At 42.4% G+C, this 72,089-nt stretch overlaps 1 protein-coding gene across 1 annotated transcript; it reads left to right on the top strand.

The window, feature by feature from the left end:
- The first annotated feature begins 28,261 nt into the window (after positions 1-28,261).
- Positions 28,262-51,688, top strand: LOC145822029 (uncharacterized). Its single transcript, XM_082918601.1, has 5 exons — positions 28,262-28,381; positions 28,476-29,069; positions 29,158-29,256; positions 29,465-29,641; positions 51,401-51,688. Exons 1-5 carry the CDS (start codon positions 28,280-28,282, stop codon positions 51,686-51,688), a joined length of 1,260 nt encoding a protein of 419 aa, XP_082774727.1. The 5' UTR covers positions 28,262-28,279.
- Positions 51,689-72,089: the final 20,401 nt, after the last annotated feature.

Raw genomic sequence — 72,089 nt, 5'->3', positions numbered from 1 at the left:
AACGAACCATATGTCTGGTGACCAGCCAAGTTGGACGAAGTGCAGATAGGTTACGACGAAAAATACTGTTGCACTTATTATGATGAAAGAGGGCATTGGACAGAAGATTGCGTGCCGCTCAAACAACATTTGGAAGAATTAGTTGCAGTAGAACATTTGGATTGTTATATTGAAAGTAAAGCTAGGGTAGGCCCCCAAAATCAAGACATGCAGAATGGAATGCCGCTTGACGCCCATCCTCAAGGAGTTATCAATGTGATCTATGGGATCATTGAGCCTGAGTAAGATTGCGAGCTCAGAGGCATGATAAAGACGGCTGAACATATGAGAGAAGTACTCAGTGTCCAACCAATTTTCAAGAAGGGAAAGGTAGAAAAGAATAATGTGATCTCTTTCTCCGATAAGGATTTGGTGAGACTTCAAAATCCCTATAACGACGCGCTAGTGGTAACTTTGTGTGTCAAGGATTTCGACATCAAAAGGATCTTTATCGACCAGGGTAACTCGGTTGAAATTATATACTATGACGCTTTCAAGAACTCAAGTTGGATGATAGAGACCTTGCACTTATTATATCACCTTTGATCGGTTTCAATTCCATGCCAGAATGGCCGATTAGTAAGATCATAATGCTGGTCAAAGTGGGTTCAACTGTCAAACAAGTGGAGTTTTGGGTGTTGAAAGTCCTCTCCACTTACAACTTTACTTTAGAAAGAGCTTGGTTACACGTTATGCGAGTCATGGTTTCAATATACCACCAAATGGTTCGATTTCCCAATGCATAAGGAGTGATTGAAGAGGTCTTAGGAGATCAAACTATGTTAAAGTAATGCTTTGTCACTATAAACGATAGCCGAGCTGCCAAGGGATTTGTTCAAATGATAGAAAAACCAGAGAACACAAAGGTGCTTGAAGATGTTGGTAAGGAGGCCGGGGATAAGACCGTCAAAGAACTTATGGAAGTAGGGATAGACGAAAATGATCTTGAAAAGTTCTTTTTGCTAGGTTCATCTCTATTCAGCTATGAAAGGAAAGAAATATTAGACTTTCTGATGTCCAACATAGAGGTGTTTGCTTGGACGCCTTGCGATATACTTGGCATTTATCTAAGCTTCATTTGCCATCAACTTAATGTCTTCCCGCATGCTAGACCGGTCATTTAGAGAACTCGTAGATTCGCATTACGCCATACCAAGATAGTGGCAGAAGAAGTTGAGAACTTACCAGAAGCATGGACAATCAAATAAGTCTATTACACCAAGTGGATTTCAAACACTATTATTGTGCCGAAGAAAAATGGCATATGGTGCGTTTGCGACGATTACAAAAGCGTACCCAAAGGATAGCTTTCCATTGCAAATGATTGATTAATTGATGGATTCTACTTCAGCACATAACCACCTTAGCTTTCTAGAAGCATATCGTGAATATCATCAGATTGCTATGTACAAGTGTAGCTTACTTTTAGTGCTCCTCTCGGATACGATTAGCCCTACAATTCGAACTCTCGTGGTTCTGAATTTGATTTCACAAGTGCAATGTGAAATATATAAACACAAATGAGTCCAAATTCGGCAAATTTTTTGAAAAATCGATGTTTGAATCAAATGCCAAAAATGGACTACTTTGCCAGATTACAGAGTTGCCACCTAAATATTTTTGAGAAATTTAGGAAACCCATGACTCATGCTAAATGCCATTAGTCCGTCATCACCAACGTATCTTAGCTCGGGAACTTAGGTACGAAAGGGGAAGGTCATGAATTGAGCACCCCACTCGTCCGATCAAAGTTCGGCCTCTACTAATGATGATGTGATTCTTACTTACATCATATGCTCTTGTTCCGGTTATTAGCTATTTTTACTATGTGATGCACACACGTATAGACTAATTTGCAAAAGTTGGAACTCTTTGATTTCATGTTTATTTGAAAAATTGTTTTAATATGTGTCACTTAAAAAGGTGAGTTTGTGTGTACATTAATCAATTTATCCCAATTTTCGCAATTAGCCTTCATCCACCGGCATTCAAACAGGTATATCACTTAAGCATTTAGCCTCATGGAAAGCATGCTCGATATGGCAACACAAACATATGATATGATATGCTAAAACACAAAATACTCACCTAGTGTTCCGAGGTAAGCCAAACAAAGCAAAATGATTGGAAGACATACATGCTCCTAACCAACGTAACATGACCAATGTAACGCATACAAATCATGCAATTAATAGGCTCGGCTACTAGCATGGTATATGATCTTATTCAAGACATGATAAATCACATATTCGAGTAAGAATTTGAATTTGACATCGGTTTTTATGGTGAGTCGAACCCTAAAGCATACTAGATGAGTGTATGCAAACATGGGAAATGCTAAGGAAACATGATGCTACCATTATAAGTGGGTAAATAAAAAAAAAGAAAGAAATGGGGGTTCGAAGACATACATGATTATTACATATTTGCCCTCGTGTAAGAGGGTCCGAATGTCCAAGGGTCTGAATTAAAACTAGCTATTACAAATCCAAATGAATAAATTGAGCTAAACTAATTACTATTTACCTATTCGAATGAATTCTAATTTAATTAGCTATCCATCAACAAGGTGTGGCTCGCCATTTCATGCCCCCTTTCGGAAGGTTTGAAAGAAAGGCCTCACAGTTCGGACTCCTATGGTTCTGAATCTAATCTAATAAGTGCAATGTGAAACTGATAAACACCAAAGAGTCCAAATCTGGAAAATCGTTTTGAAAAATCGATTTTAAATCAAATAATGTCAAAATTGGACTGATTTGCCAGATACAAAGTCGCCACCTAAATATTTTTTATTTTGAGGAAATTTAAGAAACCCTGACTCGTGCCAAAGGCCACGTGTCCATTATCACCAAAGTTACCTCGGCTCGAGAACTTAGGTACGAGAGGGGAAGGTCATGAATTGAGCACCCCCGCTCGCCCGATAAAATATTGGCCTCTACTAATCATGATATGATTTTTTATAAACATTATGTGCCCTTATTCCGGTTATTAAACTAGCTTTACTGTGTGATGCGCACAAGCAAGTATAAACTAGTTTGCTCAATTTGAAACGATTCAGCTCATGTTTATTTGCGAAAATAGTTTGAATTTGCCACCTCAAATGGGTTTAAAGTTTGCGGATTTGCCACCAAACATAGTGGGCTTAAAACACGATTTGCCACTCAACAAAGTAGGCTTAAAACATACATTTGTTGAATCGTTCTAATTCAAACAACAAGCCTTCATCCATAGGCATTCATGCAGTTTAGCATTTAAGCACATAGTCTCATGGCAAGCATGCTAATCACAGCAACATTCACACTCATGCAAGTATACTAAAGTGTAAAAACTCACCTAGTACTCCAAGCCAAAATAGAAACTCGTTAGAAAAATACATGATCCTAACTATACAATTATGACTAATGCAACACATGCAATATGCAATTAATAGGCTCGGGTACTAATATGGCATATGGATCGATTTGAACAACATGCGATTAAACACGTATTCAAATAAGATATTGAAATGGCAATGCAGTTTGAATGATGCGCTGAGCCTCAGTGCATGCAATACAAATAAATGGGTGCAAGCATGCAATATGCTAATCGAAACATGATGCTCCTAATCTAACCATCAAAATCGATTAAATAAAAGGGAGAAAGACGTGGGGTTGGAAGACATATACACAAGCAAGAACACTTATTACAACATTACACCCTCGTAAAGGAGGGTCCGAATGAATAAAAGCTTACTAGCTACACTAATTAAGCTAGTTATTACAACATTTCGAATGAATAACGAGCTTACTCTAAGCTAGTTAATTAAAACAAATTAAATAATTAACTATCTAAGCTAATTAGCTAAATACTCAACTAATTAAACAAGTTAACCAAGAGGCCTCAGGAAACGAGGGATGCATGCATGCTCGATTTTTCGCCCGAAAGGCCACTGTTTTGTTGCTACAAGCCTCTATTACACAGAAGCATTTTCACTTTCTGCTTCTCCAGATCAAATCTGTTCTACCTCAAGAGTAGTCTGCTGACTTTTCATTGGTGGCTGACAGTGGGGCCAGTCGGCCACTGTTGATGAACGGTCGGCCAACATGATTGCCTGTCGGCTACTGGTGATCTGAACTTCCTTACTGCAACAGAGAGCAAAACAGTGTACTTTTGAAGGTTTTGTTTGTACCGTTACCCTCCTTATCATCAAACAAATTCAAAGGAGTGACACTCTTGGCTCTCAAACCATCAACCAAGCGATTTCATTGCATGATGGCCAAAGAACCAAGTTCGTACAAGTTTAATGAATGCAAAACAAGACTCAAATGACCACCACCCTATCATGCATGATCAAGGGCAATGGAGACCTAGGAAAGTGGCACATTTCATTACTTTTGAGTATGAAATGTCCCATTTTCCTTGTGTTCAAACTAACGTCCGATTTGAACACATGCAATGCAACACAAAAGAATGCTTATCTTGCCTCTTTTACTTGTCAATTTTGTTTTCTCATTTTAATTACCAAATCATTCCTTAATCCATTAAGTCCATTGGTGAGTGTCCTCTAATGGAAAGATGGCTCAAACCAAAAGTTGCTTTAGGCATGAAAGAGGCATTACACTATTGGTAATGAACCCCCTCAGGGATTAAACCATTGGGTGTAGCACCTCCATTTCACACTTAGGCAAACAAGTGGTTTAAAGCCACTTTCAAAGCAAAACAAAAGAGTGAAGAATTGAGGGGGATTGCAGAGATTGTAGTGCTGAAATTAGGTGAGAAAAAGCACTAAAACATGCAATCAACTCAAACCAATGATGGTTAGAGCCTAAAACACCAAGCTAGGAAATGATTTATACTACAACTATGCACAACAACACCTAAATGAACAAACCAACCCAAAACAGAGCTAAAACTGGTTATTTCAGAAATTAAAACATATTGGACTTGAGCTAAGTTAAGCTAAAAAAAACATGCTAACATGTGATGCTAACTAAGCATGCAAACATGACACAATGAGGGGAGGCTAACCCCTCCAAATTTGGAATTCAAAATAAGATTTTTTGCCACTGAAAAACCTCTGAAATTCAGTGGTTAAGAGGCCCAAAAAAGTTAGTTTGAAAGTAATGAACAAAGGTACAAAAGCTTTAAGAACTAAGATGCAAGAACGGTGGACTACCCTTTAACTGAAAATAGCCTCAAACCAACACTTTAAGCTATAAAAATAGAACTTTTTTTAGTTCAAAAGTAGCCTCAAAACAATTGAAAAGGATGGCAAAACAAGTATAAACAAGGCAAGTGTTATACCTTTGAAACAAAGCACAATTTGGCCAACAATCCAAGCCAAAAACCACCTTTTAGAGCTCAAAGAAGGTCCTAAGTTACCTCAGCCCAAAGACTCGCAACTTTGGTTAAGGTAGTGTGTGTAATAGTGTAGAGAAAATAAGCTACAAAGCACAAAATTGTAAGAGAGAGAGAGAGAATTTTGGTCCAAATTTTCTAACCCTCCAAAATGGGGGAGGAACCCCCCTATATATAGAAAAACAATCCTTGAGCTTAGGAACATCCTACCATACACATGTAGGAAGATGGAGCTCAGTGTGCAAACGGCTGGCACAGTTGTCAACAAATATCTGGAAAAGCACATTGGTGGCTGTCGGCCACCACTGGTAGCCGACTGGCCACACCAATGGCCGACAAGCACAATCCATGGCCGACAGCCTACGGTGGTGGCCGACAAGTCACCAAGAGGTTCCAGACACAAAAACAACAAGATTTGGTCCAAAACCAGGCAATGAAAAGGCCAGGTTTAAAGGCTCAAAGACAAGGCGTTCTGCCGAGGACTTTGGACACTCAAAATGATCACACGCAAACACAATCACCATATGCACAAGTGATGAAGTCCAAGTCTTGAGGATGGTCAAAAATTAGGTGTCTACAGTTGCCCCTTGTTGACAGAACTCGGAAGTCATGAAATAATGGGAGTGAATGTCAACGCCCAGAGACGACCCATTTTGATAGGACTGAAGACTTGGACAAACAAATGAGCAAGACAAAAAAAACGGTTGCGCCCGCTGGCTGCCTACGTATCCCTTTGCAAGGAATCAAACCAGTGTAGTTCTAGGGCAAGATGCAAATGATATGCACAATACAGGAACATAACTTATGATCATACAATGAGGCTAAGCAATGAAACATTTAGATGCAAATCCTATGCAATGAAAATGCCACGTTCAAACAAATCGAAACAAGGTATAGCAACCTCAAATACAAAAATAAGGAAGTAAACACGCCACACGTGGGAATTACGAACCAAACCACATTTCATGTAGAAAGGATGTAAGAAAATTATGCAAACTTAACTACGTGATGCGCAGGAAAGGCGAAGAGCAACCGTCGGGCGCAGCCGAGGTCTCAACCGAAATCCTAATATGTTGCACACATGAGAAGGAAAAATGTGGTGTGAACATCGGCACGCACCCGAATGTGTTTTAACCGAAGGGGTGGTGTAAACACCGGGACGCACCCAAATGTTTTAACCAAAAGGAGTGGTGTAAACACCGGGACGCACCCAAACGTTTTTAACCAAAAGGAGGTAGGTGTAAACACCGGGACGCACCCGAATATTTTTAACCAAAAGGAGGTAGGTGTAAACACCGGGATGCACCCGAATGTTTTTAACCAAAAGGAGGTAGGTGTAACATCGGGACGCACCCGAATGTTTTTAACCAAAAGGAGATAGTCCTAACGCGTTGCACGCGAGAGGAGGGAGAGTAAAAGGATGCAACCCGATCGGTACCAATGATTTACTTGGAATTCCTATGAATGAACCGTACAATACAATATCATTTGACTGTGTTGGCTCCGCTGAATGAACCATACATACAATATCGTGCCTGCGTAAGAAAGAAACTCAACAAGTACAACAAAGTAAGGGTGCATGTTCTATGTGCAATTATAATAATGTTAAGGCATGTTCTATGCAAATGTATCAAATGCATGTTCTATACAAGATTAACAACATGTTCTATGCTAAGTACCAAATGCATGTTCTATGCACAATTAACAACATGTTCTATGCAAGATTAATTGGAAGCATGTTCTATGCAACAAAGGAGAGGTGCATATTCTATGCCAGACCATATGTGTTTATCAAAACAAATTGAATAGTGACTTTCGATTTACCTCTCGAAAGAGTTGCAACATGTTTTCAAAGGATACACCTTGTTCATGTTGACTAGCAATGAACATCATGCACCAAAGGCACGGTTTGGAGCTTCTGTAGAGACAATCCGAACTCAAAAGTGAAGTTTCCTTGCACTTCTTGAGAAATAAAGACACAAAACAGCATCAAGACTCAATGTAGGAGCACTGGAAGCTTGATGGCCGCGAAGGGAGGGTGTCGGCCACCAGTGAAGATTGTTAGCCACCGATGTGGCCTGTCGGCCACCAGTGGTGGCCAGTCGGCCACCGATGGCACATCAGGACCAAGTTGGTCTTTTCACCACGGGTCTTTAAATATACTCACCCATACTTCATTTCTTCACTCCTCCAAAGCCGAAAATCCTTCCTCTCTCTCTCTAGACACTTTCCCTCACTAGATCCGAGCTTTATACGCATTTTCCAACGCCCACGCACATTTTCATCACTAAACCCTCTTAGTTTACTTCGTTTTGAACGGATTGAAATTTGATTTCGGTGTTTTTTCTTAGAGTTTCACCACTTGAGGCTTGTTTTCCTCGAATTCTTCTTGGGTTTGGTGCCCTTTTCTGGGCTTTGACTTTTTCTTCCCTTTTCTCTCTCTTAGGGTTGACTTTTGGCATTTTCTACCTATCTTTCTCATTTTCCTTCACTTTTCGCGGTTTTTCTGTCTTCTTTCCACATGGCGGGTGATCTACCCCACGACGGAGCTTCTTCGAAGATCCCACCCCAGTTGTCTCCAGAGATAGAGGCGGAGCCCGAGCCGGTTCTACTACCACCCAGGGTTTGACCTTTTGATCCGACGACATATCATCCTCGGACGCATGTACTACCACCCGAGAGTATCCGGGGTTTCAGAGGGTTTGCGCGAGGTGCACCAGAGGACCTTTTGCTACAAGAGTCAGACTCCCACTTGTCATACGGTGCCACTGAGGTATGCACTGTATTCTCATGTTTTCCTCAATATACATCTCTCTATTTTTTAATCTCTCTTTTCTTTCATCCCTCCCCAGATATGACTCATGGACAAGCTGAAGGTAGTGGACTCTTGCCCTGTATACTAAGCCCGAGCATACTTTTTCCGCCAACAGCTAGTTGATTTTCTGAACGAAGGATGGTGATGCCACTGGATGTGCAACAGGTCGGCTGCTGACATTGCTTGGCGTTGCCCCTGGCTTAATCTGACCGAAATGAGCTACAACATGACTCGGTAACCTGGCATTGAGCTAATCGGCCTAACTCATTGTGTATTCTACTTTCCGTTCTAGTTCAGGCTCTAACTTAGACATGATCAGACTTGCCCAGAGGAGTGGGTAGAATACTCGGTTTCATTCCCAATCCGAGGTTCGCATTTGGCTAGATACCTCACTACTTTGAGGACAAGAGAGCTTCTGGCTCCTGCCCTAATTTCAGTTGCGTACTTTTTGGTGAGTGCCTAACTTGGCTTGAAGATGATGCGCAATCCGGGCCCACTTTGGCATCAGAGGCTTCCACAAGAACAAGCGGGGGACGCAGGAACACCTGATTCACCCTAATCTATTGCTTTGATCTTTACTTTTCAAGTTTTATGAATGTAATAAAAACAGCTTTGATTTGTATCGAGAGTTAGAGAACTTTGTATTGAAATCAACGAAATTGAAGTTGTGGGCACCAAAAGTTTTCCTTTTGGTACAAAAATGGTCTAAGTTGTAAAAGGATTAATTTGAACAAAAATCAACTTTTATCAAAACTTTTCAAAACCATTTTCAATAAGGATCACAACTTGACACACACAGAATCTATCCTTGAAATGTACAACCTTAAATCCGAAGACAACAAATTGCCCCTTATCTGAATAGCACTGCTCAGCACTATAGCCAGTTCTCGGAGAGGATCACAACCGAATAATCAGATAAAGAAAAGACAAAGATGGCCTGATCAAACACATGGACAGGACAGTTGGGTTGGAGGCGTTTACAGCTAAACTTCAGAATGAAGTTGCCTACGTATCCCGAAGATGGGAATCAAGCCTTACGTAGTTTGGTTCAGGTTCACTTGAGTATTAACACTCTCCTTTTGTGCTCTAACTTTTGCTAAGGCCGCCCTTTAGGGTTTTCAACCTTGTGAGCTTAGTTTTTCTTTATTTCCAATTTTTTGTGCTCTAACTTTTGCCTAGGTCGCCCTTCTGGGTTTTCGGCCTAGCGAGCCTCTTAGGGGTAATATTTCTTCAACTTGTCCATGTTGATCGGTTGGGAAAATTCTAGGCTATCCAAGTCCATAAGAATGACAGCTTCACCCGACCAAATAGTTTTGATGATGTAAGGACCAGTCCAATTAGGTTTGAACTTGCCCTTAAGGTCATGGATAGGAGCTCGGTTGTCTTTTAGCACCAAATCCCCTTCTTTGAGATTTCGGGACTTAACCTTCTTGTTAAAAGCCCTGAAAATCCTTCGTTGATAACCTTGAACATGGTACAGTGCTTTCCGCCTTCTTTCATCGAACAACATCAGTTTTTCGAACTTGCTCTATTACCAATCTGCCTCTACTATCTGACAGTCAGCCATAACCCACAGCGACGGAACTTCTATTTCGATCGACAGAATAGCTTCCATCCCATAAACAAGAGAATACGGAGTTGCCCCAGTAGACGTCCGAATTGAAGTCCTATAACCCCAGAGTGCAAATGGCAATTTGTCTGGCCAATCCCTGTAGGTCTCAACCATTTTCTGCAAAATATGCTTGATGTTCTTATTGGCGGTCTCAACAGCTCCATTGGTTTGTAGCCGGTATGTGGATGACTTATGAAAAGCCACGTTGTATGTCTCCAACAAGTCAATCACTTTTTTCTTGAAATGGGAGCCATCATCTGAAATGATCTCGTTTGGGACTCCATAACGACAAATGATATTGTTTCAGATAAACTTAGCCACATGTGCTACTTTCAACACTATATAAGACTGAGCTTCCACCCACTTTGTGAAGTAATCAATTGCCACCAGAATGTATTCATGCCCATTTGACCCTTTCGGTGTGACTGCGCCAATGACATCGATTCCCCAGACTGAGAAAGGCCATAGTGAAGTCATGCTATACAGCTTCGATGGCAGGATATTCATGCGATTGGCATGAATTTGGCATTTGTGGCATCACCGAACAAAACTAATACAATCCTCCTCCATGGTAGACCAATAGTAACCTTGTCTAAGAATCTTCCGAGCTAACATTACTCCGTTCATGTGCGCTCCACACTCTCCCCCATGGATGGCCTCCATCAGGCACTTTGATTCCTCTGCGTCGACACACAGCTTGTGCAATCCCAGATGACCCCTCTTATACAGTTTACCTCCGCAGATGATAAATTGAAGGGCCATCAGTTGTATTGCCCTCTTATCTTTGGCATTTGCCCCTGGTGGATAAACCTCATTTTCCATGAAGTTCCAGATATCATAAAACCAAGGGTTTTGATCTTGCACTTCATCTATTGCGGCGATAGACTCGTAGGCTGGCGTATATCTCTGCTCAATAATAATCGGACGCATCCGGACTCCAAAAGGGATGTCTATCATAGAAGATGGATAAGGCGTCAGCGAACCTATTGTTCTCTCTTAGTAGATGCGTGAAGGTCATCTTTTCAAACCTAGGAATCAAAACCTCCAAGGTTTGGTGATAGATCTTCATCTTTTCTTCTTTAACCTTCCAGTCTCCTCTTGCTTGAGACACAACTAGGTTCGAGTCCCCAATGACGTCCAACCTTTTTGCCCCTAGTTCCAGGGCGGCTTCCAAACCAGTGATACACGCCTCGTATTCTACTTCATTGTTGGATACTTTGAAACAGAGTTTGAAGACTAAGGGTATATGGGAATTGTCAGGTGTTATCAGCAACACCCCTATCCCATAATCGTATGGGTTAGACGCTTCGTCAAAGTACATTGTCCAAATCTCTTCCTCGACTTGCAGAATAGCTTCATCTGGGAACAGGTATTCTACCGCTTCATCCCCTTCTACTAGGTGATTTGCCAGGAACTCTGCTACCGCTTTCCCCTAAACAAATTTGTGAGTAACATACTTCAAATCAAATTCAGAGAGGAGAAGCAACCAACGAGCTAGCCTACCCGTGAGTGCTAGTTTCTCGAAAAGGTATTTGATGGGATCTAATCTCGAAACCAGAATTACAGAGTGAGCTAATAGGTAGTGCCTCAACTTCCTAGTAGCCCATACCAAGGCTAGGCAAGCTTTCTCTAACAGAGTGTAGCGGGTTTCATAGTCTAGCATTTTCTTGCTTAGGAAGTAGATGGCTTTCTCCACGCTATCCTCAGATTCTTGAGCGTGCATGCATCCCATCGTTGTGTCCGTTACTGACTGATACAAAATCAAGGGCTTCTTCGGCTCTGGTAGTGACAACATAGGTGGATTCTGAAGGCATTGCTTGATCTGCTCGAAAGCTAATTGACATCGGTCATGTCATCGGAATTTGTTTCCTTTCTTCAAGAGACCAAATAGTGGTTCACAAGTCAAGGTTAATTTAGAAATAAACTGTCTTATGAATTGCACTTTACCCAGAAAGCCTCGCACCTCCTTTTCAGTCCTTGGTGGTGGCATTTCTAAGATGGCCTTGATTTTGGAAGGATCTACCTCGATGTCGCTCTGTGTGATCAAGAAACCCAACATTTTCCCTGCTGTTACACCGAAAGTGCATTTCTGCAGATTCAACCTCAACCTGTACTGTCTGATCCATTGAAAGAATTTCTCCAAGGCGGTGTAGTGGCCCTCTCTTTCTTTGGACTTGACAATCATGTCGTCTATGTACACCTCGACCTCTTTATGGATCATATCATGCAGAATTGTGGTTGTAACCCGTTGATAGGTAGCCCCAGCATTCTTTAACCTAAACGGCATCACCCTATAGCAGTAGGTTCCCCACGGCGTAGTGAAGGTAGTTTTCTCTTTATCCTCGGGTGCCATTAGAATCTGGTTATACCTGGAAAATCCATCCATGAAGGAGAGCAACGCATGGCCTGCGGTGAAGTCCACCAGTTCATTGATGTGTGGTAGAGTCGTCCTTCGGACTGGCCTTATTTAGATCTCTGAAATCCATACATACCCAAATTCTACCATCTTTCTTTGGCACTGGAACAATGTTGGCCAACCAAGTTGAATACTCAGATACTAGCAAGAACCCTGCGCCTATCTGCTTGGTGACCTCTTTCTTAATCTTCAAAGCCCAATCTGGGCGTATCCTCTGCAGCTTCTGTTTAATGGGTCGGGCCTCAGGGTCAAGAGGGATCCGATGCTGTACAATCTCAAGATTGATTCTAGGCATGTCTTCATAGGACCATGCGAAAACATCTTTGAAATCTTTTAATAAAGCGACTAAGCGCTTACGCTCCTCCAAGACAACGTGGACCTGATCTGGACCAGACGTGGATCCTTCTTAGTACCCACATTAATTGGAATGCTTTCATCAACAAGGGGTTTTACAAACCTCTCATCCTCTCGATAAAATTAGATAAATTCCTTCCTTATTGTTTTCATCAAAATTTTAAAAATCATGATCAATGCAATAAACAAGAGGTACAGAGAAATACTCAGAATCTGTAGTGGCATTCTCATTCAAAAGGTCTAGCTCATCCAGTTCCTCGGTTACAACTGATTCAAAAGAAAAGAAAAAACATGACTTGGACAAAACCTCGGCATTCGGGTTATCAACCCAGGAATACTGAACCCTGACTTGGACGAATCGGAATCTGATTCCGACCCACAGACTCTGTAGAATCAGATTCTGGTTCACTACCTGACTCAGAACTGCTAGACAGGTAGCCCTCTTTTAGCTGCCAAGTGAGGGATGGTGCGTCAAATGCATCCTAGATACCGCTAGAAGGGTTCGCACCCGGTTGGTCTCTGATCATGAAAACGCTCAGGTTACCCCCAAGCTCTCTGAGTTGATTTAAGGATTCGAAATGAGACATGCCAGTACTGTTCCTACTTCAGTTCACTACTGTCGGAATCACTTCCTGTACTCTTTGCAGCTTCAGTAGTAATTGGCTTAGCCCTTTCTTCCGTATCACTGTCTTGCAGCTGCAAGTCAAATAAAATCTCAAAGCCGGGAACCCGCTGCTTCTCACAGTTGAACCAGGGCTAGAGGAAACCACAAAATGGGAAGTCTTCCCCTTCTCGAACAAAATAACCATTCAAAGTTCCTTGAATTGGTAGGTGCACAAGCTCGTACCGCTTCCCGTTCTGCTTGGCTCTGGCTCTTCCGGCCATTTCTTTCCCTTTCCTCACTCAGTCCTCTTTGGTAGGCATATAGCCAAGACCAAAGGCATGAGGGTTATATGGCATGTCGGCCAATGCAGCGACGCCTTTTCGGCCGCTTATTCCTAATTCCACTCCTGGTATGTGTTGGAGTTTGTTCATAAAGTACATAGACTGGGCGCTGACATACAAGCCCTTATCGATAGCCAGTATATTTTGCAATACCCGGGCCTCAGCTAAGGTAAACCCCGAAAGGAAGACATCCTCTTCGCCATGCACAATCTCCAGTACAGGCGTAGTGACCTCTGGCGGAGGATGTATAGATGAATTCCCGAAGACTATAGCTACCCATTTCCCATGGGGGTACTTCAACATTTGGTGGAGGGTGGAAGAGACGACTTACACTTAGTGTAGCCAGGGCCGCCCAAGTACTAAGTTGAAAGTGGCCGGAACATCCACGATATGGAACTCGATGTCCTGTTGAGCCGGGCCAACTTGTACTCTAATCTGCACTGTCCCTATCACCTCTCTGCTTGTATTGTCATATACCCGGATCACCTCAGCTGTAGGTACAAAATCGGTCGGTTTCAAGCCAATAGCACAAGCCGTGTGACAAGGACAGATGTTGATTGCTGACCCAGTGTCGACCAATACCACTGGTACCCATTTTTCTCGGCACTCTATGGATATGTATAGAGGCTTGTTGTGTGTAAAGCCTTCTGGTGGTAGTTCCTTATCTGAAAAGGTCAAAGTCGGTGCAGCACCTCCCGGGAAGACTAATCCCACCAGTTGTTCTGGGGTGGTGTCAATGGACAACTTGGCCTTATCCATCGCCGTCAGTACAGCTTGTCTGTGCACTCGCGAAGCCATAAGCAGCCCCTAGATAGATATATCCGCTTGAATCTTCTTCAACTGTTTTAGCACAACCTCTTCCTCCAACAGTTTTTCTTTTTGTTTCTCTACCTCTTTGTCCTTCCTAGATGCCTCGGGTTGGTCTAGATACGGTGGTTTGAAATATGCCACTTCTTGTCATGTGGTTGACTTCTTCCACATATCAGGTATTGTCAGGAAGGTCTTCACCCCAATCCTTATCGGTGTGGGCAAGATGCAGATCATCATCTTTCCACCACATACCTCCGGCAACTGACAAGCAATTGTTCGGTTTCGGTCTAAGTGTTCTCTCAGCAGAAACATTCCCCGCGGGGCATTGAGCTATTCCAGCTTTCCGATCACTTTCACTCATTTCTTGCCCAAACCGCTCCAGTGCGGCTTCTTGTTCTGTATGTACAGTACTAACAATGCCCAGTTCCTGAGCCAATTGTTCTTCACTGGTGTTTTCTGCTAGCTTACCCTTCTTATCGACCGTTTTGACCATTGCAGCAGTTCTCGCTTTCTATTCTTCCGATCTCGATTTAGTTCCCTTATCTATATCAGGTTCATCACTTAGCCACCCAGAATTGTTTGTTGACCCGTTCAGATCAAACCAATCAATATGCACGTCCCCATAATCTTGTTCATCAAAGAACTACAAATTATCTATATCCTCCTCCAGGTCGGCTAGATCGTCTAATCCCTGACTTGGTCCATCTTCTTAAACTACATTGACCTCCATCCCAGTCGGTAACACCACTTCCGGCTTAGCTTGATTGATTGGCACAACATAGTAGCTCGAGTTGTACGTCCTGTCAGATAAGTCCTCAAAGCCCTTGGGCAACGGACTGATATTCTCTACCAAGGCTAACCTCCCTTCATCTTCCACTGTCACCACCATTCATTCGAGTTGGAGTGAAGACGCGCTCATCATGCAGAAGTCCATGCTCTTAGGGATGAACAATGCTGGCTTGGGTAGGTGAGAAGGGATGATGTATTTATTGGGGTCATAAGGGATGGCCAGTGTATGGATGAGGTTTATATGCCAAGGTGGAAGGACTTGGTTATGTGGTGGGGGAGGATTTGTAGAGACGATGGGTTTTTCGAGAGGTGCTATCACCTTATTGTCAATGAGATCTTGAATCTCATGACGCAGTCTAACGCACTGATCAGTATCACGACCATGCTGTTGGTGAAAAGCACAGTATTTGGCCAAGTTGTATTTCGGAGGCAGAGGATCGGGTAGTGGGCGTTGTTCTAATGACTTAAGATGCCCCTTTTTTATTAGGACCCCTAAGGCTTTGGACAAAGTCATGTAGAGCGGAGTGAATACCCTTTGGTTTTGGGTTTGATGGCTCGAGGTTTATGAAGTTTTATTGGAGGTGTTGGCGAACGGGTTGGCAGTTTTGGGTGTGGTGGTGACCATGCTCACATCCAAAGGCCGTGCAGAGGTGCCACCAATCGTGGCTGCATTAGAGCTGCGTGTAAAGGGCCTTTTGGACTGTTTCTTCTTATGGTCTATCAGTCCCTACTTCATCGTATCCTCGATTTGAACCCCTATTTCATGGAGCTCAGCAAATGTAAACAAAGGCAAGACTATCATTTTCTGTAATAATCTCCCTTGAAAATTATGGACCACCATTCTGATTTGGCCCTTTTTAGACGGCCGGATAGTCATCATAGAGTCCTTAGCCCTCCATCGGGTCACAAAATTCGAGAAACCCTTCTTCGGCTCCTAACGGGTCGCTTCAAGATCACGAGTTGTGACCTTGATTTGGGTATTGTAGGAGTATTGTGCGATGAAGGCCTCGACCATTTCCTCCCAATTTCTCTTCATAGAGTCTTCAAGCTTGGCATACCAAATGGCCGCTATACCCGACAGGGTCCGGCCAAAAAGTGACAACTTCTGTAATCTAATGCGACCCATTGGTCCAAGGATATCAGAGAAGAGTCGTAGATGGACCATAGGATCCCCGGAGCCATCGAACCGGTCTATATGCGGCATCTTGAATCTGTCCGGTAGAGTCACTGCCGAGTCAGTGTATCCATCCTCAATATCAGGGATTGAATTCACGTCCTGCGCCTGTTTAAAGAGCTTTTCTAACTTGTTGACCTTCAATGTAGTGGGGTCAACCTCGAATTCAAACGGTGCCTCCATTTGGTAAATTGGTGCCTTGGAGGTCTGAGGTGGGATCGGATCTGCTGGAATGCCCATATTCTCTTGGACATTAACTGTGACCCCGGGTGTCGGAGTTTCTGCTGGGGGGCATGGGATGTAGAGGCTACTGCCGGTTGTGGTTGCTGTTGCTGAAGCCTATCTATCACTTCTTCTTGGCGGGCTACAACCTCAGCTTGGTAGGCTGTGACCTCAGCTTATCGGGCAGCATCTAGCTGCATAGTCTCAATGGTCTGCTGGAGCTAACAAAGCATATTTTCCATGCTGACTGGGGATGTTGAGCTATCAACACTGGTGAATACTCTCTTTCCGGAGTAGAAGCAGAAGACTGGGCCTGACTGAGCGCAGGTGAAGTAAAAGGTGATTGCTGAATCGGTGAATTTTGCCTGATCCTCCTCCGTCTGGTAACTGGTGGGAGTGAAACAAACACTGGCTGTCCCTTGGCAAGATCCCCGGATCTGCAAATCCTTCTCACTCAGGTCCAGAGTGCTTGGAGGGTAACAGAATCATCTGAAACAATGGTGAAAAACTACCTTGCAAAAAAGAAATAAAGCAAAAGAAAGCAAAAATTGGAAACCGGACAGCACCTCTGCTCAGATTCTAATCAGTACACTAATGTAATCAAAGTTGTAAAACCATGCTCAAAACTGAATTCTGCCTCCCAAAAACTGATACCTAGACTTGCAACTGATACATACATTCCTGTATAGTTTCACTCTTAAAGCACATATCAAGCAAGTGAGAGCCAAAATACCCCTATGACGGGGTAAGGTTACCCTGCCCTAGTTTTGTCAGGAGCTAGGTTTAGCTATTCAAACAAAGTGTTTCACACAATCCTACATTCGGGTAAGCAACATATCTTAGTTTGGAACAGTCTCTATGGTTTCCGATATGCAACTAGGTCGATTGGTCAAAAAGGGTACCTCAGCAAGACTACCTAATATACCTCTCGCACCTAACACCGAAAAGTGAAAGGAGGATCAAATGGTACAGCGGTAGTCTAGATCCAAGAGTTGTGTTCCCATCGTGGCAGATCCTGCAACCGGTCAGCCTTTTGGTAAGCTTTTTCAAGCAAGCCTCCCGCAAACCGTTTAGGAATAGCAGATAGCAAACACTGTGACTTAAGTGCACCGATGCAAATGCAAATGCAAAGAAACACGTAAGTGTAGATAAAATGTTATATCATGAGTTTGAGTCAAGTTCTCTAAATCCCCAGCAGAGTCACCAGAAACTGTGGCTCACCTTTTCGCGCCCCCTTTTGGAAGCTTTGAAAGAAAGGCCTCACAGTTCGGACTCCCATGGTTCTAAATCTAATCTCACAAGTGCAATGTGAAACTGATAAACACCAAAGAATCCAAATCTGGCAAATCGTTTTGGAAAATCGATTTTAAATCAAATAATGCCAAAATTGGACTGCTTTTCCAGATATAGAGTCACCACCTAAATATTTTTTTGTTTTGGAGAAATTTAGGAAACCCTGACTCGTGCCGAAGGGCACATGTCTGTCATCACCAAAGTTGCCTTGGCTCGGAAACTTAGGTACGAGAGGAGAAGGTCATGAATTGAGCACCCCCGCTCGCCCGATCAAAGATCGGCCTCTACAAATCATGATCTGATTTTTTATAAACATTATGTGTCCTTATTCCGGTTATTAAACTAGCTTTACTGTGTGATGCGCACAAGCAAGTATAGACTAGTTTGCTCAAATTTGAACAATTCAACTCATGTTTATTTGCGAAAATGATTTGAATTTGCCACCTCAAGTGGGCTTAAAGTTTGTGGATTTGCCACCAAACATAGTGGGCTTAAAACATGATTTTCCACTCAACAAAGTGGGCTTGAAACATACATTTGTTGAATCGTTCCAATTCAAACAACAACCCTTCATCCATAGGCATTCATGCAGTTTAGCATTTAAGCACATAGTCTCATGGCAAGCATGCTAATCACGGCAACATTCACACTCATGCAAGTATACTAAAGTGTAAAAACTCACCTAGTACTCTAAGCCAAAATAGAAACTAGTTAGAAAAATACATGATCCTAACTATACAATTATGACTAATGCAACACATGCAATATGCAATTAATAGGCTCGAGTACTAATATGGCATATGGATCGATTTGAACAACATGCGATTAAACATGTATTCAAATAAGATATTGAAATGGCAATGCAGTTTGAATGATGCGCCGAGCCTCGGTGCATGCAATACAAACAAATGGATGCAAGCATGCAATATGCTAATCGAAACATAATGCTCCTAATCTAACCATCGAAAGCGATTAAATAAAAGGGAAAAAGACGTGGGGTTGGAAGACATACACACAAGCAAGTACACTTATTACAACATTACGCCCTCGTGTAACAAGCCCGCGGGGGACCTCGCTACAGCTCGGACTCGACTTCGTCAGTCACGGTTCTAAATCTGAACCAAAGAGTCCAAATCCGGCAAATCGTTTTGAGAAAACAGATTTTTTTGAAAGAAGTGCCAAACATGGACTGCTTTGCCAGATACAGAGTCGCCACCTAAATATTTTATTTTGGGAAATTTAGGAAACCCTGACTCGGTGCCAAAAGGCCACGTGTCCGTCATCACCAAAGTTGCCTCGACTCGGGAACTTGGGTACGATTGGGGAAGGTCACTTCGTGAGCACCCCCGCTCGCCCGGTCATAGACCGGCCTCTACTAACCATGATATCAATTTTTGAAAACTTTGTGTGTCCTTATTCCGGTTATTAGCCTAGGTTACTATGTGATGCGCACAGCATATAAGTATAGACTGAGTTGCCTGAATTGGAACAAAACATTTCATGTTTGTTTATTTGAAAATGGTTTGCTACCCGCAGGTAGGCTTGAAACATTTGATGATTTATTCCAATTCAGATAACCCAACCTTCACCCACAGGCATTCAGGCAGTTATATCATATAAGCACATAGCTTCATGGTAAGCATGCTATTCATGGCAGCACTCACACGCATGCAAGGATGCTAAAGCATAAAACTTACCGAGTACTCCAAGCCAAAATAGAAACTCATTAGAAATCATGCATGAATCCTAAGTATACAGAAATGCCTAATGCAACACATGCAAAATGCAACTATAGCAGGCTCGGCTATTCTAAACATGGCATATGGAATGCTACAACTAACATGTATTCAATTTGGAATTGAAAATACAATGCAGTTAGTATGATGCGCCGAGCCCGGTGCATGCGAAACAGATGAATGAATGCAAACATGCCATCATACTGTATGCTAATTGAAATATGCCCTAATCTAACCATCATAAGCAGGTAAATAAAAGGGAAGAAAGACGTGGGGTTGGAAGACATACATCACACTCACCCACACTTATTACAACATTGCCCTCGCTCGGAGGGTCCGAATAAATAATACAGTCCCGAATGAAAGAATATTACAGTCCGAATATTACAGTCCAAATAATATACAAATTCCTAATTAATTAATGAATTAACTAAGAAAATAAATAAAACTGGCATGCAAGCCAGGGATTGCCTTGCTTCTGATGGATGATGCATGTCCGGGTTATCTTGCGCGGAAATCCACCGAGATGCCCCGATTAGCCTCTGTTTTACAATTATTCTTGAAAAGCGTGCCAAGTCCCGGAAAGTTGCTGATTCCTGATTTTGCTGCAACAGGGAGCAGGAAAGGGGCATAGCAGTGTATTTCACAAATATATGCATGCCTCGATCCTCGTGCCACCAATCACGCATACCGAAGCATGATGGCCGAGGAGTCGAATTGCACAATTTAATGTAGGATGAATGCACATAAAAACACAACAAAACCTAACTCCATCATGGATGATCCGGAGTGTCGGTGACTGGGAAATTGAGACACATTCCGTTACTCGGAGTACGAAATGCACCTCGTTTCCCGTGCCCGGACTAACTCCTATCCCGAACACGATGCAATATGCATGACATGCAACTAAGATGCAATCCTAACATACACCATGCTATGAAAGTGAGATGCCTCGAAATGCGTGCACACGGGCACGCAAACCGAGAAAATGACAGAATGCAATCTAAGATACAACCTAGTATGCACTATGCTATGAAAGTGAGATGCCTCGAAATGCGTGCACACGGGCACGCAAACTGAGAAAATGACAGAATGCAATCTAAGATACAACCTAGTATGCACTATGCTATGAAAATGAGATGCCTCGAAATGCGTGTACACGAGCAGGCAAACTAAGAAAATGTCAGAATGCAATCTAAGATACAACCTAGTATGCACTATGCTGTGAAAATGAGATACCTCGAAATGCGTGCACACGGGCACAGTGAGCCTCAGCCACACTCACATAAGATGCCGATGGATGAAAATGAAGTGCCTCGAAATGCGTGCACACGGGCACGCAAACCGAGGCAATGGCAGAATGTGATGCAAATGACATGAAAACATGATATGGGCTTATACCAACATGAGTGAGCCTCAGCCACACTCACATAGGATGCCGATGGATGAAAATGAGGCGCCTCGAAATGCGTGCACACGGGCACGCAAACCGAGGCAATGGCAGAATGTGATGCAAATGACATGAAAACATGATATGGGCTTATACCAACATGAGTGAGCCTCAGCCACACTCACATAGGATGCCGATGGATGAAAATGAGGCGCCTCGAAATGCGTGCACACGGGCACGCAAACCGAGGCAATGGCAGAATGCGATGCAAATGACATGGAAATGGAAAGCAATCATTCTAATAGAATTTCAGCACTAAAATATGGGGGAAAACAGTCCCGAAATTAGGCGAAATGACACTAAATGCATGGAATTGTCCCGAAATGCGAATTTAGGCACCCGAAATGGCCTATAGCTATGCCAAACATGCACAATATGGACATGTAATGCAAAGACAGAAGCTAGGCAGTCCCAAAAAAGGCACTTTCACAGTTATGAACATGGCCAAACAGCAAGCATAGGTAGGGCAAAAATGGCATGCAAGAATAGGGGCCAAGAGAGGGGTAATGAAGCAAGTGATATAAGAAAAATCCAAAATGAAAAATTCCCTTCTACAACACTGAAGAGGGACCAAAAATATGCACATTTACAGTTTATGGCAGCCTCAAAATCAGTATACAAACATGCTAAAAAAAGGCACAAGATTGAGGCTCAAAAGGTGCTATAACATGAAGTATACAAAATAATCACCAAACAGAAAAAAAATGTTAATGAAACATGAAGTATAGGCCAAAATAAGATTATCTCTAGGCCTGTAAAATGGCCAAAAACAAAAACATGGTAGGCTAACAAAACATGCAAGAATGGGGAATAAAAGAGAGATATAACATGAAGTGGCATATGGAGGTCCCAAACCATGAAACGACCTAAATGAAACATTAAGAATGGACCAAAATAAGCACTTTTTCAGAACTGTAAAATGGCCAAAAACAAAAGCATGGTAGGCTGCCATTGCATGCAAAAATGGGACCAAAAGGGGAGTATAAAGGTAAGTATAACATGGAAGTCCCAAATGGTGTTGAGCCCTTCTTCAATGTTGAAGAGGGGCTCAAAATAAGCCTAATATCAGTTTACAACATGCCCAAAAACAGATTACTCATGGGCCAAAAATAGCATGCAAGATTATGACATATAAGAGGATCAATGAAGCAAGTGCATCATGGAGGGCTCAAACAGGGTTGAGCCCTTAATGAAAAGTGAATATGAGCTCAAAAGAGGGCCCCTTTTAGTTAGGGCCGGAGCTTGAAACAAAAAGCATATAGGGTTTACAAATGGATCAAGAAAAAGGGTCAAAAGAGGAGAAATGTTACTCACCCTTGAAGACTAAAGCTTTTGTTGCTTCTTGGACCAATTTGTAGCTCCTTTAGCCTTTGAGAAGCTCTCCTTGTTGCTAGAAATGAAGTGGTGATGGTAGAGCTTGGTGGTGTAGAAGAAATGGTGATTAGGGACTTGGAAGTTTTTTAGGAAATGAGAGGGATAGAGAGGGATTTGTCTATGGAAGCTTGAAGACAATTTTTTCTAACCCCAACATATGATATGGCTTGCTGGTTATAAGGGCAAAAAAGGGGGTGCAAAGGTGGGGGAAAAGGAGGGCAACTTTCCCCCACAAAATATCCTCCGGATATTGATATTTTCTGGGGGATAAAGCTCTACAGCTGTAAAGTGAACAGTGCAAGGATCTCGGCCGGCCAGTTACTTTTGCTGCAGGTGGCCGGCCGGCCACACCCCCTACCCGGCCGGCTAGGGGTCAAAAGGGTCAAGCAGATTTAGTGGCCGGCCACCACATGATGGTGTCCTCCCATGTGTGTACATCACAAATATGTGGTTCAAAGTTGAAGAATGTGGGTCCAAGGGGTTCAACATTAGCCCGGAAGGAGGGGTTCAAAAGGGTCAAATTGAATTAATGGCCGGCCACCACTTTTTAGGGTCCTCCCATGTGTGTACATCACAAATATGTGGTTTGGGTTTGAAGAAGATGGCCCCAAGGTGTTCAACATTAGCCCGGAAGTGTGAAAAACGGGCGTCGGAGGATGTATAACTGGTTGCTGCAACAATTATTGGCCTCCCACCCTTCAGTGACCTTCCTAGTGATAAAACAGAGGTACCTGCCAAAAATGAACGAAAACTGTTGCAAAATGAATGTTCGGGGGCCAAAACACGCAGTTCGAGGTCCCGAAAATGGGCTGTTAAGCACCGAAAGTGGCATTCGGCCACGAAGTGGGTTTCTCAGACCCCAATGTCCCTCAAAAGGGAGAAAAGAGGAAGTATGCCAAAAATCAGAGCAAACGGAGATGGTTAGGCAGTCCCGAACCGAGGCACACGGCCAACAATCCCGAAAAACCGGAAACCGGACTCCGAAATGGGAAAAATGGCCTACGGCCACCAAATGTAGCCCACGAACATTGAGAGATGGTCTACGGGACCTCCCCCTCCCCTCAGGAAAAGAAACAAAGAAAACCGAGCCTGGTTCGCAAACCGAGGCAAAGCACAAAAGAGGGTTCGGAAGTCCGGAGGCAGGGCTCACGGCCGCAACTCTGAAACTTTTGAACGAGCACATTATGCAACATCACCAAGCGCTCAATCAGTGACGTCTGAGTCTTAAGGTCGGTCAAAAATGGGGTGTCTACAGTTGCCCCTCTTTGACAGAACTCGGAAGTCACAAGTGACGGGAGTGAATGTCAAAGCCTAGAGACGACCCATTTTTGACAAGGCCGAAGACTTAGACAAACGTACAAGATAAACAGAAATGTGCCCGCAGGCATGCCCGCAGGCAGGGGCAAAATGCAAATGATAATGCAAAAAGATTTTGAAGATTGGACTTATACGCTACGCGAAGCCGGTTTTGAAAGTTGGACTTACACGCTACGCGAAGCCGGTTTTGAAAGTTGGACTTATACGCTACGCGAAGCCGGTCATCACTCATGATCATGCGAATGCAGCAAGCTGTAATGAAGCAAGTATTCGCAAATAGATGCAACAGTTTTAAGCAAGAATGCAAAACAACAACTACATTTCATACAGTTAAGAATGCGGAGGATTATTCAATCCCCGCCACGTCTCACACGGAGAAGATACGATACCTGCGCGATTCGTCTGGCCGCACCAACCTCAATTGAACCGTACATACAATATCGTGCCTGTAAAAGAGAGAAATTGCAACAAGTACAATATGCTACCAACATATATTTAATGTGATTCCGAAAGTTCGACACACGCAGTGCCGGTGAGTGAACGCATCGCAATGCAAGAGTGGAACATGCGTGACAACGTATGCTCAAACATAGAGGTATGCCAATATCAAGAAGTGTGCATAAAAATGTGAGTATGCTCATAAGAATGCAAGTTATGTGCATGATAGTACAAAATGAGCATGAATCAGGGTGCCCGTTTGTCATGAAATAACGAGCACGGAAATGCGTGTTTCGGCGAAGGCAACTCGATCGCGGCCTCCGATCCGCTTCCCGGAAAGGCTATAACTCATTCAAAAAGGATATACTTCGATTTCGATGAATGATGATGAGACATATGTCAGAACTTGAAGCTGAAGTCCCGGCGGAGCTATTTCGCGACCGGAAGTGTACTTTTCTTAAACTTTTTCAGGTCCCGGGAACTCCGATCTTCCTCAAAATTTGCAGGGAGCTAGGTGAGCCTGTGAGGGACATGGCCGGCCGGTTATATGGGAAGGGGGAGGTGGCCAACCGGTTTTCCAAAAAGCAAATAGCTGGCCGGCCAGTTTTCCAAAAAGGAAATGGCTGGCCGGCTAGAAAAAGTGGCCGGCCGGCCATATGCCCAAATCCGAGGGCATTTTGGTATTTTCACCTCCTTTTTGATGCTCCTTCAATCCAAGACTTGGGGCCTATATAATGCAGCCGAGATCCCTTCCTTTCTTGCCTCCTACAACACTTTCTTCTCCAGATCTGAGTTCCATACGCGTTTTCCAACGCCCCACGCAAGTTGTTTCCGCAAAAACATTCTGTTTCAAGCACTTTGAAGCGATTAAATTTCGGTTTCGGAGCTTCTTTTCTCATTTTCACCACTTGAGGTAAGTTTGTCTCAATATTTGGAAGATTTTCTCGGGAGTTGACTTTTGTTGACTTTTTCATTTCCCGAGAGTTGACTTTTGTTGACTTTTTCCAATTTTGGCTCATTTTTGCTCCTTTTGTAGATTCTTTGAAAATGGCGGGTAATTCTCCCCACGGCGGAGGCTTTCCAGGTGCCGGAGACGATTTTGATCCCATGACTCTACCCCCGAGGACCCGACCTTTTATTCCCGGGAGGTACAATCCGCCAGCACACGTCCTCCCTCGTGCCGTCTTCTGTCACTTCACTAGCTTTGACGAGCGAGCGCCCGGGGATCTGCTTCTCCGAGAGCCAGAGCATCACCTCTCTCATGAGGCCCGAGAGGTATTTACTTCATTCTGTATTTTTCGTACATTTCAGCACCTTTGCCATGCTTGAACACGCAGTTTAGCTTATGACATAGTACTTTGCTTGCATCCTGAACGTGTATTTTAAACACTTGAATCTCTGAACACTCGGCTCATTAATTAATTGCGAACGCACAGTACACGTTAGTTAAGAGGTGATCACACGGCTCAAACACTAATTTGTCGAACACACAGCCCGAATTCGAAAGTGAACACACAGCCCACACTTTAAATTTTCTGAACACACAGCCCAGATTAGAATAGTGAACACGCAGCCCACACTAGTTGAAATTTGAACACGCAGCCCAAACTTTAAATTTTCTGAACTCGCAGCCCAGTTGAATAGTGAACACGCAGCCCACACTGATAGAAAGTTGAACACGCAGCCCAAACTTTACATTTTCTGAACACGCAGCCCAGAATAGTGAACACGCAGCTCAAACTTCAAATTTTCTGAACACGCAGCCCAGATTAAATAGTGAACACGCAGCCCACGCTAGTTGAAATTCGAACACGCAGCCCAAACTTCAAATTTTCTAAACACGCAGCCCAGATTAAATAGTGAACACGCAGCCCACACTGATAGAAAGTTGAACACGCAGCCCAAACTTAAAATTTTCTGAACACGCAGCCCAGATTAGATAGTGAACATGCAGCCCACACTGATTGAAAGTTGAACACGCAGCCCAAACTTAAAATTTTCTGAACACGCAGCCCAGATTAAATAGTGAACACGCAGCCCACACTAATAGAAAGTTGAACACGCAGCCCAAACTTAAAATTTTCTGAACACGCAGCCCGGATTAGATAGTGAACACGCAGCCCACACTAATAGAAAGTTGAACACGCAGCCCAAACTTAAAATTTTCTGAACACACAGCCCAGATTAGATAGTGAACACGCAGCCCACACTGATTGAAAGTTGAACACGCAGGCCAAACTTAAAATTTTCTGAACACGCAGCCCAGATTAAATAGTGAACACGCAGCCCACACTGATAGAAAGTTGAACACGTAGCCCAAACTTAAAATTTTCTGAACACGCAGCCCAGAGTAGATAGTGAACACGCAGCCCACACTGATTGAAAGTTGAACACGCAGCCCAAACTTAAAATTTTCTGAACACGCAGCCCAGATTAGATAGTGAACACGCAGCCCACACTAATTGAAAGTTGAACACGCAGCCCAAACTTAAAATTTTTTGAACACGCAGCCCAGATTAAATAGTGAACACGCAGCCCACGCTAGTTGAAATTCGAACACGCAGCCCAAACTTCAAATTTTCTGAACACGCAGCCCAGATTAAATAGTGAACACGCAGCCCACACTGATTGAAAGTTGAACACGCAGCCCAAACTTAAAATTTTCTGAACACGCAGCCCAGATTAAATAGTGAACACGCAGCCCGCGCTAGTTGAAAGTTGAACACGCAGCCCAAACTTAAAATTTTCTGAACACGCAGCCCAGATTAAATAGTGAACACGCAGCCCACGCTAGTTGAAAGTTGAACACGCAGCCCAAACTTAAAATTTTCTGAACACGCAGCCCAGATTAAATAGTGAACACGCAGCCCACACTAATAGAAAGTTGAACACGCAGCCCAAACTTAAAATTTTCTGAACACGCAGCCCAGATTAGATAGTGAACACGCAGCCCACACTGATTGAAAGTTGAACACGCAGCCCAAACTTAAAATTTTCTGAACACGCAGCCCAGATTAAATAGTGAACACGCAGCCCACGCTAGTTGAAAGTTAATTATACTGAACACACAGTTCGTACACTTCACTTCTGAACACACGGCTACTTCATTTTATTTGTATGCAGCTTATTTTACTTCATCGGCACATAGCCCATCCCATTCCATTGGCACGCAGCCCAGTTCATTTCATTGGCACACAGCCCATTTCACTTCATCAGCACACAGCCCATTTCATTTCATCGGCACACAGCCCATTTCACTTCATCGGCACACAACCCATTTCATTATTGACACATGTATTCATTCTGAATGCAGGTTGGTTCCCGCAGCGTACGGGGGTATGGTTCCACCGCCGCACGGGACTGGTACGCTGAGCTCCCGGAGGCTGTCCGAGATTTGGTAGATTTGGCAGGATTCGGGGCTTTCTGCGTTGGGTTGTCCCGTTGCTCTGCCAGGAGGACTCTGATGGCAGCCTTGGTAGAGAGATGGTGGGACACCACCAACTCCTTTCATTTCTCTGCTACCGGGGACATGACCATGACGCCTTTAGATTTCGCTGTGTTGACTGGCTTAGACATAGGAGGTTGGCCCATCCCCTATGATGAGGATATGGGCGAGTGGGAGGCCGCTTGGATGTATCTATTGGGGGCTCGCCCGCCTGTTGACAGGGTTTCTGGGAGAGTCCGATACACTTGGTTCTCTTCCCACTTCCGGCGGGCGGAGATGGTGCCCGAGACTCCTGAGGAGACGGAGCAGTACGCCCGTGGTTTCCTTATGTTCCTCTTCGGGACTACCCTGTTCGCCGATAGAGGGAACACAGTCGGGCTATACCTGCTGAGCGCTCTGGTTGACCTATCACAGGTCCATCGATATGACTGGGGTGGCGCCGGCCTGGCTACCCTTTATTTTTATATGAGCGCGACCTCCCGCGGGCGGGGAGATTTACTTGGCGGCTACTGGAGAGCCTGGGAGGTACTTTTCTGTCCCCTTGATTTAGATTTCTACTTTTCATTCCTTGTACATTGCACTCACAGCGCACTTTTACAGTCTGTATTTTGCTCTCAGCATTTCGTACTTACATTCTGCACTGCTTTTCTCAGCTATGGGTCTATGTATACTTCCCAGCATTGGCCCCGGAGTTGGAGGTGGCAGGGTTCCCCATGACCCCATACTCACTAGTGTTCGAGGGCCCGCACCGGCCGAGACCCCGAGAGACCCTCATTTACCTGCGACAGTACTTTGACACTGTGCGGCATTCGGAGGTACTTCAGAACTTTCAGTTCCTTTCATTTTTAATCTTTGATTTGCTCTGTATATTCCCGATTTCTGATTGGTTTATGCATTTATCATCTGCAGATCTCATGGCAGCCTTGGGCGCCCCTGGGTGATGGTCTCCGACTTCAGTATACCGGAGGGTCGGGCATCTCCCAGTATAGGGTCCTGCTCGAAGGGCCGGTTGGCAGGGCATGGTTCCTGGGGGAACGCTTTCTGCGCCAGGTATGGGGGTATCTTTCTCAGGATCCTCCCGCAGTACCCCCAGTCAGTATGCGGACTGCTGACAGGCTCTCTTACTCAGAGGTAGTCGGCGCTATGCTGGGTAGCGATGCTTTACTATATCTTGAGGAGGGGGACTACGCCACTTACCATCACATATATTTGATGCCTCCATTGACGGGAGCTCGCACCCCGATGACGAGGCCTGCCGGTATGTCATCCACGGGCCAGGCCCGAGCTCGGGCTACAGACGCCCCTTCTACTAGTAGGGCTGGTACATCTAGAGGTGGGGGTAGACCGGTTCCTCCGGTTCCGTCTACTTATCCTCATCCTGGATGGCCAGATATGCCGACTGAGTTGATGGCGTGGCAGTATGGGGCTATCTCTCCGACCCCGATCCCGCTAGAGCCTCCGATGCCCAGTGATCAATACGCCATTGATCCTGACTCACCGCTGGTATGCTCCACTGTTTTTTTTTTTCATTCATCATTCAGATGTTTAGACACTCTTTTGTTCACTGATGATTATGAGCTCATATTTGTAGCCATCGCGAGGGTACATGGAGGAGGTGGTTGGACTGGTGGCCACACTCGAGGGCATGGTCCTGCGTAGGGAGGCACAGTTGTCTGTCGCGGGCATTCAGGTACCCTTCAGTTTTCTGGCATTTATCATACTTCTGATGACATGCTGATTTCTACTGCATCGATAGACTACTTGTGTAGAGCACATCTGACACACACCCCACTTGTACACTGTATTTACATGCACCCGCTTCACGTAGCCTTTGCTTGTATCTGTATCTGATGTATATATTTGGACTGATGTATTTGAATTGAACTCTTTGTTTTCAGATGCCTTCATGGTCCGGTCAGCCGCAGGCCAGGCCACCTGGGCCTCCTTGGGGAGCTGGGCCATTTGGACCTTTTCAGGGAGTTGGGTCACCCGGGCCTTTTCAGGGGGCGGGGCCATCCGGGCCTTCCCGAGGAGCCGGGCCATCTAGGCCTTTTCGAGGAGCTCGAGGAGGGCCTGTCCGCAGATGCAGGGCTCACATTGTAGAGGTGGAGCCTGATGAGGAGGAGGAGGATGCTGAGGAGGAGGAGGAGGAGGCTACCGATCGTCAGTCAGAGACATCTGCTGAGGAGGGCTCCGGTCTTGGTTCGGGGAACAGAGGCGAGGCTGAGGGGGATCCTGAGGATGACAGCTCCGACTCAGATGATGATGACGGTGCAGAGGTTGTCCCGCAGAAGAGGATGAGGAGTGCTTCTCGTTCCCGCTCCCGAGGACATTGATGTTGCTATTTCCTGCTTTATTTTTCTTTTTGCTAGTAGTTTGTAGCACTTTGCATATTGTTAGGCAGTTTTATTTTTTGTAAAACTTGTACCTTTGTTCGTTGTAAAGCATGATGGAATGAAATAGCTTTTGAAAAGGTGTTTGTATTTTAAACTTTAGCATCGTATCGCATCATTTTATTTTGCACAAAAATGAAATTGAATGGGAGTGTGCATTGTGTAATCACCAAGTCAGGTAGTGAACCGACGCAACAAACTAAGCAACTCAACCTACTAAGATATAACAGAACCTTAGGAAGTTTACAACTCGATAAGCAAAATGCAACAACGTTGACAACGCAAATAAACAAGACTTTAAACAAAGATTGTTTAAACAGAGCGCAATGACTCAAAAACACGAAACACGTCCGCTCGACAAACAACTCGATAAGCAAAACAACAACTCGATAAACAAAACTCAGCAATAACAGAGTGTACTTCGGACGATCTGGGCACCGGGACGCATCCGAAACAGAGGGAAATGAAGGCCTTTGACTCTCCCGTTGCACGGAAATGCTTGGGATTTTCCCTCGAAGGGTAAAACAGGGCCAAAGGGATACACTGCAGCATTGCCGGCCATCTTTGGGAGCCGGCCGGCCAAATTTGTGGAGAGAGACAGCTGGCCGGCCATTTTTGTAAAAAGTAAATGGCTGGCCAGCCAAAAAAGGTGGCCGACCGGCCACTTAGTCCTGCAGCCAGCTGGTTTTTGACACGTGTCCCCGTGAATAGTGTTTTTCCCTCTATAAAAGCCTCAACTTCGGGAACATTCATTTCATCTTAGTTTTACACAAAGATGGAGGCATTTCTCGCGAAAAATCTCACATCTTGGATCTCTTCTCTAGATGGCTCGGAAAAGCTGAATTTCCGGGGTCTCGGTTTGAATGCACTATTCACGCTGAGCCGTACTCCGCTACAGCTCCCTTTTCTCCATGCCGCGGCAAGGTTCTGGAATCCAGTGACGCACGTTTTTAGCTTCGGCGGCCAAGAGATGTGTCCCACTTTCGAAGATTTTCAGGTTTTGATGGAGTATGAATGCTCTGAAGTGATCTTGCCCCAGCTCCGTTTTGGCCATGCACTTTGTCCGATGAGTGCTTGGATTGGCTCAATGAGGAGGCACAGGTTGGGCCTAGCTTGGCATCAGATGCTTCGTCCAGCTCTAGGAGGGGACGCAGAGATACTTGATTCAACTATGCCCCAAATTTATTGCTTATTTAGCGTTTTCAAGTTTTCTTTATGAATGTACTAAAAAAAGCAACTTCGACTGTAATACAAGAACAGGAGAACTCAGTTTTGAAATCAATGAAATTGAAAGTTGTGGTACTGAAAGTTTTCCGCTTTTGGTCCAAAAATGGTCTTAGTCGTAAAAATATTGATTTGAACAAAGTCAACTTTTATTAAAACTTTTCAAAACTATTTTCGATGTGGATCAGAACTGGACACGCCGAAGATCTGTCACTGAGATGCACAACCCCAGATCCCTACAACTGGAAAGTTGCCCCTAGTCTGAAGAACAATGCGGCACTTCATGGCAACGGAAAGTTGCCTCTTGTCTGAGTAACTTTGCACCGTCGCGGCAATGGAAAGTTGCTCCTAGTCTGAAGAACAATGCGGCACTTCATGGCAACGGAAAGTTGCCCCTTGTCTGAGTAACTTTGCACCGTCGCGGCAACGGAAAGTTGCCCCTAGTCTGAACAGCACTGTACCGGAGATCGCAATAAATGCTGATGGATAAAGATGACTGATATGATCAAAATGGACAGAGTTGATCGGGGAAAAGTTTATGGCTGAACTTCCAGGTGAAGTTGCCTACGTATCCCAAAGATGGGAATCAAGCCTTACGTAGTTCAGGCCCAGGTTCACTCGAGTATTTTCACTCTCCTTTTGCGCTCTAACTTTTGCCAAGGCCGCCCTTTGCGGGTTTTCAACCTTGCGAGCTCAGTTTTTATATTTTCTAATTTTTTGTGCTCTGACTTTTGCCTAGGTCGCCCTTTCGGGTTTTCGGCCTAGCGAGCCTCTCAAGGGTAGTATTTCTTCAACTTGTCCATATTGATCGGTTGTGAGAACTCCAAGCCATCTAGATCCATCAGAACCACAGCTCCACCTGACCAGATAGCTTTGATGATGTAAGGACCAGTCCAATTGGGTTTGAACTTGCCCCTTGGGTCGTGGATGGGAGCTCGGTTGTCTTTGAGCACCAAATCTCCTTCTTTCAGATTCCTGGACTTAACCTTCTTGTTGAAAGCCCGGGCAATTCTACGTTGATAGCCTTGGATATGGTACAGTGCTTTCAGTCTTCTTTCATCAAAGAGCATGAGTTCTTCGAATCTGCTTTGCTGCCAATCTGCTTCGGCTATTTGGCATTCAGCCAATACTCGTAACGACGGAACCTCAATCTCGATGGGTAGAACAGCCTCCATTCCATAGACCAATGAATATGGAGTTGCTCCAGTAGAAGTTCTGATTGAAGTCCTGCAGCCCCACAGAGCAAATGGCAGCTTGTCTGGCCAATCCCGGTAGGTTCCCACCATCTTCTGCAGTATATGCTTGATATTCTTGTTGGCGGCCTCAACCGCTCCGTTGGTCTGCGGTCGGTATGTAGATGACTTATGGAAAGCCACATTGTATTTCTCCAACAAGTCTATCACTTCTTTCTTGAAGTGGGAACCATTATCTGAAATTATCTCGTTTGGCACCCCGTAGCGACAGATGATGTTATTTCTGATGAACTTTGCGACATGCGACGCCTTCAACACCGTGTATGATTGGGCCTCGACCCACTTTGTGAAATAATCTATCGCTACTAGGATAAACTCATGCCTGTTTGACCCCTTCGGGGTAACAGCTCCGATCACATCAATTCCCCAGACCGAAAAAGGCCATGGTGAAGTCATGTTGTACAGCTTTGACGGCGGGATGTTCATGCGGTTTGCATGAATTTGACACTTGTGGCATCGCCGAACAAAACTTATACAATCCTCCTCCATGGTTGACCAGTAGTAGCCCTGTCTGAGGATTTTTCTGGCCAACATTACTCCATTCATGTGTGCACCGCACTCCCCCCCATGGATGGCTTCCATCAGGCGTTTCGACTCTTCAGCTTCTACACAGAGCTTATGCATTCCCAGATGACCCCTTTTGTACAGCTTACCCCCGCAGATAATGAACTGAGCAGCCATTCTTCTGATGGCCCTCTTATCCTTGGCATTTGCCCCTAGTGGATATGTCTCCTTTTCCAAGAAGTTCCAGATGTCGTAATACCAGGGGTTGCCGTCTTGAACCTCATCTATGGCGGAAATCGACTCGTATGTTGGCGCAAACTTTTGATCAATAATGACTGGACGCATCCGGACTCCGGACGGGATGTCTATCATGGAAGATAGAGTTGCTAGTGAATCTGCAAACCTGTTGTTCTCTCTTACGAGGTGGGTGAAATTTAGCTTCTCGAACCGAGGAATTAACAAATCCAAGGTTTGGTGGTAAATTATCATCCTTTCCTCCTTGACTTTCCAATCTCCTTTTGCTTGAGACACAACAAGGTTCGAGTCCCCAATGACGTCCAACCGTCTTACCCCCAGTTCTAGGGCTACTTCCAGGCCAGCAATACATGCCTCATACTCTGCTTCATTGTTGGAGACTTTGAACCGAAGCTTGAATGCTAAAGGGATACGGGAATCGTCAGGCGCTATCAGCAACACCCCTATCCCATACCCATACTTGTTTGACGCTCCGTCAAAGTACATCGTCCAAGTTTCATCTTCGACGTGTAGAATGGCTTCATCTGGGAATAGATACTCAACCGCTTCATCCCCCTCAACCAGGTGGTCGGCAAGGAACTCCGCTACCGCTCTCCCTTTTACTGACTTGCGCGTTACATACTTCAAATCAAATTCTGAGAGCAACAGCAGCCAACGAGCTAGCCTACCCGTAAGTGCTGGTTTCTCGAAGAGATATTTGACGGGATCCAAACGCGAAACCAACATTACAGAGTGAGCTAACAGGTAGTGTCGCAGCTTCCTGGTTGCCCATACCAAGGCCAAACAAGCCTTCTCCAGCGGTGTATAGCGGGTCTCGTAATCCAGCATCTTTTTGCTCAGATAGTAGATGGCTCTTTCCACTTTGTCTTCTGACTCCTGCGCGAGCATGCAGCCCATGGTAGTCTCAGTTACCGAAAGGTATAATATCAACGGTCTCCCCGGCTCTGGTGGTGACAACACGGGCGGGTTCTGTAGATACTCTTTGATCTGCTCAAAAGCTGCTTGACATCGGCCGTCCCATTGGAATTTCTTTCCTTTCTTCAGGAGACCAAAAAGTGGTTCACAAGTCAAGGTTAATTTAGAAATAAACCGTCTTATGAATTGCACTTTACCCAGAAAGCCTCGCACCTCCTTTTCAGTCCTTGGTGGTGGCATTTCTAAGATGGCCTTGATTTTGGAAGGGTCGACCTCGATGCCCCTTTGTGTAATCAGAAACCCTAGCATCTTCCCTGCTGTAACACCAAACGTGCATTTCTGGGGATTCAGTCGCAACCGAAACTCTTTGATCCTTTGAAAGAATTTTTGTAATGCGGTGTAGTGGCCCTCTCTTTCTTTGGACTTGACAATCATGTCGTCCACATACACCTCGACCTCTTTATGGATCATATCATGCAATATTGTAGTTGCTGCCCGTTGATACGTAGCTCCAGCATTTTTCAACCCGAATGGCATCACTCTATAACAATATGTACCCCACGGGGTAGTGAACGCAGTCTTCTCCCGGTCTTCGGGTGCCATTACTATCTGATTATAGCCTGAAAAACCATCCATAAACGAAAGCAAGGCGTGTCCTGCCGTGAAATCCACCAATTCATCAATGTGTGGCAAGGGAAAGTCGTCCTTCGGACTGGCCCTGTTCAAATCTCTAAAGTCTACACAGACCCGAATTCTGCCGTCCTTCTTTGGCACCGGAACAATGTTGGCCAACCAAGTTGGGTATTCAGATACCAACAGGAACCCTGCGTCAATTTGCTTGGTGACCTCTTCCTTAATTTTGAGAGCCCAGTCCGGGCGAATCCTTCTGAGTTTCTGTTTGACAGGGCGGGCCTCGGGATCAAGAGGGATCCGGTGCTGTACAATCTCAGGATCGATTCCAGGCATGTCTTCGTAGGACCACGCGAAAACATCTTTGAAATTTTTTAATAGAGCGACTAAGCGCTCGCGCTCCTCTGAAGACAACGTGGACCCGATCTGGACCAGCCGCGGGTCCTTCTCAGTACCAACATTCACAGTAGTGATTTCATCCATTAAAGGTTTAACAAATCTTTCCTGCTCTTGATCAATTAATCGTTGCAAAACTGGAGGAATTTCTTCCTCGTTGTTTTCATCAAAATTTTGAAAATCCTGATTTAAGCAATAAATCAAAGGCACAGAAAAATACTCAGAAACCACATCCACATCATTCTCATTAAATATTTCCAAGCCGTCAGATTCCTCTGTTACAACAGACTCAAAAGAAAATGAAAATGACGACCTAGACAGGACTGTGGTATCCGGGTTATCACCCCCAGGAATACCGGACTCAGACTCAGTCGAGCTGGAATCTGATTCCGACGCACAAGATTCGGTAGAATCAGATTCCGGCTCACTACCTGACCCGGAGCTGCTAGATAAAAAGCCTTCTTCATATTGCCAGATGAGAGAAGGTGCGATAGATGCATCCAAGATCGGCGCTGGAAAGCCCGCAGCTATTTCATCTCCAATCATAGAAACCGAAGAGTTATCCCCCAAGCACTCTTGGTCGATCGGAGGATCTGATAGTAGACTCGCCAGTGCTACCCCCATTTCAAGCTCTGTGCTCTCAGGATCCACTGTTCTACACTGCTCAACCTCAGTTGGTGGGTCTGTCTGCGCTTCGGCAACGTCATTCCCAGATAATTGTATGTCGAAGAAGATTTCAAAACCAGGCACGCGCTTCCCCTCCGCGTTTAGCCATGGCTCCGGGAAGCCGCAGAATGGAAAATCTTCCCCCTCCCGGACGAAGCGTCCGTTTAGGGTACCCCAGATGGGCCTATGCATTAACTCAAATGGTTTCCCGGCCTTCTTTGCCCTGGCCCTTCCGGCCATTTCTTTTCCTTTCCTCACCCAGTCCTCTTTGGTGGGCAGATAACCCAGTCCAAAGGCGTGAGGGTTGTGTGGCACTTCGGCCAACACTGAGACGCCCTTCCAGCCACTTCTCCCTAATCCCATCCCGGGAGTATGTTTTAGCTTGTTCATGAGGTAGATAGATTGAGCACTAACGTACATACCCTCATTCACAGCCATGACATTCTGCACCACTTGAGCCTCGGCCAAAGTGAACCCCGACAAAAAGACATCCTCCGTGCCGTGCTCGATCTCCAAGACAGGTGTGGACACTTCCGGCGGCGGATGGATTGATGAATTCCCAAAAACGATCGCTACCCCTTTCCCGTGAGGGTATTTTAGCATCTGATGTAGAGTGGAAGAGACTGCTTTGACCTGGTGCAACCACGGTCGCCCCAAAAGTAGGTTAAAGGTTGCGGGAACGTCCAATATATGAAATTCAATGCTGTGTTGTCCTGGACCAACCTTGGTTTGAATTTTAACAGTCCCCATCACTTCTCTGCTGGTATTGTCGTATGCTCTGATCACTTGGGTAGTTGGGACGAAGTCCGCGGGTTTTAACCCGATTGCATATGTCGTTCTGGTCGGGCAGACATTAATCGCAGACCCGGTATCAACAAGTACCACCGGTATCCACTTATCTCTACATTCCACAGAAATATAGAGAGGTTTGTTATGATTTGTGCCCTCAGGTGGTAGCTCCTTGTCCGAAAAGGTTAATGCCGGGGAACCTCCTCCCGGAAAAACCAGCCCAACCAGCTGTTCAGGCGTGGTGTCTATGGAGAGTTTGGACTTGTCCATAGCAGATAGGACGGCTTCTCTATGTACTCGTGATGCCATTAGCAGTCCCCAGATGGAGATGTCTGCTTGTATCTTTTTTAACTGTTTCAGCACAGCTTCCTCCTCAATCTGCTTCTCCTTCTGTTTCTCCGCTTCTCTATCCTTCCCGGATGCCTCGGGTTGGTCCAGGTGTGGGGGTTTGAAGTACCGCCCACTTCTCGTCATATGGTCAACCTCATCGAGGTACCAAGTGTCATCCGGTTGATTATTTCCCCAGTCTTCATCCGTGTGGGCAAGACATAAGTCATCGTCTTCCCACCACATTCCATCGGCAGCCAACAGACACTTGTCTGGCTCCGGTTTAATTGCACTTGCAGTATTCCCTGTCAACATGCTCGCAGCATTTTCTATCTTCGTGCAAACAGCACTTTCAGTCCCCTCAGGGCCTTTAGCTTTCCTAATTCTCTCAGCCTCTTCAAACTTTTCTCGTTCCAGCTGCATCAGTACAGCTGTTTGTTCAACAATTCCCGTATCCATAATACCCATGTCCCGAGCGGAATTCTTAGCACCGGCGCTCTCCGGCGATACAACTTGACTTTCGGCCGTTCCGGCCACAATTGATACTTCCGCCCCTGCCGGGCTCTGTTCTGGTTGGGCTTCCCCCACTGCATCTGGTTGATCCTCGAGCCATCCAGTGGCCTCCGCTGATCCCTCATAATCATACCAGTTGATTGATGCATCCCCCAGTTCCTGGTCATCGAAAAATTGCAGGTTGGCAAAGTCCTCCTCTGCGGCTGTCAGATCATCTGCCCATAGCCCAGATCCATCCTCCCGGATCATGCATAGCTCTCCTGTCTCTGGCAATTCTATACCTAGCCCAATTCGGCTCGTTGATAGGATGTACTTGCTTGGATCATAGGCTCCCCTAGCAAAACTCTGTCCAGTCTCAGATTCAACAATCTCATTCTCTCCCAAAATCTGCCCTGCCCCGTCTTCGACGGTCACCACCATCGGTTCTGGTTGGGTTTTGGAGATGTCCACCATGCACAAGAAATCAGTGCAATCGGGGAGGAGCACCTCCGGCTTGGGTAGGTGGGTGGGCGTAATATAGATACTAGGATCGTAAGATGCGACCCCAGTGTGGATAAAATTAATTCTGTTGGGAGGGGGAGGTTGGTTATGTGGTGGGAGAGGGTTGGTTGTGACATTGGGTTTATCAGGAGGCGCGATCACCTGTTTGTCAATAAGATCCTGGATCTCATGACGCAATCTGTAACAACGGTCGGTGTCGTGACCGTGTTGTTGGTGATACGCGCAGTACTTTGCTGGGTCATAAGAGGGGGGGAGTGGATTTGGTAATGGCTTTGGCTCCAGGGGTTTCAAATGATTTTTTCTGATCAATATTCCCAGAACTTTGGTCAGGGGCATATATAGCGGGGTAAAGGTTCTTTGGCCTCGCGGTTGGAATCTGTTGGTTTGTGTGTTGCTTCCGGACGCGCCGGAGAAGGGTGTGGCAGCCATAGGCCTTGGAGGGGGAGGGGGAGTGGTGGTGACCATACTAACTTCCGAGGCTCTTGTATTTGCAGCGCCACTCGGGCCCGCATTGTTGTTACGGTTGAACGTCCTCCTCGGTTGTTCTCTGTCGTGGTCAAACAGACCTTGTTTCATTGCGTCTTCGATTTGCACCCCCATCTCATGTAAATCTGCGAAAGTAGGAAAGGGGACTACAATCATTCTCTGCATCAACTTTGGGTGGAGATTGCGCACAATCATCCGGATTTGATCTTTGTCAGTGGGCCTTAAAGCCATCATTGACGCCTTTGCCCTCCATCGGATCACAAAGTCCGAGAAAGTTTCCTTGGGCTCTTGCCTTGTCGTTTCAAGATCACGGGTTGTGATCTCGATCTGAGTGTTGTATGAATATTGCGCGACAAAGGCCTCAGCCATTTCATCCCAATTCCTTTTCACTTCATCTTGTAACTTTGCGTACCAATGGGCGGCCACACCCGACAGGGTTCGGCCAAATAGTGAAAGCTTCTGTGGTCGTGTTAGGCCCATTGGCCGCAAGATGTCTGCAAACAGTCGGAGATGGACCATGGGGTCGCCGGACCCATCAAAGCGGTCGATTTGTGGCATTTTGAACCTATCGGGGAGTGTTACGGCCTCCTCGGTATATCCGTCTTCGATATCCGGCATAGCCTTGACCCCTTGGGATTTCTTGAAGAGCTTCTCCAGTTTGCTCAATTTCAGAGCTGTATGATCAACCTCGACCTCGAAGGGAGAGTCCGGGTGATTGGATGTATGGACCTTGGACAGTTGTGGCGGAAGCGGGGGCGGAGCTGGCCCCGTTGGAAGATTTGTGTCCTCTTGCAGATTCTGGATAGTCGGCACAGTATTCTGGGTGTTTGGAGGAGCGTTCTGAACAACAGGTGTCTGCTCAGGTATTGGAGCCCTCGCCGGAGGAGGAATTTGTTGTGAAGCGGATGCTGTATTCTGTTGTTGCAGCCTGGTAATCAGCTCAGCCTGCTGGGTCATAATCTCAGCTTGTTTCTTAGCGAGTTCATCCCGGCGAACGACATCTTGCTGCATGGCCCGCATGGTTTCCTGCATTTGGCGCATCATTTCCTCAACTCCTGTTGGTGCCGTCATACTGTTTTGATCTATCTGAACTACTGGCAGATCTGTCTCAATGGGGATCTCAATCCGACTGTCCACTGATGGGGGAAACCACTGTTCTGGTGATCTTTGTTCAGATACACTGCGCTTTTTCTACTTCCTTCTGGTAACAGGGGGTAGAGAATGGAACACTGGCTGTCCGTCGATTAGATCCTCAGATCGATGGAGTCGACGACCTCGTGTCCAAAGTGCTTGGGGAATGCCTGCTGGGTTGGAAGCAATTGTGCTAGAACTGACCTAGCAAAAGAAAAATAAAGCGAAAAGGAAATAAATAAACAGATAAACAGACAGCATAACAGCTTAAAATAAAATGCATGACACACAGCCGGGCATAATCAACACACAGTCAATAAGCTGAATACACACTGTCCTCAAACACTGATTATTATCCCTGTATCACTGCCTCCTAAAACAGAATCTGATACCCGCAGATAGCTGATTCTCAAATACTGGCTGATGCCCGCAGGCCTGATACCCATAATACTGAACTGATGCCCGCAGGCCTGATACTGACAATATTGAACTGATGCCCGCAGGCCTGATACCCAAACTCATATACTGAACTGATGCCCGCAGGCCCGATACTGACAATACTGAACTGATGCCCGCAGGCCTGATACTGACAATACTAAACTGATGCCCGCAGGCCTAATACCCAAACTCATATACTGAACTGATGCCCGCAGGCCTGATGCCCAAACTCATATACTGATACATGCATTCCTGTAGAGACGCACTCTAAAGCACATAACAGATAAGTGAGAGCCAAAACACCCCTATGTTGGGGTAGGGTTTCCCTGTCCTATTTTGTCAGGAACTAGGGCTTTACTACGCACAGAGCGGTTTCAAACAACCTATAAACGGGTAAGCAACCTGTCCTAATTTGGAATGGTCACTATGGATCCGAATATGCATTAGGTCGAATGGTCAAAGAGGGTGCCCCGGTAAAACCGGGGTTTGTGTTCCCATACTGGCAGAGCCCACAACCGGTCAGCCTTATGGTCATGCCTTGACAAGACAAGCCTCCAGCAAACCGTTCAGGAATAGCAGATGGCAAACACGGTGTCCTAGGCGCACCAATGCAAATGCAATGCAAAGAATCACACAAGTGTAATAAAAAACAGATATCACGAGTTCGAGTCAAGTTCTCTAAATCCCCAGCAGAGTCGCCAGAAACTGTAACAAGCCCGCGGGGGACCTCGCTACAGCTCGGACTCGACTTCGTCAGTCACGGTTCTAAATCTGAACCAAAGAGTCCAAATCCGGCAAATCGTTTTGAGAAAATAGATTTTTTTGAAAGAAATGCCAAACATGGACTGCTTTGCCAGATACAGAGTTGCCACCTAAATATTTTATTTTGAGAAATTTAGGAAACCCTGACTCGGTGCCAAAAGGCCACGTGTCCGTCATCACCAAAGTTGCCTCGGCTCGGGAACTTGGGTACGATTAGGGAAGGTCACTTCGTGAGCACCCCCGCTCGCCCGGTCATAGACCGGCCTCTACTAACCATGATATCAATTTTTGAAAACTTTGTGTGTCCTTATTCCGGTTATTAGCCTAGGTTACTATGTGATGCGCACAACATATAAGTATAGACTGAGTTGCCTGAATTGGAACAAAACATTTCATGTTTGTTTATTTGAAAATTGTTTGCTACCCGCAGGTAGGCTTGAAACATTTGATGATTTATTCCAATTCAGATAACCCAACCTTCACCCACAGGCATTCAGGCAGTTATATCATATAAGCACATAGCCTCATGGTAAGCATGCTATTCATGGCAGCACTCACACGCATGCAAGGATGCTAAAGCATAAAACTTACCGAGTACTCCAAGCCAAAATAGAAACTCATTAGAAATCATGCATGAATCCTAAGTATACAGAAATGCCTAATGCAACACATGCAAAATGCAACTATAGCAGGCTCGGTTATTCTAAACATGGCATATGGAATGCTACAACTAACATGTATTCAATTTGGAATTGAAAATACAATGCAGTTAGTATGATGCGCCGAGCCCGGTGCATGCGAAACAGATGAATAAATGCAAACATGCCATCATACTGTATGCTAATTGAAATATGCCCTAATCTAACCATCATAAGCAGGTAAATAAAAGGGAAGAAAGACGTGGGGTTGGAAGACATACATCACACTCACCCACACTTATTACAGCATTGCCCTCGCTCGGAGGGTCCGAATAAATAATACAGTCCCGAATGAAAGAATATTACAGTCCGAATATTACAGTCCAAATAATATACAAATTCCTAATTAATTAATGAATTAACTAAGAAAATAAATAAAACTGGCATGCAAGCCAGGGATTGCCTTGCTTCTGATGGATGATGCATGTCCGGGTTGTCTTGCGCGGAAATCCACCGAGATGCCCCGATTAGCCTCTGTTTTACAATTATTCTTGAAAAGCGTGCCAAGTCCCGGAAAGTTGCTGATTCCTGATTTTGCTGCAACAGGGAGCAGGAAAGGGGCATAGCAGTGTATTTCACAAATATATGCATGCCTCGATCCTCGTGCCACCAATCACGCATACCGAAGCATGATGGCCGAGGAGTCGAATTGCACAATTTAATGTAGGATGAATGCACATGAAAACACAACAAAACCTAACTCCATCATGGATGATCCGGAGTGTCGGTGACTGGGAAATTGAGACACATTCCGTCACTCGGAGTACGAAATGCACCTCGTTTCCCATGCCCGGACTAACTCCTATCCCGAACACGATGCAATATGCATGACATGCAACTAAGATGCAATCCTAACATACACCATGCTATGAAAGTGAGATGCCTCGGAATGCGTGCACACGGGCACGCAAACCGAGAAAATGACAGAATGCAATCTAAGATACAACCTAGTATGCACTATGCTATGAAAGTGAGATGCCTCGAAATGCGTGCACACGGGCACGCAAACCGAGAAAATAACAGAATGCAATCTAAGATACAACCTAATATGCACTATGCTATGAAAATGAGATGCCTCGAAATGCGTGCACACGGGCACGCAAACCGAGAAAATGTCAGAATGTAATCTAAGATACAACCTAGTATGCACTATGCTGTGAAAATGAGATGCCTCGAAATGCGTGCACACGGGCACAGTGAGCCTCAGCCACACTCACATAAGATGCCGATGGATGAAAATGAAGTGCCTCGAAATGCGTGCACACGGGCACGCAAACCGAGGCAATGGCAGAATGTGATACAAATGACATGAAAACATGATATGGGCTTATACCAACATGAGTGAGCCTCAGCCACACTCACATAGGATGCCGATGGATGAAAATGAGGCGCCTCGAAATGCGTGCACACGGGCACGCAAACCGAGGCAATGGCAGAATGTGATGCAAATGACATGAAAACATGATATGGGCTTATACCAACATGAGTGAGCCTCAGCCACACTCACATAGGATGCCGATGGATGAAAATGAGGCGCCTCGAAATGCGTGCACACGGGCACGCAAACCGAGGCAATGGCAGAATGCGATGCAAATGACATGGAAATGGAAAGCAATCATTCTAATAGAATTTCAGCACTAAAATATGGGGGAAAACAGTCCCGAAATTAGGCGAAATGACACTAAATGCATGGAATTGTCCCGAAATGCGAATTTAGGCACCCGAAATGGCCTATAGCTATGCCAAACATGCACAATATGGACATGTAATGCAAAGACAGAAGCTAGGCAGTCCCAAAAAAGGCACTTTCACAGTTATGAACATGGCCAAACAGCAAGCATAGGTAGGGCAAAAATGGCATGCAAGAATAGGGGCCAAGAGAGGGGTAATGAAGCAAGTGATATAAGAAAAATCCAAACTGAAAAATTCCCTTCTACAACACTGAAGAGGGACCAAAAATATGCACATTTACAGTTTATGGCAGCCTCAAAATCAGTATACAAACATGCTAAAAAAAGGCACAAGATTGAGGCTCAAAAGGTGCTATAACATGAAGTATACAAAATAATCACCAAACAGAAAAAAAAATGTTAATGAAACATGAAGTATAGGCCAAAATAAGATTATCTCTAGGCCTGTAAAATGGCCAAAAACAAAAACATGGTAGGCTAACAAAACATGCAAGAATGGGGAATAAAAGAGAGATATAACATGAAGTGGCATATGGAGGTCCCAAACCATGAAATGACATAAATGAAACATGAAGAATGGACCAAAATAAGCACTTTTTCAGAACTGTAAAATGGCCAAAAACAAAAGCATGGTAGGCTGCCATTGCATGCAAAAATGGGACCAAAAGGGGAGTATAAAGGTAAGTATAACATGGAAGTCCCAAATGGTGTTGAGCCCTTCTTCAATGTTGAATAGGGGCTCAAAATAAGCCTAATATAAGTTTACAACATGCCCAAAAACAGATTACTCATGGGCCAAAAATAGCATGCAAGATTATGACATATAAGAGGATCAATGAAGCAAGTGCATCATGGAGGGCTCAAACAGGGTTGAGCCCTTAATGAAAAGTGAAGATGAGCTCAAAAGAGGGCCCCTTTTAGTTAGGGATGGAGCTTGAAACAAAAAGCATATAGGGCTTACAAATGGATCAAGAAAAAGGGTCAAAAGAGGAGAAATGTTACTCACCCTTGAAGACTAAAGCTTTTGTTGCTTCTTGGACCAATTTGCAGCTCCTTTAGCCTTTGAGAAGCTCTCCTTGTTGCTGGAAATGAAGTGGTGATGGTAGAGCTTGGTGGTGTAGAAGAAATGGTGATTAGGGACTTGGAAGTTTTTTAGGAAATGAGAGGGATAGAGAGGGATTTGTCTATGGAAGCTTGAAGACAATTTTTTCTAACCCCAACATATGATATGGCTTGCTGGTTATAAGGGCAAAAAAGGGGGTGCGAAGGTGGGGGAAAAGGAGGGCAACTTTCCCCCACAAAATATCCCCCGGATATTGATATTTTCTGGGGGATAAAGCTCTACAGCTGTAAAGTGAACAGTGCAAGGATCTCGGCCAGCCAGTTACTTTTGCTGCAGGTGGCCGGCCGGCCACACCCCCTAGCCGGCCGGCTAGGGGTCAAAAGGGTCAAGCAGATTTAGTGGCCGGCCACCACATGATGGTGTCCTCCCATGTGTGTACATCACAAATATGTGGTTCAAAGTTCAAGAATGTGGGTCCAAGGGGTTCAACATTAGCCCGGAAGGAGGGGTTCAAAAGGGTCAAATTGAATTAATGGCCGGCCACCACTTTTTAGGGTCCTCCCATGTGTGTACATCACAAATATGTGGTTTGGGTTTGAAGAAGATGGCCCCAAGGTGTTCAACATTAGCCCGGAAGTGTGAAAAACGGGCGTCGGAGGGCGTCGGAGGATGTATAACTGGTTGCTGCAACAATTATTGGCCTCCCACCCTTCAGTGACCTTCCTAGTCATAAAACAGAGGTACCTGCCAAAAATGAACGAAAACCGTTGCAAAATGAATGTTCGGGGGCCAAAACACGCAGTTCGAGGTCCCGAAAATGGGCTGTTAAACACCGACAGTGGCATTCGGCCACGAAGTGGGTTTCTCAGACCCCAGTGTCCCTCAAAAGGGAGAAAAGAGGAAGTATGCCAAAAATCAGAGCAAACGGAGATGGTTAGGCGGTCCCGAACCGAGGCACACGGCCAACGATCCCGAAAAACCGGAAACCGGACTCCGAAATGGGAAAAATGGCCTACGGCCACCAAATGCAGCCCACGAACATTGAGAGATGGTCTACGGGACCTCTCTCTCCCCTCAGGAAAAGAAACAAAGAAAACCGAGCCTGGTTCGCAAACCGAGGCAAAGCACAAAAGAGGGTTCGGAAGTCCGGAGGTAGGGCTCACGGCCGCAACTCTGAAACTTCTGAATGAGCACATTATGCAACATCACCAAGCGCTCAATCAGTGACGTCTGAGTCTTAAGGTCGGTCAAAAATGGGGTGTCTACACCTCGTGAAGGAGGGTCCGAATGAATAAAAGCTTACTAGCTACGCTAATTAAGCTAGTTATTACAATATTTCGAATGAATAACGAGCTTACTCTAAGCTAGTTAATTAAAACAATTTAAATAATTAACTATCTAAGCTAATTAAATATAACAAATGAAACTAATTAGCTAAATACTCAACTAATTAAACAAGTTAACCACGAGGCCTCAGGAAACGAGGGATGCATCCATGCTTAATTTTTCGCCCGAAAGGCCACTGTTTTGCTGCTGCAAGCCTCTATTACACAGAAGCATTTACACTTTCTCCTTCTGCAGATCAAATCTGTTCTACCTCAGGAGCAATCTGCTGACTTTTCATTGGTGGCTGACAGGAGGGTTGGTCGGCCACTGCTGATGGACGGTCGGCCAACAATGGTGGCCGGTCGGCTACTAGTGATCTGAACTTCCTTGCTGCAACAGAGAGCAAAACTGTATACTTTTGAAGGTTTTGTTTGTAATGTTACCCTCCTTATCATTAAACAAATTCAAAGGAGTGACACTCTTGGCTCTCAAACCATCAACCAAGCAATTTCATTGCATGATGGCCAAAGAACCAAGTTTATACAAGTTTAATGAATGCAAAACAAAACTCAAATGACCATCACCCTATCATGCATGATCAAGGGCAATGGAGACCTAGGAAAGTGGTACATTTCATCACTTTTGAGTATGAAATATCCCATTTTCCTTGTGTTCAAACTAACGTCCGATTTGAACACATGCAATGTAACACAAAAGAATACTTATCTTGCCTCTTTTACTTACCAATTTTGTTTACTCATTTTAATTACCAAATCATTCCTTAATCCATTAAGTCCGTTAGTGAGTGTCCTCTAATGGAAAAAGGGCTCAAACCAAAAGTTGCTTTAGGCATGAAAGAGGCATTACACTATTGGCAATGAACCCTCTAAGGGATTAAACCATTGGGTGTAGCACTTCCATTTCATACTTAGGCAAACGAGTGTTTTGAAACCACTTTCAAAGCAAAACAAAAGAGTGAAGAATTGAGGGAGATTACAGAGATTGTAGTGCTGAAATTAGGTGAGAAAAAGCACTAAAACATGTAATCAACTCAAATCAATGATGGTTAGAGCCTAAAACACCAAGCTAGGAAAGGATTTATACTACAACTATACAAAACAAGACCCAAATGAACAAACCAGCCCAAAGCAGAGCTAAAACAGGTTATTTTAGAAATTAAAACATACTGGACTTGAGCTAAGTTAAGCTAAAAAAACATGCTAACATGTGAAGCTGACTAAGCATGCAAACATGACACAATGAGGGGAGGCTAATTCCTCCAAATTTGGACTTAAAAATAAGTTTTTTGCCACTAAAAAACCTCTGAAATTTAGTGGCTAAGAGGTCCAAAAAAGTTGGTTTGAAAGTAATGAACAAAGGTACAAAAGCCTTAAGAACTAAGATGCAAGAAGGGTGGACTACCCTTTAACTGAAAATAGCCTCAAACCAACACTTTTGAGCCATAAAAACAGAACTTTTTTTAGTTCAAAACCAGTCTCAAAACAATTGAAAAGGATGGCAAAACAAGTATACAAAACTAGTATAAACAAGGTAAGTGTTATACCTTTGAAGTAAAGCACAAGTTGGCCAACAATCCAAGCCAAAAACCACCTTCTAGAGCTCAAAGAAGGTCCTAAGTTACCTCAGCCCAAAGACTCGCAACTTTGGTTAAGGTAGTGTGTGTAATAGTGTAGAGAAAACAAGCTACAAAGCACACAATTGTAAGAGAGAGAGAGAGAGAGAGAGAGAGAGAGAGAGAGAGAATTTTGGTCCAAATTTTCTAACCTTCCAAAATGGGGAAGGAACCCCCCTATATATAGAAAAACAAGCCTTGTGCTTAGGAACATCCTACCAGACACGTGTAGGAAGATGCATCTCAGTGTGCCAACAGCTGGGACAACAACCAACAAATATCTGGAAAAGCACACTGGTGGCCGTCTACCACCACTGTTAGCCGACAAGCACCATCCATGGTTGACAGCCTATGATGGTGGCCGATAGGTCACCAAGAGGTTCCAAACACAAAAACAACAAGATTTGGTCCAAAACCAGGCAAAGAAAAGGCCAGGTTTAGAAGCTCAAAGACAGGGCATTCCGCCGAGGACTTCGGGCACTCAAAATGATCACACGCAATCATAATCACCATATGCACAAGTGATGACGTCCAAGTCTTGAGGACAGTCAAAAATGGGGTGTCTACATAAGGGAATTGTAACAATACTAACTACAACAATAATATACAAATAAAATGGCAACCATAATATTTACAATGACAATAATTATAATAAGAATAATAATACAACATTGATAATTACAAGAAGGCTAATAAAAATATTGATCCAAGCAACCATGAGGATGATCGCATGCACAGTGCCCAGAAGCTGTTTTGTCTGCCCAAACTGCTCTGCCTCACTTTCAGCCACTGCCCTCTGTTTCTGCAAAAGGTCACTGCTTACCACACATTGGAGGTTGGCTGGCCCCCAATGAGGCCCGACTGAATCCTAATAAGGTTGACCGACCCTAATTTTCATGCCAAAGCCTTTTTTGTGCTCTAAGGTGAGGTTAGTGCAGACAGAGCCTTTCTAAGCCCTGTTTGTCCCTTCTACTCTCCACTATCATAAAACTCAAGAGAAGAGTGAATTCGAATCCGAAACCATCAATTGGCACAAGTTGATAACTTGATGATTTTGAACACAATTTGGACAAACTAATTAATAAATGCAATGAAGACGACCACCCCTCCCTCTCATCATGGAGGCTCAAAGAGAGAGATAGACATGCTTCAAGTTTCGTTAAAATATCATGGATTGATAAGTGACAATTCTCGAAGCGATAGACTCAGCATATCGTCAGGCCAAATCCAACCAATTTTTTTGTCTTCTTTATGGTGGTTTCATTGATTTTAGGTCAATTTTTTATTAGTCCTTTCCATTACTTAATCAATTTGTCTGAAGTGATGTTTAAGTCCACTAAGTGAGAATAAATGTCAAACGAAATGTGATCCATAGCATGAAAGAGAGACTATACATTGAAGATGAACCTCCATAGAGATTAAACTATTGAGCATAGATCTCTTTCTCATGCCTTGAACAACAAGCAGTTGTTTGAAATAGCTCTTGAACAAAAGAAAAGAAGAAATGAGGGAGGGTGCAGAAATGATTATGCGAAGTTGATCATTTAAAATGAAACTCTTTGCATGGAAACTAAGTAAATAAAGCTATCAACTCAAATGACTCGGTGTCTAAGGTCTAAACAACCAAAGCCATGAGGACTTACAGCACAACAAGTATGATATTCAAAGCATAAACTATTTAAATGAATTAAACAACCCATAATAATCCCTAAAATGTAAAAAAATAGTAGCTAAAAGCAAGAGAAAGTAAGTAAAAAGAGTAGAGAAAAAGCTATGGAACAAAGCCTAAGGAGGGGTGGCTAATCCCTCCACTTTTTGCAATTTTAAGTCACATATTTCAGCCCCAAAACAATCCAAGAACAGTCCCAAAACTGCCCAAAAACAGTGGCTACAAGTGTGTTTAAAGAGCACAAGAAGATAGACAAAAACAAGAGATATAAAGCTAGCAAGCAAAATCAAGGAGAGGTGGCTAACCCCTCCACTTTTGAGACTTTTAAACCATGTTTTTCAGCCTTTTTAAACTTTGAAAATTAATATAAAAAACAAAGAAAAAAGTGCAAAAACAAAGGTATGAGCTATGAAATAAGGTGCAAGAAAGGGTGTTAAACCTTTCTACCTTTGGTAGCTATTCAACCCCAAATTCCAACACTTAGAATGGATCCAAAATAGTAGGGAAACACAAGAAAAAGATAGAAAAAGATTGAAATGAAAGTAAGGAAAAAGGTGACAAGCTTATACTTCTTGAAAGAGAGGATGCTTCTTAGTTAACAAACTTGATTCAAAACACCCTCAAGGTTTTGAAATTTAGTTTGAAATCTCAACAAAAAGCTCCAAGAACAAGCTCTAAAGGTGTACGTATTATGTATGTCTTGTTGAAAAAGGTTTGAAGGTGAAGAAAGGTGTTCAAGATGAAAGGGTAACTCTTCAAAGCCTTTAGAAAATTTGCTAACCCCCAATTTTGAATACGAGGTCTCTATTTATAGAATTTGAGCCAATTTGGTCAAAAATATCTTCAAACAAAGCCAGCTGTCCAGTTCTTGCCAGCTGGCTGTTTGGCGCTATTGAGAGCTAGCCGGCCTAAAAAATATACAACCGGGCCCAAAAATGAAAGGTTGGCTCTAAAAGGCACAAATTCACAATTTTCATTGAAAGCCAGTCGGCTGCAAATGAGCCACGGCCGGATTTAAATGGACTCGGCCTAGTCCAAAAATCTGCATTCCAGGCCCGACTTCCAACTGGCATATCTCCCTCGTCTAGACTCGGATTTAGGTGATTTTTTAGTCTAAATTGAAACCCTAGAAGTCTAATTTCCAATGGTGGTAGCCTTACATATAAATTCTAAGTGGTCAAAGAAATATTCCTAATTTAGTGAAGGTTGCTCATTTCTATCTTAACAGTTTGATTCCCAACCTCTTCCTAAACTAGTTTTATTCTCTCCCTTCTTATTTCATTCAACTCCAAACCTATAAATAAGATGTTTTTTTAAATATTTTTCAAGGAGTTTACCTCCTTTCCATTTATTTCCACTTTGTCCTTACTCGATTTACTGAAAAGTATAATATTTTAATCGAAATGCGAGCCTCGAAACATCGTAGAAATATTTGAAAATGTTTTTTGAAAGGAGGGTTTCAGGGTCTAAAATAGCTTGGCCAAAATGGGGTGTAAGGTTTGGGATTAGAGCTTGAATCTAAATTTCTTCACCGAAAATTCAAAAAATTGCATAGTGTAACTTTCATTATCGGGTGTTTGGAATAAAGTGCCCAAGTCTTAAGGGCTGTCAAAAATGGGTTGTCTACAACAAGAAAGATCAAGAAATTACTTCCTTTATAACTCCAAGGGAGTTGTATTCCTATATGGTAATGTCATTTGGCTTGAAGAATGTAGGGGCAACCTTTCAAAGGATGATCACTAAGATGTTTGCTCCTTTATTTGGCAAGACAATGGAGGCATACATTGATGACATGATAATCCAATGCAAGAATGAGTATGACCATCTTAATGACCTAGCTGAGATGTTCAAAATTTTAAAGACTCACAAGCTATGATTGAATGCATCCAAGGGTGCGTTTGATGTGAAATCAGGTAAATTTCTAGACTTCTTGGTGACCAACTGTGGAATAGAAGCAAATCATTCACCAATTAAGCAATTTAGGAGTTGGAAAGACCGAATACCCCGAAAGAAGTGCAACATCTAGCGGGATTGGCAGCTGAGCTAAATAGATTTATAAGCCGATCTTCAGATCATTGCAAACCATTCTTCTAAGCATTGAAATTAAAGTTCAGCTGGAATGAAGAATATGACCACATTCTGGAAAAATTAAAACAATATTTGTCCTTACCTCCACTCTTAGTGACCCCATTGCTTAGAGAAGAACTCTATCTGTACCTTGTAATTTCTTAGCATGCTATCAGTACAGTGCTTTTTTGTGCAGAGAGAATACAACATTTGCCAATTTTCTATGTAAGCAAAACTTTGCTCGGCGTTGAGACAAGGTACCTACCATTGAAGAAGTTTGCCTTAGCTTTGATGATGGTTTTAGAAAGTTAGCGCACTACTTTCACGTGTATACAATCGTGATGCTAATAGAATTCCCTTTGAAGGCATTATTTGAAAGGGCAGATTTTTCTAGGAGGATTTTGAAGTGGGCAGTGGAGTTGGGGCCATTTAATGTTAAGTTCCAACCTAGAACCGCAATAAAGGCACAAGCCTTGGCAAACTTTGTTGTCGAGTTCTCTCTAGGAATCCATTATGTTTGTCCGGTTGACCTCACTGAAGAAGCCGAGCAAGGGGATAGGCATCGTGGAAATTGCACAGCCTTCAGCAACCTTGCAACAAGTTAAAGCTTTACCTCAAACGGATGAACCTTGCACCGTGCCATTGAGTTTAGCAATAGTAGCCCCATCTACTGGACCTAATGATGCACTGCAGGGGAGTGAAGAGCTAATCCAAGCAGTAGAGGAAATAACTTGCAATGAAATGCCTGAAGAGGATGTAGTAAAGCAACCAATCAAAGAAATCGTTGAATAATTGAGTGAAACTCCAGCATGACCAGACGACAATGTAGTTGAAGAAATAATAGATGTGGAAACTATTCATTGAAGAAGCTTCCAACAAGTATGGAGCTAGGCTAGGAGTTGTTCTTATTTCATCAGACTACTTAACTGTTGAGCAATCAATTAGACTTGAATTTCCAGCCTCCAATAATGAAGCAGAGTACGAAGCGCTTTTAGCCGGTCTGAAATCAACCCTCCGCATGAAGGCAATTGAGCTAATGGTATATAGTGACTCTAAACTGGTGGTCAACCAAGTTTTAGGCGGATATGAAGCCAAAGATGACAGAATGACCAGAATGTTTCAACACTTATATAGGTCACTTTTGTCCTTATTCTTCATTTTGGTTGGAGACCCCTATTTTTTTGCCATTTTAAATAGGGATATAATATTATTAGTAATAATAATAATAATCGAAGAAACCAAGTGGGATATTCTGACTTGAATTTATGGTCAAATTGGAGGAACCAAGAGTGACTGTATGACTCATTTTGATATAGGAGAACTTTAAACCAGGAATCCATATAGTCATAATAACTATACTGGATTGTATGACAGGTAAATCTCTGAGTTGAAAAGGAGGACCTCATTCATCAAAAGAAACTATATTGTGGATGTAAAGATAATGGTAAACAAAGGAATTGATAATTCCTCTACTTCCCAAATTAGTAAACCAGTTTACTCTACTCACACACACCTTCAAGAAAAAGATACTATATCTCAAAATTCACCTACTCAAACTGATTTTGAAGTAGTTCCTTCAGTCAACCCACAATTATTAACAATAAGTAAACCTTTTACTCCAGACCTTAATAAACTTCATGCTGAATTCACCTCTACTACAAATAAGTCAAAAAGACACACATATAGGAATACTTATGATATAAAACAACAGTCTAAAAGTACTAGAAAATGGTATAAATTTATGATAGAAATCAATACCGAAATTAATTTCTTTGATTATTTAGAAAATTATTATCAAAAAGTAAATGTTATTACAAAAACTAAATGGAAAACTTCCCCTACGACTTTTGCTTCATCTAGTCACCCTCCTTTAGAAACCATACATATTGAACATAAAGGAACCATCGTTCATGCTTCTCCTTTTAAACTTCCCGATGAAGAATCTGAAATTTAAAAAGTTATTGAACAAAATAATTATACCAATCAATGTTTAAAAACTATTGGTAAACAACTAGATAAACTCGAAACTACTTTTGAGAATTACTCCACTAGTCCTACTTCTACAAGTAAACCTTTAGATAAACCTCTTATTAATCTTCCTAGTACTAGAAAGCGATTAAGCTTAGCTACTCAAGATAATACTACAGTTGAAGCCATTGAAAAATTATTTAACAAAATGTCTACATCTACTACCAGCAAAGGAATTACTGTCCTAACACAACAACCTCTACAAGAATTTCCTAGTCATTCTGATACATCTAGCGATAATGAAATCACTAAGTTAACACAACAATTTCAACCTTTTCATCTTAATAGAATCACACACCCTAAAGTTAACCCTACCACTCTTACCAAAAATTGGTACACTAAACCTAGACCTCCCGATCTTCAATTTGAAGAAACTAATATTAGCAATCAATTTTCTGTTTCTGCTAAAAAATTATATGAGTGGAATATCGATGGTCTTAGTGAACATCAAATTCTCCAAAAACTTTATCATTTATCTATGGTTGCAAACAGTTACCTTACTAATTATCCTGATTATACCCAACCTGAAATTGTTATTTTAATTACTACTGGATTTACTAGTATGCTTAAATCTTGGTGGGATAAATATCTCACTACTGATCAACGAGAATCTATTCAGCATGCTGTTCAAATGGATGATAATGATTTTCCTATCTTTAACGAAGAAATAGGGTCCAGTATCCCTGATGGTATTAATACTTTAATATATACCATAGTCAAACATTTTATAGGCACACCAACCAATATTCATTCTCGTATCCATGATCAACTTAGTAATCTCACTTGCCCTACTCTAAGTAATTTTAGATGGTATAAAGATGTTTTTACTTCTAGAGTAATGCTTAGGGAAGACTGTACTAAGTCATTTTGGAAAGAAAAAATTATTAATGGATTACCCAACCTTTTTGCTCATGAAATAAGAGATGTCCTTAGCCAACCTACTGGCATTATAGAATATGATAATTTAACTTATGGTGACATAATTAGCACAATTCAAAAGGAAGGTCTAAAAATGTGCATTGATCTGAAACTTAGTCAAAAAGACGCTAAAGATAAACACAAAGCTAAATATGAATTAGGAAATTTTTGTGAATAATATGGTTTACCTCCAGTAGCCCCTTCTCGCCGAAAAACTAGTAAAAACAAAACGACTTCTTACAAATATTCTAATAAGGGTAAAAAGAAATATTCTCCTCTAAATCCACTGATAAATACTATATTAAACCCAAAAAGAAATATCATAAAAAATCTACTAAGAAAGAATCAAAATCTACTTCGGATGTTACTTGTTATAATTGTGGTAAAAATGGTCATTATTCCAATAATTGCAAATTAAAAGGCAAAATTAAAGCTAAACGTAATCAATTACAAATTATTGATGAACACAAACATCAAATATTAGACATATTTAAATTAACCACTTCTCCAAATCAATCTCCTGATCAATCTAGTAATTCATCTGATGACGATATTCCCTCCAGTGATACTTCTACCTATTATTCTCCTACCGATACTGTTGACAATGAAATTGAATTAGGATGTAATGATGCCTGTTGTAAAACAGTCAATATTCTTAGTAAATCTTAACAAGAGGAAACTGCTCTCATTGAATTAATTAGTAAATTAAAAAATCCTGAATTAAAACGACAATATACTAATAAGTTGAAATCTTTATTAATTAATAAAGATAAAAAAACCTAAGTATGATAAACCAATCATTAGTTTAAATAAAACTTTGGACCGATTCAAAAAAGAAAAACATAAAGAATTCACTTTACAAGATTTACAAAATGAAATTAATCATATTAAACTAATTATTCAGGAATTAAAAAGTAAAGACAAAACCTTAGAAGATGATATTACTCTATTAAAAAACAACAAAAGTCTTAATGATTTCCAACAACCCAATAAATCACCCTCTGGATTAGAAAGTGAATCTAACTCTGAACCAGATCCAAACAAGGTCATCTTTGATAATAGAACTACTCCACACAATAGTGATCATGATGACAATCACCTTAATATAATTAATCGAATTAATATTCAAAAATGGCATTCAAAAGTCAAATTAGTTATTAGTGATTTTGAAGTCGAAGTTATTGCATGAATTGATACTGGAGCTGATTTGAATTGTATCCAAGAAGGATTAGTCCCTACAAAATATTACCATAAATCTACTGAACAATTAAGTTCTGCTAATGGCAGTCAAATGCATATTAAATATAAATTACCAAAAGTATACATTTGTCAAAATAATGTTTGCTTTAAAACATCTTTTGTGTTAGTTAGAAACTTGACTGATAAAGTCATTTTAGGTACTCCATTTATCTTTTTATTATATCCTTTCACTACTACTCCTAAAGGAATAACTACACAAGCTTTTGGTCATACTATAACTTGTAAATTTCTATCTCCACCTGAGATTAAAGAATTAAATCAAATAAAAGAATATTCAATCTCTCAATCTATTAATCGATTAACCAAACAACTCAAATTTCTCAAAGAAGAAGTAAATTACAAACAAATTGAAACTCAATTAACTAATCCAATTCTTATATCCAAAATTGATGGATTTAAAAATCAATTAACAAACACTGTTTGTTCCACTTTACCCAGTGCTTTTTGGCATAGGAAAAAACATGTAGCAACACTCCCTTATATCAAAAATTTTAATGAAAAACAAATTCTTACCAAATCTCAACCTATCCAAATGAACCATGAATTAATGAAAATGTGCAAAAAAGAGATTAATGAATTATTAAAAAATAATATCATTAGTAAAAGTAAGTCGCCTTGGTCTTGCCCTACTTTTTATGTTAATAAAAATGCTGAACTTGAACGAGGTGTTCCCTGATTAGTCATTAATTATAAACTGCTAAACAAGGTTTTAGAATGGATCTGATAGCCAATCCCTAATAAAAAGATTTAATTAAAAGACTTAGTCAAGCCGTCATTTTTAGTAAATTCGATCTAAAAAGTTGATTTTGGCAAATACAAATTCATCATGATGGTCGTTATAAAACTGCCTTTACTACCCCTTTTGGTCATTACAAATGGAATGTCATGCCCTTTGGATTAAAAAATGCTCCTAGTGAATTTCAAAATATTATGAATGAGATTTTTAATCTCTTTAGTCATTTTTCCGTAGTCTATATCGATGATATCCTCATTTTCTCTAAGTCACTTGATGAACATTGGAAACATCTTACCTCCTTTTTCCATATTATCAAATATAATGGTTTAGTCATCTCTGCTCCTAAAGTTAAACTTTTCCAAACTAAAGTTCGATTCCTAGGATATGATAGCCACCAAAGTACTATTCTTCCTATCAGTCGATCTATTGAATTTGCTTCTAAGTTTCCTAATAATACCTTAAACAAAACCCAGTTACAACGATTTTTAGGATCTTTAAGTTACATTGCTGAATTTTATAAGGACCTTTGAAAAATTTGTCAACTCCTCTTTGATCGATTAAAAGATAATCCTCCTCCTTGGTCTCCTACACATATTGCTATTATTCAACAAGTCAAAAAATATGTCAAGACTTTGCCTTGTCTTCTTCAATAACGTAGGTGAATTCAGCATCAAGTTCAAGAAGCGAATGGATCTGAAGCAAGAGAGGATGTATGACTAGGTTTAGGGATATTACTAAGAACTTGGTAACGGTTGATAGTGTCAATAAGATAATATCTGGTGACTAGGTCAATAGGAGGAACAACAATGGATTTACTAGTTGGAACAATGGCTTTACTAGAAGGCCTTGTCATCTGTAAGCAAATAAGGTGAACAGAATTAGCATCCATTGAGGATATCTAACTTGTTCATATGGAAATGAAGACAATTAGTCTAATGAGCAAGTAAATTGCGACAACTGATAATTTGATGAAATTGTATGAATTGCGCACGGTGAGTAGTTTTGCGAGCTGTCTTAAGGCAAGTAAACTACTCGCCATGCGCAATTCATTCAATTTCATCAAATTACCAGTTGTCGCAATTTATTTGCTCATTGTACTAATTGGCAGCCCATAAATTTAATAAACTAACAGATTAAATAAACAACAAATTAAATAACTAAATAAAATATTTCTTTTAAATAAGAACAGATAAGTAAATTAAGCTCACAATATTAACTTACAATTGGTTACTAGAAGTAATTGAAAAATACAGAATTGTTTACTGGAAGTAACTGGAAAATACAACTTCTACTTGTATCCTTAGAAACTGGATTTTTTAAAACAAACTTAAAATTTTACAGAGACTAAGAGCAATTGTGAAAGAAAATTGTGAACTTCTTTTTCCCTCTGCCTCGGTCTTAACTGAGAAGCCCCTTTTATAGGCAAAATGAATAATTGTTGAGCTTGTGAAACTTGGAACTGTCAGGCCTGTGATTGGAGCTGTGAGGCTTGTGACTTCAAAAGTTGGAAAATACTGTGAAACTTGTGACTTTTGAAAAGCTTGAAAATAAGAGGTACATGGGTGTAGAGAGCATCTTTTTTGTGACCGAGAATTTTCTTACTCCTTTTTTTTTTTTGACTTGCAGTGAGGGAACGTAACTGCACAGTTGACTGATGGGGAATCAATATATATATATATCAACAGTTTTTCTCAAAGTTAGAGTAGTGACTGAAGCTGATTTATACATATAGAGAATCCAATGGCTGACTAATTAAGCATATGGGTCCTGAGCACCTTGAAACGGAGGCCCATAAGAATCATTATTGGTTGAGGCCTCAGAGGAACTGGATTCTTCAGAGGTTTCATCTCCAACCTGTGACTTGGCTTGGCCCATTAATAGCTTGGCCATCTGGATCAATTCATCACTGGATGACTTGGTCTTAACTTTGGGCTTTGACTGAGCTGACTTGGATTTGGATGATTTGGGCTTGGAAGAGCTGGTTGTTGGGCTTCCAAGTTTGACTGGTGGAATTGGGCTTCCTTGAGTTCCTTCGGTGACCGAAGCAGTTGGGTTCTGCTGAGCTTTGACCATTACGGGCGTTGGTGCATGGAGATTGACTGGGAATTCTTCTTGAACTTGATCAATTATGCGTTGGGGTTTAAAATTATCCCACCATTTAACAAAGTGTTGGCGAATAACCAGGTTATCAGAAATAACATATTGTCATTTAAATATGCAGGGGACTTTGTGTTTGGATATAAAAATGAGTAACCAAGGAGATTGTTTTTGTTGTTGATTGAGTTTAAAAATAGAAGAGAAATAATTTACTTGTTCAATTAAAACAGAGGGAAATATCACAGGAATAGCACTATGCTGAGTCCACTATCGAAGAAACCAAGTAGGAAATTCTAACTTGAATTTATGGTCAAATTAGAGGAACTAAGAGTGACTGTATGACTCATTTTGATACAGGAGAACTTTACACCAAGCATCCATATAGTCATAATAACTATATTGGATTATATGACCAGGTAAATCTCTAAGTTAAAAAGAAGGACCCCATTCACCAAGAGAAACTATATTGTGAATGTAAAGAGAATGGTAAACAATTTTACTTGTGTATGTATGATCATAGATGGGTTTAATGACTATTGACTGATGATGAAAGAGAATATCTTTGTAGTAGGTAATTGACTTTTCTGGATGGAGTGGAACAAAATGCCATCCAGGAGGGAAATAGGATTTAACTAAATCAAGAACATTATGGGTATTCTTGTGAATAGGTTCTTTGAAAAAGAGATTAGTTGATTAAAATTTGACATAATCAGATCGGACTGATTTGACTGGGTTAGGAGGGTAAGGGGTGAGTGACTGAGAGGAAGAAGTGAATGGCTCTGAAGCAAGAGTAGATGTATAACTAGGTTTAGGGATATTGCCAAGAACTTGGTAACGATTGATAGTGTCAATAGGATGATATCTGGTGACTAGGTCAATAGGAGGAAGAACAATGGAGTTACTAGTTGGAACAATGTCTTTACTAGAAGGCCTTGTCATCTGTAAGCATATAAGGTGAACAGAATTAGCATCCACTGAGGATATCTAATTTGTTCATATGGAACTGAAGGCAATTAGTATAATGAGCAAGTAAATTGTGACGACTGGTAATTTGATGAAATTGTATGAATTGTGCACGGCGAGTAGTTTTGCAAGCTATCTTAAGGCAAGCAATACGGTAAGCAGTTTGATAAACAAGTTTTCTATAATATGTGACTTTTAATTTATGGTAGGAAATAAAAGGAGTAGTAGTGAAAGGATATAATAAAAAGATAAATGGAGTACCTAAAATGACTTTATCAGTCAAGTTTCTAACTAACACAAAAGATGTTTTAAAGCAAACATTATTTTGACAAATGTATACTTTTGGTAATTTATATTTAATATGCATTTGACTGCCATTAGCAGAACTTAATTGTTCAGTAGATTTATGGTAATATTTTGTAGGGACTAATCCTTCTTGGATACAATTCAAATCAGCTCCATCAATTCATGCAATAACTTCGACTTCAAAATCACTAATAACTAATTTAACTTTTGAATGCCATTTTTGAATATTAATTCGATTAATTATATTAAGGTGATTGTCATCATGATCACTATTGTGTGGAGTAGTTCTATTATCAAAGATGACCTTGTTTGGATCTGGTTCAGAGTTAGATTCACTTTCTGATCCAGAGGGTGATTTATTGGGTTGTTGGAAATCATTAAGACTTTTGTTGTTTTTTAATAGAGTAATATCATCTTCTAAGGTTTTTTCTTTACTTTTTAATTCCTGAATAATTAGTTTAATTTGATTAATTTCATTTTGTAAATCTTGTAAAGTGACTTCTTTATGTTTTTCTTTTTTGAATCGGTCCAAAGTTTTATTTAAACTAATGATTGGTTTATCATGCTTAGGTTTCTTATCTTTATTAGTTAATAAAGATTTCAACTTATTAGTATATTGTCGTTTTAATTCAGGATTTTTTAATTTACTAATTAATTCAATGAGAGCAGTTTCCTCTTGTTGAGATTTGCTAAGAACATTGACTGTTTTACAGCATGCATCATTACATCCTAATTCAATTTCATTGTCAATAGTATCGGTAGGAGAATAATAGGTAGAAGTATCACTGGAGGGAATATCGTCATCAGATGAATTACTAGATTGATCAGGAGATTGATTTGGAGAAGTGGTTAATTTAAATATGTCTAATATTTGACGTTTGTGTTCATCAATAATTTGTAATTGATTACGTTTAGCTTTAATTTTGCCTTTTAATTTGCAATTATTGGAATAATGACCATTTTTACCACAATTATAACAAGTAACATCCGAAGTAGATTTTGATTCTTTCTTAGTAGATTTTTTATGATATTTCTTTTTGGGTTTAATATAGTATTTATCAGTGGATTTAGAAGGAGAATATTTCTTTTTACCCTTATTAGAATATTTGTAAGAAGTCGTTTTGTTTTTACTAGTTTTTCGGCGAGAAGGGGCTACTGGAGGTAAACCATATTGTTCACAAAAATTTCCTAATTCATATTTAGCTTTGTGTTTATCTTTAGCATCTTTTTGACTAAGTTTCAGATCAATGCACATTTTTAGACCTTCCTTTTGAATTGTGCTAATTATGTCACCATAAGTTAAATTATCATATTCTATAATGCCAGTAGGTTGGCTAAGGACATCTCTTATTTTATGAGCAAAAAGGTTGGGTAATCCATTAATAATTTTTTCTTTCCAAAATGACTTAGTACAGTCTTCCCTAAGCATTACTCTAGAAGTAAAAACATCTTTATACCATCTAAAATTACTTAGAGTAGGGCAAGTGAGATTACTAAGTTGATCATGGATACGAGAATGAATATTGGTTGGTGTACCTATAAAATGTTTGACTATGGTATATATTAAAGTATTAATACCATCAGGGATACTAGAGCCTATTTCTTCGTCAAAGATAAGAAAATCATTATCATCCATTTGAACAACATGTTGAATAGATTCTCGATGATCAGTAGTGAGATATTTATCCCACCAAGATTTAAGCATAGTAATTCCAGTAGTAATTAAAATAACAATTTCAGGTTGGGTATAATCAGGATAATTTGTAAGGTAACTGTTTGCAACCATAGATAAATGATAAATTTTTTGGAGAATTTGATGTTCACTAAGACCATCGATATTCCACTCATATAATTTTTTAGCAGAAACAGAAAATTGATTGCTAATATTAGTTTCTTCAAATTAAAGATCGGGAGGTCTAGGTTTAGTGTACCGATTTTTGGTAAGAGTGGTAGGGTTAACTTTAGGGTGTGCGATTCTATTAAGATGAGAAAGTTGAAATTGTTGTGTTGACTTAGTGATTTCATTATTGCTAGATGTATTAGAATGACTAGGACATTCTAGTGGAGGTTGTTGTATTAGGACAGTAATTCCTTTGCTGGTAGTAGATGTAAACATTTTATTAAATAATTTTTCAATGGCTTCAACTGTATTATTATCTTGAGTAGCTAAGCTTAATTGCTTTCTAGTACTAGGAAGATTAATAAGAGGTTTATCTAAAGGTTTACTTGTAGAAGTAGGACTAGTGGAGTAATCCTCAAAAGTAGTTTCGAGTTTATCTAGTTGTTTACCAATAGTTTTTAAACATTGATTGGTATAATATCTGATGAACTGTTGTTGTCGACAAGTACCCCCCTGAGTTTGTAGTTCGATAGAAGAGAAAAAATTACCAGAGGGTCATCGTAGGGGTAGCGGATTCCGATGTAGTCTGCACTTGTGAAGGTGATTGGCTCCGACCATTGTTTGGGTTGTTTGTGAGGCCAGTCCACTGTCACCATATCCTTATCCGAACCCTACCTGATCTTCTTGAGCTCGATTCGCTGTGCTAACTGAGTTGGTCCGCTACATGCAAGTCCGCCTACAATGACCCTGATTTCTCTCAATGGGGGTGTGGGCCCTTCTTGGGCTCGAGGTTGTGGTTGGGCCCTGTCATCATTCCGTCTAGGTTGTTCGGGCTGCCTAGGAAGAGTGCATCTATCGTTCTACCTTGGGGATTACCCCTTGCTCTTTGGTGGGGACGGGTTGTGGTGAATCGGTTAAGACGTCCCTATCGGATCTGGTCCTCAACCTGGTCCTTAAGATTGACGCACTCTTCGATGTTATGGCCGTGATCATGATGAAAATGACAATACTTGGATTGGTCCCATTGAATGGAAGGAGATCTTGATGGTTGGGGCCATTTTAGGTTGTAGTCATGTTAAATTTGGTTTAGGACTTGTTCCATGGGTGAGTTAAGAGGGTGTACCGCCTGAACCGACCAGGTGGACGGGTAGGAGCCGGTCGATCAGAACGTGGGGGTTGGTCAGTATATTAAGGAGGTTAGTGAGTGTATTATGAATGCCTAGGCTCGGATTCTTTTCACTTTTCTTTTGATTGTGGGGGTTTAGATGTGGAATCTTGACAAGCTGTCAAAGAGTCCTCGGTATTCATGTATTTTTGGGCTTTGGCCAGGAGAACGGCCATGGCGGTCGGAGGATTTTTGGAGAGGGAAAAGAGGAAATTTGATGGGTGCAAACTAGTCATGAAGGCTGTTAGAATGACCTTGTCATCGTTCTCTTCAACCTTTTAGGGCCTCTGTATTGAAGCGGCTAACAAAGTTGCGCAGCGATTCCCCTTCTGTCTGTTGAATATTTAGCAACTGAGTCGCCGAATGTTGTTGTCGTTGAGAACTAATGAAATGGCTTAAGAAAAATTCGCTGAGCTGGTGAAAAGAAGTAGCAGAGTCTGGTTAAAGCTGGTTGAACCAGAGTCGCGTTGACCCCTTTTAGCATGATAGGGAAAGTGCGACACATGATCTCGTTTAGGAAGGCATGGAGGATCATAAGTGTCCTATACACTTCCACATGGTCGACCAGATCGGTTGTATCGTCGAAGGTGTCAATCGATGACATTTTGAACTTAGGTGGTAGAGGTTTGTCCCTAATGGAAGTGGTATATGGGGAGTTGATGGTGGAAGAAGGTTTACTCTGCATGTTTTATATGACCCCTTAGAGCTGGAGCTTCATGGCTCGTAGTTCTTCATCCCAAACAGGAGCATTGTCCATCTAGCATGAAGGGGGTTGAACGCTGCTAGCTTCTCCCTCATAGATTGCAGCGTGGTGCTGTGAGTAGTGATTGTGGAAGATTGGGCGTTCTTCTTGCAGACCTTCAAGATTCGTCGGTTGAACTTATGGGGCGAAGGGTCGGAACAACCCTTGGGACGCATGTGGTTGGAAGGGATGATGATGGTGGACTTGTTTCAGGTTTGGGGGAATTTCTTGTGGTGGAGGGGGAGGGATAAGCAAGTCACGTTGTAGCAAAGTGTTAATTAGGGCTTGGTTTTGTTCGGCTAGGCGGTTGATGTTGTTAGTGAGTTCGGTAAAATACGGGGGTAGGTTGTTTGGGTTGAAGGACTCAGCTTGGGGGTTACCAGCATTGTGTTGTGAAGCCATGGATCTCGTCGTAATCATCCACTCTAACGTAGAAGATGGGTGTAGACACCCCATTTTTGACCGTCCTCAAGACTTGGACGTCATCATTTGAACACTCGATGATCATCCATGTTCGTGTTCGTTTTAAGTTTCCGAAGGTCTCGGCTGCGTGCCTTGCCTTAAGATCTCTCAACTTGTCTGTTTTGTGCTTGGTTGTGGACCAAGGACTTGTGGTTTTGCTTCTGAGGGAAGAGGGTGGCTTGTTGGCTATCCCCACACCCCATCGGCTATGGCATGATGCCATCGGCTTTGTTTCCTTGCCATCGGCCATAAATGTTGGCCGGTCGGCACTTTTGTTGGTCAGTCGGCACTTATTTTGGTCGATTGGCCATATTTTCTGGCCAAGGCCTTTTCTTTGCCTTTTTCAGGCATTGTGCATGCCAGCTGGTGAGCACAGACTCTCCCCTCCATACACGTGTGTGGAGGGATTTGAACCAAAGCTTAGCTTCTCTAAGAAGCTTTGAATTGGATTTCTATAAGGAGGGAGCCTCCCCTCCCTTTCCAGAGGTTCAACAAAATAGATATAGAGTTCATATATCCCTCTCTCTCTATATTTGTGTGTGTTGGTGCCTTAAAAGTGCACTTTGTTCATACTTTTGCACTATAGCACCTAGTAGAGCACCTTCCTTTGGTTGCTGAGGCACTAGGAAGTTGGTTTCAGAGTTCTTGGGCTGGTTTTGATCCAAGGGAGTGGCTGGAGTTGTGTTCTTGAAGGTGTTCTTCAAGGGTGAGCAACTAACCTTTTGTTTCCCCATTTTGGCTTAAGCTTTTAGACCTATTTGCATATTGTTTTAAGCTTAACTATAAACTGAACAAAGTTCTATTTTTGTGTGCTCAAGATGATTATTTAAGGTCACTTTTTGGTTGGGGGTTGTCTACCTCCTCTTAGGCCTTGTTTGGCCTTGTTTTGAGCCACCTCTTTTGGCCTTTGTTCTTGCCTTTGCATGACCTTTCTACCACTGAAATCCAAAGGATTTTCAGTGGTGGAAAGGTAGTTTTGGAGTCTTGTATAGGAGAGGGACACCCCTCTCTCCTTGTGTCTCATTTGCTTGTGTTATTGGCTCATAATGGTAGCATGTTTTGGCTTCATTTCAGCAAGTATTTGGTGTCATTTGGTCATGATATACCTCTGTTCTAGGTTGGTTTAATGGCTTTTTGCATGCACCATATACTTGCCTTGTAATCCCCTCTATTGCCTTAACATGCATCTGACATTTGGACTATCATACTTGCATATTTTGGCTCAACTCAAAGGAACTTTAGGTCATATTTCAGCATGCTAAAGCTCTGTTTGGTGTTGTTTTGATCATATATGCATTGCTTTGTATAGCTACCATACATCCTCGCTTACTAGCTTTGAATGTCCAAGTCATTAGCATGCACTACTTGGACCTTCTTTCATGATTTGGCATCATCTAATATGTTATTTCAGTATATATAGTGTGGCCATACACTTGCATTTGTCACTCTTTCCATGCTTTGGAAGGTTGGTGCTTTATGCCTCAAACATGAGCCTATATGCATGCCTTTTTGCCTAAGCTTTTGGACTACCATATCAGTGCATTTTTGGTGTTATTTTGACATGCCATAACTCTAATTTTATTTGGTGAAATCATATCGTGCTTGGTTTTGATAGGTGTAGTGCAATCATCCTTATTGGCCTTGTATGCGTTATGTTTTGTGCTCACCTTTCTAACATGTTTTGGCTTCATTCCATGCATGTTCTAGCCTTGTTTTGGTCTACCTTGGGACTGTTTTAAGTCACCTTGGCCCTTTGGGGCTTGCTTGTTATGGCCATAGTGTAAGTCCCTTGGCTAGCTTTAAGCTTTGAGTCCATTAGAATGCTATGTTTATCCTATGTGCATGATTTGGCATCATTCCTTGCATGATTTCAGATCCTATTTCACTTCCATACTCTCACATTTTGTACTTCTTCCATGTTCTTGAGAGTTGGTGCCTCCATGCTTGGTTTGTGAACCAATTGACTAGCATGCTTGCATATACTTTTGGACCATCATTTCAGCACCTTTGGCCACTAATTTGGACATGGCTGAGGTCTGCCCATTTTGGTTTAAGTCCATCTTTGCATGTTGTTGCGTGCTTGACATGTTGCATGTTGTTGCATGCTTGCTAGTTTGCATGTTGTTGCATGCTTGTCCATCTTTGCATGCCATGATGCATGCTTGTCCATCTTTGCATGCCATGTGTAGACACCCCATTTTTGACCGTCCTCAAGACTTGGGCGTCACCGGTGGAACACTCGGTGATCATCCATGTTCGTGTTCGTTTTGAGTTGCCGGAGGCCTTGGTTTCGCGCCTTGCCTCAGGATCTCTCAACTTGTTCGTCTTGCGTTTGGTTTTGCACTAGATACTTGTGCTTTTTCTTCGAGGGGCAGGGAATGGCTTGTTGGCCATCCCCACACCCCATCAGCCTTCCCTTTACATCACCGGCCATTAATTACTGCCACCGGCCATGGTTTCTTAATACCAATGGCCGGTCGGCACTCTATATGGCCGGCTGGCACTTTATTTGGCCGGTGACCTCTTTTGCTGGCCGGTGTGACCCTTTTGCATCCTTCAGACTTGGTGCATGCCAGCTGTGCCAGCTGGAATGCACCAACACTCCTCCCCGTGCATGAAGTGGCTGTTTTGAGCCTTTGCACCCCTTTTCCTTCTAGAAGGTTGACCCCTTTGGTCAAGCTTCTTGAGGAAGCTTGGCCAGCTGTCCTAGCTTCCTCAAGAAGCCTTGACCTCCTTGCCCCCTTTGCCCCTTTTTACTTAGCTTCTTTGAGAAGCTTAGAACCATTTCCTTTGCCTATATAAGGACCTCTCCTCTTCCATTGTTGGGGGTTAGAAAAAAACACAAAAAACACAGAGCTTATACCTATATTCTGATATATATATATATCCTCTCTCTCTCTATATTTCCCTCTCTCTCCTTCTTTGTGTGTGTTTTGTGGCCTAAAAGTGTATTTTTACATTATTTTTTCACTAACACACACACCATCACACCTTACTCCAACCTTGAGGGGCTTGGAGGGTTTGTTCTTGAGCTTTTGGGCTGATTTTGATCAAAAGAAGAGGGCTGCATTTGCTGTTCATCAAGGATTCTTCAAGGATAACTACTTTACTTTAGTTTCCCCAATCTTGCATTGGCTTTTGACCTGTCTTGCATGTTGATTTAAGCTTTGTGTATAACTGAAAAAGTCTTGTATTTTCATGCTTAAAATTCTTCAATAAGGTTGTTTTGGTGTTTGGGGTCGACCTCCCCCTCTTAGGCCTCTTTTGGCCTCTTTTTCTACTCTTTCGGCAAGCTTTGTTTACCTTGGTGTGTTGGCCTTCTCACCACTGAAATCCAATGGATTTTCAGTGGTGAGGAAGGGGTTCTAAGGTCTTGCATAGGGGAGGGACACCCCTCTCCCTTGGTCTCTCATTTTTGCATATTCTTGGCTCATAAGGGTAGCATGCATGATTAGGTGTTTTTGGTTCCATTTTAGAGGTTTTTGTATGTTGTTAGGTCATAATATGCCTCTGTTTTTGGTTGAATTTGTGGTCTCTTACATGCTTAATACACTTGCTTTGTATTCCCTTATTTTTACCTAGAAATGCATCATGACATTTGACCACCATGCTCCCATATTTTGGTTTTACTTTGTGAAGTTCTTGGCCATGTTTCATCATGCTTAAGGTCTGTTGACCACTGATTTGGTTATGTTTGACATGTTTGATATAGTTGCTATGCATTTTGATTTGTGAGCCTTAAGGGTGTGAGTCCCTAGCATGCATTGGTTAGGCTATTTTAACGATTTGGAATCATTTAACATGCCATTTCAGTCCCTATACCATGCTTACATGTCTACATTTATCAGCTCTTTCATGCCTTGAAATGTTGGCCTTCCATGTCTCGGGATAGGTCATTGTGCATGGCCATGTGTTTGAGCCCTTGGGATGCCATGTGTGTGGGTTTTGAGGCTCATTCTCACATGCTATAGTACTGATTTTTGTTGGTCTAATGTCCATGTTTGTCTTCCTTTAGGCATGCTTGAGTTGGCTTTTGTACCTTAGTCTTGGGCTCGTTGATTGGCATGTTTATCTTACATGATTGGCACCATTATCTTGGCACCTTTGGCCACTGTTTTTGGGGTGGGCTGAGGTCCCCCTCTTTGTGGTCTAAATCCGCCTTTACATGAGCATGCTACATTACATTAGAAGCATGCTTGCATTGTATCCTACTTGCATGTTTGCTTAATGTTGGGCTATCTCATATACTTGTTGCACATTTGGCATGATTTGTGCCTTAGCTTCATTTGCATGCTTGAGCCATGTTTGTATACTTGCATTGCATTGTTTAGCTTGGGGTGTCAAGCCAAACTTGAGGGGTGAGAAGTGTTCATACTTCAAGTGATGCAACATCTCTCAAACCTCGGTCGCCGAGGCCGTTGACTCTAACATGATGGGGTCTTGGTATTCATTTGTGTGTTGCATGCATTTTCATTGAATGGCAAGCTTGACTTCTTAGGCCATCATGCCTAATTGATGGCCCGAGGATCGAGGGTCATGCCCCCTTGAGTCCATGGCATGATAGGGAGTGTGACCATGCTTACATTTGCTTGAAATTCCATTGCCATGCAAAGCTTTTCCCTCTGCTGCTGTCAAACAGGTCCTGCAGGAATTTTCGGCCGATCAACTACACAGAGTGCCGACCGGCCATCCATCGGTGGCCGATGGATTCATCTTTAGCCGATGACCACCAAATCACAGCCGGTGACGATCCCTTTTGGCCGGCGGCATTCCCCAGCATCCAGTGAGAATATCCTAAGACTTTAGCAGTTTTCAGAGGAGTATAGTAGGGAAAACAGAGGCAGCTTGCGCATGGCAGTGGACTTCCGAGCAAGATCGAGCATGCATTGCATTGGGCTCTTTTCCCAAGGCCGTTTATCGCTTTCTTAGATTAGTTGATTTGCTTAACTAATTTAGTTGGTCTGTAATAATTAATTAGCTAGGATAGTTGGTTTGTTATTCGGACTGTATTATTCTTTCGGGCCCTCCGAGCGAGGGCAATTGTGTAATAAGTGTGGGTGCGTGTGTGCATGTCTTCCAACCCCCACTTCTTTCTCCCTTTTACTTACCTGCTTTGATGGTTAGTATTAGGACACGTTTAATTTAGCATACCTTATGCAATGCATGCGTGCATCATTCATCAATATTGCATGCACCGGGCTCGGCGCATCATGCTAACTGCATAAGTATTTCAAATCTAACTTGAATACATGCTACTTGTGCATTTTCACATATCATTTATAGACTAGCCGAGCCTACTCTAGTGACATTCCGTATGCGTTGCATTAGGCATTTAAACATGGACTCGGATCATGCATGTTTGCTAACATGTTCTTGTTTTTGGCATGGAGTACTAGGTAAGCTTTTATGCTTTAGCATCTTGCATGAGTGTGAGTGTTTGCCATGACAGCATGCTTACCATATGGCTAGATGCTTATGTGATATAAACTGCCTGAATGCCTGTGGGTGAAGGTTGGATTGTTTGAGTTGGAACAACTCACCGAAATCTGTATTTTAGCCTACTTGCGAGTAGCAAACCTCAAAACGTTTTTCGAAACAAACGGATATGCAATGTTTTGTTCCAATTTAGGCGATTTGGTCTATACTTGTTTGCTGCGCGCATAACATAGTAATTCTAGGCTAATAATTGGAATAAGAACACATAACGTTTTCAAAACTGGATATCATGGTTAGTAGAGGCCGATCTTCGGATCGGCCTAGAGGGGGTGCTCATAGCTGACCTTCCCCAATCGTACCCAAGCTCCCGAACCGAGGCAACTTTGGTGATGACGGACACGTGGCCTTTGGCACCAAGTCAGGGTTTCCTAAATTTCCCAAAATAAAATATTTAGGTGGCGACTCTGTATCTGGCAAAGCAATCCATGTTTGGCACTTCTTTTTCAAAAAAAATCTGTTTCTCAAAACGATTTGCCGGATTTGGACTCTTTGGTTTAGATTAAGAACCGTGACACAAATTGAGTCCGAACTGTAGCACGAAGGCCTCACGCGGGCGCGTCTACACCATGCATATTTGCATGTTTGCTTGCATACTCATATTGCATTGAGTTTGTTTGCATGTCATTAGTCTTGTTGCATTGTATAAATGTCCCCATGTTGCATTGTACTTGGCATACTTGCATTGCATTGTGTTTGGTTGGAGGTGTCAAACCAAACATGGGGACCGAGGGACGTTCGTACTTGAAGTGACAAAACGTGCCTCAATCCTCGGTCGCCGACACTCTTGATCCAACATGATAGAGTTCTAGGCATTCATGTGTTTTTGTGCATTCATTCCATATTGAATCGCACACTTGGCTCCTTTGGCCATCATGCATCGACATGCGTGATTGATGGCCCGAGGGTCGAGAACCATACTCCCTTGAGTTCATGACATGATAGGGAGGGTGGTTGTGCACACATTGCCTTGAAAATGCATTGCCATGCTCCGTTTGTTCTCTGCTGTAGCAAAATAGCATTTTGCAGGAAGATATGACCGGCTGGCCATCTTCAGTGCCGATTGACTAAACATTGTTGGCGGAGATCCTCACAAATGGTCGATGACCAATTCCACATGGCCGATGTTCCTATATTTTGGCCGGTGACATCTCACAGTGCTCTGGGAGTGGTTCGGAAGCGTCCTTGGGACTTGTGTAGTTTTCAGAGGTGCAGAACAATGCAAACAGAGGCAACATGTGACATGGCAACGGGTTTCCGAGCGAGGCGATCGAGCATGCATCATTCAATCATTCCGAGGCGGAGCTGCGGCGGCCTCTTTAGTTTCATAGCTTAGTTAATTTGTTTAAATTAATTAAGAGTTATGTAATAATTAATTAGCTAGGGTAGTTAATTAACTAGTTTATTTGTATTATTTATTTGGACCCTCCGTAGAGAGGGCGAATTTTGTAATAAGTGTGCATGAGTGTGTGAATCTTTTCCAACCCCACGTCTCTCTCCCTTTTACTTACCTGCTTTCAGTGGTTAGTTTTAGGTCATGTTTCAATTAGCATCCTTATGCTCACATGTTTGCATCATTCATCTGTATTGCATGCACCGGACTCGGCGCATCATACTAACCGCATAGTATTTCAATTCCAACTTGAATACGTGTATCCAGTTGTCACATTTCACATGCCATTCTTAGATAGCCGAGCCTATTTCTAGTTACATTTTGTATGTGTTGCATTAGGCGTCTTAACATAGCTAGGATAATGCATTGATTACTAACTAGCTATTGTTTTGGCTCGGAGTACTAGGTAAGTTTTTATGCTTTAGCATCTTGCATGAATGTGAGTGTTAACATGACCGCATGCTTGCCATAAGGCTAACTGCTTATATGATATAACTGCCTGAATGCCTGTGGGTGAAGGTTAGATTACTTGAATTGGAACAATTCATTGAAATGCGAGTTTTAAGCCCACTTGATTGTGGCAAAATCATGTTTTTCTAAGCCCACTTGATGGTGGCAAAATTCACGTCTTAGCCTACTTGCGAGTAGCACCTTCAAACCATTTTCAAACAAACAAACATAAGATGATTTGTTCCAACTTAGGCAATCTAGTCTATACTTGTGTGTTGTGCGCATCACATAGTAATTCTAGGTTAATAACCAGAATAAGAACGCATGTGTTTTCAAAAACAAGATATTGTAGACGTGCCCGAACGTCCCGGGAAAATCCCGTTTTGTACATTGGGCTCACTACAGTTCGGACTCAATGTCACAGTTCTTAATCTGATCTTGCAAAGTGCAATGCGAGATTGATAAATCACCAAAGAGTCCAAATCCGACAAATCGTTTTGAAAAACTGATTTTTAGAAAAAGTACCAAACATGTACTGCTTCGCCAGATACAGAGTCGCCACCTAAATATTTTATTTTTGGAAAATTTAGGAAACCCTGACTCGTGCCTAAGGCCACGTGTTCATCATCACCAAAATTGCCTCGGCTCGGGAACTTGGGTACGAGAGGGGAAGGTCATGCAATGAGCGCCCCCGCTCACCCGATCAAAGATCGGCCTTTACTAACATGATATCTTGTTTTTGAAAACACATGTGCTCTTATTCCGATTATTAACCTAGAATTACTATGTGATGCGCACAACATACAAGTATAGACTGGGTTGCCTAAGTTGGAACAAAACATCTCATGTTTGTTTTTGAAAGCGGTTTGCTACTCGCAAGTAGGCTAAAATGCGGATTTTGCCACCCTCAAGTGGGCTTAGAAAACATGGTGATTTGCCACTCTCAAATGGGCTTGAAAACTCGCAATCAATGAATTGTTCCAATTCAAGTAATCCAACCTTCAGCCACAGGCATTCAGGCAGTTATATCACATAAGCAGTTAGCCTCATGGTAAGCATGTTATCATGGCAGTCACTTACACACATGCAAGGATGCTAAAGCATAAATACTCACCGAGTACTCCGAGCCAAAACAAAAACTATGTTAGAAATCAATTCATGATCCTAGTTATGTTAAGAATGCCTAATGCAACACATACAAAATGCAACTAAGATAGCCTCAACTATTCTAAAATGTCATGTGAAATGCAATTTGATACATGTATTCAAACAGGAATTGAAATACAATGTAGTTAGTATGATGCGCCGAGCCCGGTGCATGCAAGACAGATGAATGGATG

The sequence above is a fragment of the Camellia sinensis genome, chromosome 3 (assembly GCF_055761805.1).
Source record: "Camellia sinensis isolate YWXY chromosome 3, ASM5576180v1, whole genome shotgun sequence".
Classification (NCBI taxonomy): domain Eukaryota; kingdom Viridiplantae; phylum Streptophyta; class Magnoliopsida; order Ericales; family Theaceae; genus Camellia; species Camellia sinensis.
The sequence above is the reverse complement of the archived record's forward strand: the minus strand, read 5'-3'. Positions and strand labels throughout refer to the sequence as shown.

What these genes read in the sequence shown, in the direction of transcription:
- LOC145822029 (XM_082918601.1), top strand. Translation starts at nt 28,280, where the DNA reads ATGACCCCATACTCACTAGTGTTCGAGGGCCCGCACCGGCCGAGACCC. An exon ending in ACACTGTGCGGCATTCGGAG is followed by an intron (nt 28,382 to 28,475) that starts GTACTTCAGAAC and finishes TATCATCTGCAG; the next exon opens with ATCTCATGGCAGCCTTGGGC. An exon ending in GAGGAGCTCGAGGAGGGCCT is followed by an intron (nt 29,642 to 51,400) that starts GTCCGCAGATGC and finishes AGTTCTCTCTAG; the next exon opens with GAATCCATTATGTTTGTCCG.